We start from the raw sequence: 72,089 nt of genomic DNA on the forward strand, positions 1-72,089 counted from the left end.
CTCACCCATTGAAGGTCAACTGCCAAGGTTTTATGGACATCCTCTGGTCATGATTCGCTTGCTTGCTTCTTTAAATGGCACTCCATGTGCTTTTTCACATTCATTCTCTCATTCATTCTCTCCAAAAGGCTCGAATAGAGCTACTTTACCTTCACATTTTGAGCTTTTAAAAGTATTTCTGCAAACAAATTTTCAATTCTGTTTGGCTTGTTTAAAGCAAATTGTTTCCAGGTAGGTTAGAATTTTGTATAAATTTTCCCCATGGTTCTGTGAAATACATACACTTGTTATGTATTTTAGGAGTGGGGGTAGCTGTAAAGGATGACCTTTGACTACTTGAGATCTATGGCTGGCCCCCTGAGTATGGTTGATATTTGGTCAATGGCTGGATGTATATTAATGATAACTATGTCTAAAGAAACAGTTACAGATTTGAATGGAGTGTGAAAGCCACAGATCTGGTGACTTTACAAATGAGCCATAACAAGAAGTTAAAAACCATAGAAAGTAGTTTTTTTGACAATCTTTCCCTGACTTTATTTTTCCTGCATCAGGTGTTTTTTTGGTACCATTCAGCCAATTATGCATTCAAATCCGTGTTTCCATAGAAGTGCAATGTTTGCTATTGTTTGCATTTGCTACTGCCTTGATATCTTTTCTCAGCTCACATCTGGACTCTCCTCTCCTGAACAGAAGGTTTTGTATATGAATTTATGTGCTTTGAGTTTATCAGACTTAAAAACTGCTCCTTTCAGAACAAAGGTAAAAAAAAGAAAACCCAGTCTTTTCTGCAGAAAATTACAAATCCAGCAACTCTATTCACCTCTCCTCCCCTTCCCAATGCTTTATTTCCACTGGGCAACATGGTTTCCATAGAGCAGTTATATTCTGCTTGGAGTATTCTGGAAATCCATAGTTCTTCCTGGCTTGGGAGTGGAATAGTGAGCACCTTTTAAAAATTTGGTACTGGAAAATGAAGGTCACAAAATTCCTGGTAATTGAGCCTCACAAAACTAGATGCCACTGAACTGAAATGAAGGGACTTTTGCTTGCTTTCCAGTTCTGTCCTTCCCACTGTGGCCACCTTGATTTTCAGATGTACTGACAGAGAATAGACATGGCAGGTGTGGGAACCTGGGCCAAATAGAAGAGTTCATATTTAAAAAGATTTGTTTGCTGTGAAAGAAGTCATTTTCACCAAAAAGGTATCTCAATAAAACTTGCAATATGAGTGTCAGAGGGACTGTGTGGCATGAAGCCAAAGGCTGAGGGCTGCTAAGATTTGGGAAAGCACAAGCATAAGGATGCCTGGACAGCATCCATAGCACGTCTACTGCTTAGGGAAACCCTGGTGTCCCACAGAGGCCAATTTTTCTTATAAGCCTTTAAAGTAGATTAGAAATTGGAATGCCCTCTCTTGCACAGCTGTCTGATGAAGGAGGAACAAGGCTTTGCATTGCCATGGCTCAGGTGTTTCCTGTGCTGGTCTGTGCTCGCCTCTGTGCCTCAGGTCCTTTCTCACTCAGACACTGTCAGAGTGAAAGCAGACTGACAAAGTGAAACTCAGCCTTTGGCTTCCAGGGAAAGGGGAGAACAGTTGTCTGGAATGTGCTGGGTGGTGCTTTAAACAAATGCTATTAGCTGTAACTCCTGAGAAGTCTGTGCAGAGGTGCTGATGAACACAATGAGTAAGAAATTCAGTATTTTCCCTGTAATTTTTCCATTTCTCCCTTACCCAAGTTCTACACTTTAAAGCTCTGTTGGTTGTAGCTGTCAATAATTTAAAACTCTTACCTCATTTTTGATCTGGTGCTGGAACAGACCACCTGAAGAGCTCTCCAGGGCTGTGAGTATATTTAGGAGGTTTTCTGTCCAGGTTTTCATGGAGTTCTCTACAATAAATCTAGGCATTTCTCATCTGAGTTGATTTTTTTGTCTCCTTTGAATTTACTGTTTCCAATATGTATTTGTCATGTCCACCTGTGAAATGTTCTCCATGAATTTATTATTTGCTTCTCACTTCAAATATTTTGTATTCTGAGATTCTGGCTTTGAGGAATATGACGGGCAAAAAGAAAAAGGAACTCACTGATGTTAGCAATCTTATCCATAATTCTGGTCACATATCTCTGCTCCACATTTCCCCTTTCTAAGCCAAATTCTTTTAATATTTTTCTGTAAAATAGATTCTTAATGTTTGGTATCACCGCTGACTGTGAGGCAAGAACTCTTCCTTTGATGGAGACGTTTGGAAAGTGCTGAATGAGCAGTTTAACTGATATTCTCTCTCTCCTCTCCCTATTTCTGCAAATTCCACATAAGTCTGCTGTATAAACATCCTCATAAATGGTGATATTAAATCTCATATGATGTCCCGACAGTGAGCTTTGGATGCTTCTCCTTGCTAGATCTGATAATGCTGTGTCACTCGTGTATATCAGAGGCATGGCAGGTCAGCAAATTGTTGTTGGTTGTCCTGTGACAGCCATCGTAGCCACCCTTCCAGTAAGATCCAAGATATTGACAGAAAGGCTCCCATGAGAGGAGCTAATGAGCAGGAATAATCCTGAAATTATAATGTGGCCACTGCCTCTGGAGCCAGTGTCAGCTGGCAGAACCCCACCTCTCTTGCCAAGAGGGGCACGATGTACTGGATGGTCAAACTGCCAACAGACAGGTTTGGAACTGCCTGCAGTAGGATGCAGAGAGGACAGAAAAGAGAAATCCAGTTGCAGATGGATGTCCTTGAATCAGGAATCACCTTAAGAGAGGAGTTTCCCACTTCTTGCTGTGGGTTATGTGCCTGAGGGCTCGCTGTGTGAAGAGAGAAAATTGATCGCATCTTCAAAAGAAAAGAAAAGAAATCCTTCCAACACATAAGTATTTTGTCAGGAAGGCATGACTGTTTCAGAACATTAAAGTCAGCTGCTCTTCTCTAAATAAGAGCTGCAGTAAAATAGTGAGGGTCAATTTGTCATTTTTAAGTAAGTTATGAGCCAGAATCCATGACCAATCTCTTTTTCTGTATAAAACTGTTTATAGATCATGTCCAATTCTTCAGCTCTGGCCCCCAGATTAGATTATGAATGATATCCTCCTTTTATTCCAAAACAATGAGGTACTGAATCTATATTTGAAGTCATATAATTAGGCAGCTGTGATTTTTTTATTTTCCTTGCATAGACAGATCCTGTCTTTTATAAACAGCCTTAATATACATTACAGCGGCTAGTCTTACATATGTTCATATGATTTTTCTCAGTCTCATACTAGCTTAGACCTTCCTTCCCTTTGCAACTCAGAGGGTTTTTATATAACTTCTTTCTCATCCTCCTGACACAATAAAACCTGAGTTTTATTGACAGCTCTGCATTTCTGTAGCCAGTTCCTTTGTTCCTAAACTCCTTACCAAACTTCTCTGTTGCTCCACCCCTGCTGAACCATTAGTAATCTCAGTACAGATAAACTATTCTTCCTACCAGCTTTCAACTACATTTCAAGCTTGGCTTTTCCTCCTCTTTATAGAGAGCCAACTTGTGTTGGGCGTATAAGAAATACATAATTGGTATGGGGGTGTATGCACTATATATACATTAGTGGGGCATCTCATTTTCCTGAATATAGCTGACAAATGAAAAATCGGTTTTTACTTGTAGCATCAGGGAACAGATTGCTTATTATGAAATATAATCAGTATGTGAAGGCATAATTTTTACAAATTGTGTTTTCTGGCATCAGTTTGTTTGTATACATTTAAAATTTTGTTTCCAGCAAACTTCACCTGTGCAAATTGGTAATTTCTAAGAAGATAAATGTCAGTTTTGCTCAAAAGTATGCCTCCTCACAGAACAGAGCATATTTCAGAGGATTCAATGTGGCCAAAAAGAATGGAATATTCTGCATTCATATATAACATATGCTATGTATAGTCTGGATACCCAGCTAAGGCCTTTAACATGATTCTTACATTTCTCATATGTATAAATTTTCAAGTGGACTTTTTTCTCTGCTGATGGACTGTTGGATGTCTTATTCCCTGGTTCTTTCTAGCTAGTGCTTGGCTAGCTACTGCTTATATTTGTTATATTTGGCCAGTAAACTGAAGTCAGCAAAAAAATCCTGTTCTTCTCAATGAGTTCTAAATTGCCACTAACCTTTAAAAGTTTAAGTGATATTTACAAGATGAATGTAAACATGAGCACACTTCACTGTTTTGGGTCCACAATCCTGCCGAGTTTCTGTGTGCAAATTAGTTGTATAAATAAGGAAATGTGGCATTTGGGAGTGAAAATATTCTGACTTGTATGCAGCAGTGTAAGAATTGCATGTGGGATTCAGACATGCTGCTCACGAACATTTGTTGGGCTGAACTGTATTCCTTGATAAGCTAAAAATCAGATTTAACATGCCTTTATTTTGAAGGTACACGTACAGATGAACTTTCAGAATGAAACGTGCTGATTACACATTTGGAAAGCCTGAATTTTGTAAGTTAGATCGGTGGAGATTTGCAAAAGGAACTCTTGCTAATACAAATGAGGAATGCCAGCCTGGTGTGGGGGTTTTGCTTTTGAGTTCCTGGGTGATGCTTAGGCATAGCCTCTTACATTACACTAGCAATTAGAAAAATTGATATCGTTTGAGCTTCAGATTCAGACAGAATTTTTGGCAACAGTGCTTCTGGATTCTGAATTTAAGGCAATGAGAGAAAGAATGACTGAAAGCGACAAGGCCCAGAGCCATAACAGGTGACAGGAATCATGTTTAAATTGCAGACCCAGACTTCCCATTAAACTAAAGTGGCTGAAAGCCCTTGGTAGCCAAAAACCCCAAATCCCTGCTATTTGTTGCAGTGACTTGGGATTCTGGCTCACCTGCTTGGGATTCTGGCTCACCTGCTTTTTACAGTAAAGCGATGCATATCTCATTTCTGCAGTCACATGTGACAGAGCACTGGTGGCTGTCACCTGCATCCCCTGCTGGAGTGGTTTGCTTCTGCTTTGAAGCAATTGGTCCAAATGGGCCTTAGTGATGCTGCTGCCCTTCTCCAAAACATTAGGAAAGAAGGGTAAATGGGTTATCTGCTTGGCGTGGGAAGAAGATGATTGAGCACAGTCATCAGAAGATCCTGGAGCAGCAGCTGTGATTCTGCTGGTGAGAGAGGTGGGTCTCTCAGCGGTGATGGGCCTTCTGAGTGTGTGAAAGGTAAGGTCTTGGTAAGAAAATTTTTAATAGTAATAAGTCTGTTCAACTGCAATACTTCTGTTCAACAGTAATACTTCAGGTCTACCTACCTACCAGATCTCAGAAGGTCTGGGTCTTGTTTGAGGAAATAAAATGTAGTTTTTGATCAAATCAGTTTCAGATTTTTGCCTTAGCTGTTGGTTTGCCAGCAGAGGCTGGGGTTCTGCTGCTGGATTATCTAGAATACCCTCAAAAACCCACTAACATGGAAATGAATGGATGTGGTTTTCCCTGTGCTTGCTGCTGAGCACTGTGCAGCCTGGAACAAGAGGGGTTCCTGCAGAAGCAGCATGCCCATCATCCTGGGGACATCGCTGGCTCTGTGCTGAGCAGGTGCCCCTGAACTACTCCACCCCCTCTCTCTGGGGGGACTTGGAGACCATGCTCATCCTGATTAGTGTGGTTAGGCCAGGAAAATCAGTTTGTTGCATTGGCGATGGCATGGGATTTCTGTAGCAGTTTGGGAGCACAGGAAGCAAAGAGAGAGACAGCCATTTTATTTTAGGCTTATGCTATACATTGAGATTCATTATACAATTTTTCCCCTAAATTAATACAAAAATAGTAAAAATAGGTTAAAAAAAGCCTAAACGAAAACCCCTGACATCTTGCAAGCCATTTATTTGATGCACAGATTAAGACTTCTTGGAGCTTAAATAATATAGAATTGTTTCTGCCGATCTTTTTTTGTTTTGTTTTCCCCAAAATTAAAAAAAGGTAATGACTTGCAGAATGCCAACGACATCAGAACAATTTGTGCCTGAGAAGCGGCTGCCCCAGGCAGGCGCACGTGATGCTGTGATGCTGAGGTGCCCTCTCTCCAGGCAGAAAGCTGTGCCAGGACAACAGGGCAAGGGTGGCATGTCAGGGCATGCCATTCTGCTCCAACCCACGCACCATGGACAGGAATTTGTGTTCAAATGCCCTCCTGGGATCCTTCTGCCATCTCTTTCTGAAAAAACCCAACCAAACAAGAAGATCGCCACCGTGCTTTCCTGGCAGCGGATGGGTTTCACAAGGGCTTCCTGGGGGCCCATCTCCCCCCACAGCTTGGAGTTAAAGCTTCTCCCTGTTCTCTAATAAAACTGGGGAGGGGAAATAAGGTTGCCCTCCCTGCTGCACTGAGCTGGGGTCACCGAGGGTGCCCTGCAGCAACGGTGTAGCGCCTGGCCATGGGTGGAAGATGCTTCCTACCTTTGGGAAAGGGAAGGGGCTCTCCCCCCTTCCCACCTCCTTCTCATCAGACTTGTGTGTACCCCAGAAAGGCTTACATATTTCACAATGTTGACAAGAAAATAAATGACAGGTACTTTTAGTGATAAATGCAGGGATAAAGCCATGGAAGAAATACTTTGTCCCTACATAGCTAAATTGTACAATCTGATTTTTATGGATCAGGATTTTAACATGTGCAAAGGCAGGGGAGGAAAAGGCTCTGGGTAATTCTTTCCAACCAAGAGCTTCCAGAAGGTGGTTTCCCACAGGGCTTGTGCCTTACTATGAGAGCACTGGTTCAGCACAGCCCTCCAGCAGGGCTGCCACAGCGTGGGAATCATGAGGAACTGTCCCTGTGTGGCAGCTGATGCTCTCTGCAGGCTGCACACCCTGGGAACCCCTGGCAGGGCTGTGGGATGGGGACAAGGGAAATGGCACCACCACAGCCCCTGGTCTGGCATCCCCAGTGCCCACACAGCAGTGCTGTCCCTGTCCCTCCCAATTCCCATCCTGCTGACAGTTCCCAACCCTGCCAGAGGAGTTACTGTAACTGGAGTGCACAGCAAACCCAGAGCTGACTCCTACTAACTCGACTTCCCTTCCCCCTGTCACCCTGAACATGATATTTGCTTTCCAAGTTAACAAAGTAGGAAAAACCACCACTTTGCTGAGTGTTGAAGTCACCAGGTCTTCCACAACCCATTTGCTTTGCTGGCTCTCTCTGTTTTTCAGAGAAGCCAGTCTTCCTTCTGGAGTCCCCTGATCTCTGCCCAGTTGTGCCACCACTTAGTTTTGTTTTCCCTTTGAATAAAAATAAAGGTGTTGGCTGATGTGGGATTTCATGGCTCACAGGAGTACAGTCAGCCTAGAAAAAAACATTTAAAAGTACACCTTTCAATTTACAGTACACGTTTTACCTGAATTCAGCGCTGGCTCAGAAGACTTCTGAGAGCAGATGTGAATCCTCTTGTGACTCAACATAACCTCAGGCCACTTTGGTACTGTATTCCCTCCAGGTTCATGCAGTTGACCATAATAAGTATATTTGCTTGTCTTTGGAAAAGAAGCTCTTTTTCTTTCACAGACAGGTTTTACTCAACACTTCCAGCTCTAATTTTAATCTAACTAGAACACTTCCCCATTTCTGCTTTGGGCAGAAAATTCTGTCTTCATCAATTAATGTTTATGGCATAGTTATTCCAGCTATGACAAATTTTCTTTATTTTTTTTTCTCCATTTAGAGTAATTGTAAATTGAAAGTGGACTTGTGCTAAGACAATATCAGAAGTTATATTACAAGAAAACTGGATTGATCTTGAGGGCCATATGCACGTAGGTTGGCTCTTCTTCCCCATGCTTACCCTGTAGTAAAAATATACTGTACACCATACCTTACTGTATGGGAATTTTCATGTTTGTAGAAGATATATGTGCTCAGTGAGCCATAGTCCTACATAGTCTTGTTAGCCTTAGCTAAAATTTTCGCTCTTAGATTTTAGTCAGTGCCTGACAGTGTATAATACTCTGTTCTACTCACTGCATTTATAAAAAATTGGATCATCTATATTGCAAACAAAACCACAGTGATACCTGGGCTAAAAAGCCACTTAAGAGTATGACAAAAATCTGCTTAAGCCTAGGTAGTCTTCCAAACTGGAGGTTCACCAGTAAGGGTAAAATCTCATGCACAGTAGCCACTGGGAGTGCTTTGGACTGAGAACAGAGCACTGCATCTGCACCTACTAATCAATCAGTGCAGGGAGGTCCATTGACTTTGGTGAAGATAATTGCTCCAGAGGAAAAAGTTGAAGGGGAGGAAGGCCAAAGTGGCTTAGCATAGTCTGAAACCTTGAGAACATGGTTCATGTTGAGGTATTCAAGCTACCTGCAGAGAAGGAGCATTTGGTGCATCCCTCAGACGCATCAGGATTCAGGCCGAAGTCTCACGGACCTGGGCTGAGTGCACCTCGGACACTTCCATGGCTGTACCTTGCCAGTGCTGGGGAACAGAATGGCAGCTTGATATGAAACACAGTGAAAAATGGATGTGAGTTGGTTTTGGCTCTGTTCTGGGTTCTCTCTCTTTTGGGGATGCTCCAGTCTCCTGCCTGTTCTATCCCTGTGTAGAAAGGGGCACGGCTCCTCTTCTCCATCCCAGTCTGGGTGGCTAGCAGGAGTTACTGGTTACTAGAGAAGGTAACATGGCATTGGGGGGGAACTACTGGGAAAGGAATCTGCCCTTAAAAAGGCTTTTAGGAATGGGCTGGACAAACATCCTTCAGAAATTATTTAAATGTTGTTGGCTCAGCCCTGGGGGCAAGGGCGTGGACTGCATGACTTCTCACCCTGCCTTCTGTGGACACTCAAGCCTCTTCTGCAGCACCTTGTCACAGAAATGCCTCCACATCCTTTTTCTGACAGGTTTGGAGATAGAGAAGTAATTTTATCCCTGGTTTTATCACCTTTCTTGAAGATCTCTGAAGGCCTCACATGGTGAGATTTAATAAGAGATCTGTGAAACTGCAAGCTTGTCTTTGGACATCTCTTTAAAGATGCTCCTGTCTGTGCACGGCAATTAGATGTGAGGAGGTTTATGGTAACTATCTTGGCATCTGGTGTTTGCAAGTGAATAGCATGAGGGATGGCAGAGGTGTAAAATCAGTGTTTGCCATGTATTCCTCTCGGCAGTGTACAAACAACCTCTTTGACACGTGTCCCATTTCCAAGTGTCACACAAGTCAGTAGATCACTGCAGAGGAATTGCAGTTCCTCTGTCACTCTCAGCTAATTTGCTAATGCCCTCAGAAATTTAAAAGCCACTGCAGCTGCCTGTTGAACAGCCAGGGGACAGGGTGGCTGGTATTTAAACAATATACTGATGATCACAGAAAATCTACAGTGAAGTATATTTAAGGAATATTTTTTGGCCGGAAAACATAGCCCCAAGCCTGAGTCCAAAAAAAACCAGGGGAAACAGATCTTTTTCCTAGCCTTACATTCATTTGGCTGTCTTCAAGGTGTCTGCCTGTGTTCTGCCAAGGCTGAAGTTGATGCTACAGCTTCCCAGCTGCTACTGAAGCAACTGCTGTTTACTTAAGCAAAGAGCCTGTGCATTCCTGGACACAGCTTCCTTTCTTCTGGTCAGGGAAGGGACTTATCCAGGGGAAAGTAAATGTTGCCAGCTGCTCTGCTGATTTGTTTTGCTAGTGAGAATGTAATATTTTGCTTCAGGGCAAAATATCTGGTTATCTTATTTTCTGCTAGGAAGGATGCTTCAGAAATATCTTTTTGCTTGAAGATTAATATTCAGTAGGTGGCATTTGCAGGTTTTGTACAGGGCATTTGGGGGTCACTGGGACTTGGATGCTAAAGAGACGTTTCACACAATAAAGCACATCCTGGTTTTGTGACCACAGACGTCCTAGTGACTGTACAGGTACCACAGGCAGCCTCCTGAGCCACGGCGCTCCCAGTGCTCCAAGCCCCATGGCTCTTGCAATACCCCTCCCCCTCTAGATACTGACATGGAAGCAAACTTTGTCCCAAATGCTGAAAACTTTTCAAGTACTCTTAGTTTCCAGATGAGCTGCAAAAGGGAGTCTGGTTGGAATACATTCATGCTGCACCACAAAGCAACAGTCCGTATGAAACCACCCGACACACGGCAGCCAGCTTCCTGCCACTGGGTTTTCACAGGCAATGTATGGTCACAATACTCTCAGCAAAACCTACAGAACTGGCTTACATATCCCCACTGGGGTTCAAACACATGATAAAACCTTACAGCAATGAGCCTGTCGCTCGTAAGGGTCGAGGGGGTGGAGGAGGGAAGAGATGCTGCTTTATCTGTTTTACTCCACATCACAGATGCTGACAGAATTATTGATTTAGAACTCATGGCTCCAAAAAGACTTGGTAATGTAATCTTTTAAAATCGGTTTTTTTGGTGGTTATTTTTGGTTGTTTTTTTTTTTTCCCTCTCACATGTGATGTTTTCAATAGGCCCCTTAGATGTGGGCTCTTTGGGGACACTGTAAAACTTGCTGCTGCTAAACCACAGTCCCAACCTTCAGTTTGTTCCACACAACTCTTACTGTCTACTGTCTCCTGGAAGAGCCCATAGCTGCAAGGACTATTGCTTTACAGGTACTCTAGGAAGATTGAGGGATTAAGTTATACATTATGTAAAACTACCCACTAATCCTCTTAGTGTGCATTACCAGTGAATGGCCTGAAATAGGCTCTCACTAAAAGAGCCCTAACATTCACTTTCTTGATGACATTTTAGTATTTGAGGTTTGTATCATGGATTTTGGTGCTGAAATATTCAGTACACCATCTTCTGTCCGCTGCTAGATCCACTCACATGTCTTAGTAGAGTGCTAACAAAATTACAGTTGGTAAAGCAGATTACATGTTTAACTAGTAGCGAGACATGTATAAAATAGAATTATATATTTTCTAGAGTGACAGAGTCACATGGATTCTTTTGTTCCTTTTTTTTTTTTTGTTCTTTTTTGTTTTTATAAGAAAAAGAAACAGCTATAAAACCATGATTAAAAATGTTACAAGGGATGATTTCAATTTTAAAATAATGACCCCTTTAGAAAAAAAAAAAAAAGTGATTCATAACATAAAGGTGTTTGGAAAGCACTTGGTTGCTGTGTACTGCCTTCTTTCCCAGTACAGTTTGCTATCTTTTATATAGTCTTGCATAAATGTTTAGATTAGGGGAGAAAAGAAATATTAAATGTGATGGCAAAGACTTTAAGAGCTGACTCACTGACTTGAGTTATTGCTGTGCAGAAAGTTTGTAAAGCCTTTACATCCAGCGAACATTTAGTGCTACTTCAGCCTTGACAGTTGACCTTTCAACATGATTTGGTTTAGCCACAATAATTGCAGCATCTGCAGAACAGGCGATGCAGACAACTGCTTAAGAAGCCAACTTCTTCCATTAGATCTTACTTCATGCATCTAAAATTTAACCTCTCTTTGCATGGGTGTGCAAATTCTCCCATATTACCTGTTACAGGAACTGAGCAAGGTACAATACCCCAGCTCTTTTAATTTTTTAAAAATTTATTTTTAATTTCTCCCATACTTTTGAATATTCCTGGATTTAGCTTAGAGGAGGGAGGGAAAAACTTCCAATCTTCCTGTCCCCACACATTTAGTCAGTACTGGTTTCTTTTTTTTTTTTTCCTCAGTAAGACCTAGTATAAAAAAGCAACCAACAAATCAAGTTAGACTGTTGTAATTTGGTCAACCACTCTGGTGCTATCCATATCCACCATTTCAACACACTCTATTTCCTCACGGTTTTCAGGATTCTTCTTCTCTTTCCTCTTCTTCTTGGAGGGTGGCAGGAAAGTCAGTATCACAGGTAAAATGGCAAAGCAGTGAAAGAAGGTGACTAATGCTATTAAAAACAAGCACCTGAACAGTGTACGGGTCAGATTTGAAGGCACAGCTGCAAGAGGAATCAGACCAACAATATAGCAGAGGTAGCTCTGCAAAATAGCTACCCCATGCACTTCCAGGGCATTTTTCACCCATTTAGTTCTTGTGAACTCTTTGCCCAGGACAAAGGTTGATAACAGTGGAGCACAGTTGTCAATTGTATAATTAATTCCGTAAATTAAGCACAACACAGAAATACAATCTAGTTCCACTTTCCACAAGGTCATAAAACCTATAACTCCAAATTCAACCGAGGCAACAGTTAGAGTGAGCCAGACATTGATCAGAGAGTCTGCCACCAGGAATGCAGAGAAGAAGAGCAGAAATAAAGCACTAATGCAGGAGTTTTGTAAGGGGGCTCCCACTGAAGAGGCATAACGATCCATGTACACAAATGATGGATTGAAAACGATGAATTTCACCTTGGAGGTGAGAGAGAGCTTCCTCAGGGTCTCCAGGAGGTCATAAAGTTCTTCCCTCTTGGTTTCCATTGTCTTGGCCACCAAGAACATCCTGGAGGCCACAACATCAACTTCATTGTTGTATTTCTTGGAAAAGATGATATCCTCTGAAAAATGGGCAAACTGAGGGGTCTTCAGGAAGGAGTTCCTCAACATATCAGTGAAATTCTTCTTCGGCAATCCAGTAGATATGTTGAGTTTCCTAAGGTAATTTAAGTAGCTTTCGAACCAAGATATCCTCACAAAGCCCTTGGTGTACTCCAGCACATCCTCCTGGACACTGGTGTTCCAGTACTCGATTGACTCGTAGATGTAGAACCCAATGACCGGGCTGTAATTACTGAAATACTTCTGCTGGGCAGTCGTGTACTCGATGGTCCGAGTCGCCGTCGCTACGATGTTGCTCAGGTCTGACCCCTCACTGACCTGCAGGTAGCCCATTAAGGCAAAGGAAATATAAACAAGGTAAAAGAGAACTACAAAAGGCTTGACGTAAGTGTTTGTTATCCAGTCACAATAATAGCGTTTCAGGAACCACACCAAAAGATGACTCTCGTAAGTGTTCGTTTCCTCTGAATCATCCGTGTCCTCACTGAATCTGGCTGTCAGAAGAAACCTATACCATGCAGGCTTCTCTTGCAATACCTCTGGCTTTGGTACCTTTCTGCAGAAGATACTATGCTGGTAGTTGTTTTCTATGTAGCCAGTAAACACCAGGCTGGAACCATAAAAGGAGAGTACATAGAGGTAGTTGAAGAAAATTGCAATACAGGAATTGCAGCAGAAAATCCTGGCTGCTTCAATGTTAGTGAAGGGACTGGCACCTATTCCGAAAGTGACCAGGTACATGGCAGTGGTGAGAGAAAACGAGAGCATGGAGTCTGCAAATACAGCTGCAGTCCTCTCTTTAACGTGTTGGTCTTCTCTAGTTTTTCTCCAGGAGGACAACATTTCAAAAGTCCCATACAACCCATGACCTACAATAGAGAACAAAGGTAGTATTCAATGTATTCAAATACCCAATTAAACAGAAGAAAGTAATGTCAACATGCTCAAAGACTCAAAGGAGACACAGCTGGATGCTCCCGCTGCTTGAAGGAAACGTCCTGCAGAAGAAAGAAATGATTATGGAGGTGTAAACCACAGGAGCACGTTTGCTACCTGCCTAGCAAACCTTACTGTGAGAGCCTGAGGAGAGTTCTGCACTGCTGGCACAGGATTCATGGGTTAAAGAAACAGGATTTTTTCACTCTGCTTGGCTGTTTTGTTTCATTATTTCCGAGTGCCTGTGATGGAAGACGCGTTCAAATTAGTTTTTCCTGGTGATGGTATCTGACCTGTGGTGAAAACAAAGAAATATGACCTTGAAGTGCCTGTGCTGGAGGCAGAGCATTAGCTGGCTGCATTGTAGAAAATCTGTAAAAAAATGAAAATTCCACATAAACTGAAAATTATTAATTAAATCTGTTACTGATTTCTCCACTTCCTGTACAAATTTTCCATCAGGAAAAAGAAATCCTAGAAACGAAACAAACAAATAAAAGCACAAATAAATTTTAGAGGACGGTGGTAAAACTGATATGGACCTGCTTAAGGCATTGGTCTTCTTTATATACCTGAGAGCTTGTAAAACCAAATACAGCCCTATATTTCTTGGCAATACCTACATTTTGTAACGTATTTGATTGACTCTTAAAATGGATATACCATTCACAAAAGGAATGACCTAAAATCCTGTGTTTAACCCCCAAGTGCAGGTAAATCAGGAAAAGTATATGCTTTTATTTTAATCCCTGGTTGGTCATCTTCCTCTCACAGTTTCTATGTTGTGAAGATGCATTTGGAGGACACAGATCTGCTCTCTGGTAGTGATCCTGAGCTGGGAATGCAGCCACTGACAATCTACCAGGTGAGAGGAGCTGAAGTAAATGTAGTTTGAAGATTTACATAGAGATAAACAGAATATAGTCTTTGTATCACACCTAAAATGTGAGATGGTAATATTTTCTCATAATAATTTATTATAACTTTCATCTTTACTTAAGAGATCTTTTCCGTATAATCCCAGCTTCTTTGCTGCCTTTTAATTCCTCCTCCTCATTATTCTTTTGCTGATTTTGCTGTCATTTGTCTGCTTCTCTGGTCTGCTCTTGTATTATCTCCAGAAATTCCCAAAAGCCAGTCCACTGTGTTTTGCTCTTACCCATCTTCTCTGATAGTAGTAGATAAAATGATCAGTGCTAAATTAGTTGCTGATAACACTGAAGGGCAATCACTGAACTTTTGAAGCTGATGCTCCAGTCAGGAAGGTCAAGGTAATTCACAGATCTCTCTTAGATTTTCAGGCTGTCTGCAGAGTACCAAGATTGCTGTATCAGCTCTGTTCTCTCCCCCTGTAGACAATTATCACTTTTGCTACCAGGGATATAAATACCAGCCCATAAACCTCAAGCAAATGAGGTATTTTGAAGAACTGGAACACCACAAGATATATTAGGGATGCTGGAACTAGATGATCGTGAAGGTCCCTTCCAGCCCAAATCATTCTATGATGCTGTGAGTCTACAACCATGTTTATTCTTAAATGCCTCATGCATGCTAAAGATTTAATTAACTCGACAAAATAACCCTTTTGTGGTCAGCACCTTTTACTGTGGGGGCAGTTGTTGCTGATTCACTCCACCCTTCTTGAAATCTGTATTTTGACAGATGGCAGAGCTGGTCACTCTGTTATGCTGAAAAGAATAGGTATGGAGTATTTTATAAAGAAGTCACAATACAGAGTTCATAAGATGAGACAATAGGACAGCTGGTGTATCTCCTTATAATCTGGTGTTTAGTGTCACCAAGGCCACACTCTGATGTATATCAGATATTTTACCTATTTTGTTATTTAGAGTTGTGGCATGGACCTCAAATGTCCAATTTGTAGCAGTATTACAGACCTGGCTTTGGCATTCATCTTAATTTTCCCCAACAGTGTTTTACAGCTGCTTTCAGAGGCCAGGTCAAGACTGTCAATTTGATAACTAGCACTGTGCCCCCTCTTAAAGCTAATGGGGAATACTGGAACTCCCCAGACATAAAATCAAGCAAAAAGCACAATCAGTGACTGGCACCCTGTTGCTAATTATGCTTCAAATAGTTATGTTCTAGGCTCAGTAGGGAAAGCTATTAAGCTTGCTTTCAGTGTGTTCTTTGTAAAGACAGACTGACCTTTATTTAAATGTAACTGATCACTTGCCAAAGTAGGGAGTGAGAGGTTTAATCCATTTATGGCTCCCATGAGTCCTGCAGACAGGCTCGTCTGCGAATTTCACATGGCATCATACGCATTAGCATTGAGTGAGCAAAACAGAATAAAATGAGGTCATTGAATATTACAAATTACTTCCATCATGAGCTTTAGCTATAGCATGTTTTTGTAAAAAAAATACCCAGCTCTTGCCTAAAAATATTCAAATAGCCATATTAATTTGGGGAACCTTTGACTGTGCAATGAGAGAAGGAAATTAGAGCTAGTTAAATATGATGCTGAACATGACATTTTAACAGGTATAAGGCTTTGGATAATGCCTGATAACATTACTTCTGATACCCCATTCCTTCTCTAAGCAGGAAAGATAAAACTACAATTTGCTCTTACATAATCTTCAAGACTACCCTAAAATGGAATCTGATTTAGAGAACTGCTCAAGTAAATGCATGAAGAGGCGTCACCACATGTGCTCCAAAAGTCAAGAGAAAAATATTTGGATACTTTCCTATTTTAGGATAGGTTCCTTTTGTTGTTTGCTACACAATCTGTGTACTAGGAGCTGGTATTTTCCTTCAATTGTACAGTTTGTGATTTCTCTGTCCATTTATACGATAGCTACAGAATTATCATTTACATTGAGGAGGACATGCCTAAAGTTGCAGACTTTTGCACCGGTGGCACTCCTGACCTTATCCAGTTTCCACAGAAAAAAATTAGGCCCAAACTCAAGCACAAATTAGGCTTGGCAGTTGAAAGATTAGCTGTATTTAGCTAGGATTGGATTTACCTAACCTAATTTACCTCTAAAAACTGACTGTAAACACAACTTGGGTAACAATCTCCAACACTCTAACTCGCTGATGTTCATATAAGTCTAGGACTTATATGAACATATTAGTCTAGGACTTATAAGTCTAGAGACTAGGGCAGATATCTCCATGGAAGCATTTTGAGAGAATTTCTTTCACTTCTCTGTCATTTCAGAGTTTTCATTTTTTGCATCCCTAATCAATTTGCACCAATTACCTCTATTTCTCTTGCTGTTGCTACATCTACTCCATGTAATATTAATGAGACGAAGGGAATTTTTTCCTTGTAAATAAATTCTGTAATTGCTTCAACTGATTTTCCCTTTTTAATAGAGATTTAGCCACAAATCTGTAATCATTTAGAGCAGCTTGTTCATTATTCACGGTCATTCAGTAAATAATAAATATGAACTCAAACAGCTAATGGGCTACTGGAGATCTTTTCCTGCTGACATTTGCTGTTATGATTCACCGGTCGTGCCCTACAGTCAGGCTGTACAATCATGAGCTAACAAGAAGTACACAGAAAGATGGGAGGTTTTTAAGAAAAAGAGGTTCAGGGTCAAAGGAAAATGTTAAAGGGAGAGGAGAAAGGTATTTTGGACAAAATGGGAATCAAACTTCTTTTTCTTATTCTCTTTTTCTGCTGCTTTGCATTTAGGAGATATTCCTACCTTATGCTGGAGGACTGAGAGCAGACATTCTGACTTCTGTAGTCAAAGAAAATGAAGAAGAAAATTACTGTTAATGCTGAGGATCTCCACAGGTTTTCTAGCCCTAGGTGGGCTACATCTAATTTTAGAACCTGATAATAATAGTAATACTACCAATAAACCCGATAAATTAGGCCTAGCTTAAATACAGCACTTTTATGAGTAGCCTGAAAATGCTATAAAAAATTTCATTTGCCTCCTTCGGAAACAAGTCTTGCAATTACACATGCTCTGCAAAATCAATGCAGAGCCTACATCAGAAAAAAAGCATTTGTAGGAAGCTGCGAAAATGAAAGAAAAATTTTATCTTCCTTAAAATTATCGAATCATTTACCTCATTTTAAAATACTACTTATGCGCAGGCACTGAAACAGTTCTTTTTAGTACCATTTTCAAACCTCAAAAAAGGAATGCATCCTTTCCCCTGTTACGTGGTTGCTCGAGCAAGGGGCCCTCATGAATTGGCAGCCCGGGCTTAGAGCTGGCTCTGCTCCTGACTGCAAACGGCCAGACCAAAGCAGAGGCACGAGAAGGGATTTAGGCAGCCCCAGAGCCTGTGAGAGGTCAGCAGAGTGACCTGCTGGTCACTGGAGCCACAAACCAGTTCTATTTGCTTGGCTTAACTGCTCACCTGAAACAGGGCCTGCTGCCTGCTTTTGTAAAACAAGTGAGGGGATGTTCAGTTTTGCACTAAAATCACGTGAAGTTTTGATCCTGTTGTGGTAATATGAAGCTTGGATATCCAGAAAGACTTCTTCCATCAGAGAAATTGAAGGGAGTGACCAAGAAAGAGGTTTTTGGTTCTTCTTTTTGTACTTTTACCCCTCTATGAAAGTAGAGAATAATAGCACACTGTGGGTCTCATCTTTTTGTCCTTAATGTTTTGAAGGTTTTATGTGTCTGTATGTGTTTGATACTTGAGTAAAATCTCTCTGAGTAAAATGCCACTTACAGGTTGTGAAGTTCCCGACTTCTGTGTGGAAGGTGGCACTTCAAGGCTAATAGATTTTATTAATCCCATTTTAATGCAGAGGCACACAAAACACTAACAACAACAGATCTGCCCTTCAGGGAGGCTGAGTACTGCACCAGGGTATATAGTGCCACAATTAACACCAATAAAGCATCAAACTCTCTTCCAGACTTCTCTAGTGGCAAAGTTGGGCTATGGGGTGTTTCTCCCTTCTCAGGCCTTACTTCCTCTCTCCTACTGAAGTTTTCTGCTCCCACATGGCTGCTGATTCACCTGTTTTAGTCTACACTGGACTAAAGGAATGGTGGGGATCAGAAAGAAGCCTTTTTGTTTTGTTTTGTTTTTTTTGAAGGCTACTTCTGAAACAAAATATTTTCCTGATGCTGATGGCACAAAAGACTGTCTGAAATGGGTAATGACACATGGTAGGATATATGGGAGCCTTGTAAACTGGGTGGCTGAAATTTTGAAGTGGAAGCATGCTCTGATGGAATTTCTGAGGTGAAGTGTGGATTTTGATTTTATTGCTTGCCCTGTAATGGCTGCATCCCTGTAACACTATCAGCTCAGCTGGACCAGCGCTGTCCCACTTGGGTTGATTTAAGCCTGAAGTCACCCCACTGAATTGGAGCACCTGTCTGCCAGAGGAATTTAGTGTCCTGTAAAAAAGGGTGTGAATGTACAGAGGGCAAACTACGTTGCACCAGCTTTCTTTGTGGGTATCTGTGAAGCACAGCTTGATTCCCATTCAAAGTGGAGTGAAATATCATCCGCAGAGACAAACACCAGATGAATTAACATGAAATTACTAGGATGCTGTAAATGCATATCCCAGTTTGCTGCCAATGCAGGCAAGGTCTCAAGAACTGCTCTTGTGCAAAAATAGTACATAGGAGATCAGAATCACATCGCAGGAATTGCCCTTTCCAAAATGGTACCTGCAATAACATATGATATAATGAAGGCGCAATGAATTTTCCTAGCTGACAGTATTAAAAATAACAATGTACATTGCTCAACCCTAGAACTGCTTTCTACAGTAATGTCAACAAAGAGGCTGAGATAATTTCCCCCTGCTGACTTATTTTTTTCCAGCTAGATCAGTGATCTCATCAGCTCCCATCTTCTGACAAGCCAAGTGAAACCACTAATCCAGACTCCCTTTGTCACAGGAGTTGCAATCAACCAGTTGTTGACTAAAGACCTGGCCTGCTTCATGTGGCCTCTCCCAGCAGACATGATTTCAGCCCAGAACATACAGCAGGCTCAAACTGCTACTGAAGGTGACAGGCAGAGCAAGAATATTTGCATCCAGCTGAAGCAAACCTCTGGCTCCATAGCCTGTTCTCACTAAATACAACTAAACAAGATCCTTCAGCATGCAGAGAGAATCAGCACCAAGCCCAATTTATACAACACTTTTCACTGAGTGGATAACAATTTACTGGCAAGGGTTGAGCTGACCAGCTAGGCCATCATTAGCATGCTGTTGTAACAAACCCTAAGCAATGTCCAACTTTCAGGTCCATAAATGGTGCAACACTCCAGTTCTGCTGCACGAATGTCAGACGTGAAGGAGGGTGTGTATTGCTGAACATCCCACAGTGCAGACTCGTCTGTCCCAAACATTTGTGCTGAGCTGAGAAATGCACTGTGAATCCTACTTGCTTTTCCTACACTTGCCTGTTTGTGGGAGCCCAGTTCACAGTGTGGAGTAAAATCCTGGAGGATACTAACATCCTGTAAGGTACTCATCTAAACAACTGTGTTTCCAGGCAGCAGTGTTTGTCTCAGGGAAATTGTGACTAGGGAACTGCAGGCTGTGGACAGTTAAGTAGTGTTAAATGCATCCTCTTTGGCAAAGTGATTGAACTCCCAGCCACACAAGCTCAGCCTGACCTTATTTCATACCTCCAAGCACAGATTCAAAGGCCAAGTAAGCCTGAGTGCTATGTGCAGGCATGGTACAGGGATTCAGGACACACGAAGAGCAACATGGGATGGGATGTACATGAGCATAGGCTGTACATATTGCAGTGCTTTATTCACCTCCTGTCCCACAGACTCTACATGTCAGTATTGTAACTGCATTGTGACAACACACCTCAGAAATATGGTAACAATACTGTTGGGTGTATTTGCAATTATTGCTTTAAAGGGTACTAAATTTTATCACATATTATCACCTGAGATGTACTATGGCTGCACGTACCAACATCTGACTTGGGATCTTCCCAAGAGAGACACATACTGAAATTAGGTAGGTGAGCCTGTTAGGTATCTAGGCATAAACCATTTGATCAATCTCTGGTTTTGCTTTATTTGACTTTACTTTTATTAGCCATTCATCCTCAAGTGTCAGGCTGATCTCTCCAACCGCGTTTACAACAGCACTGGCCATCCCAGTCAGAAAGCCCCATGCATGCCCAAGTATTCCTCAGCTCACTACCACCATCAAAACCACAGTATCTTGGTGCATGCACACCAGATAAAAATCTGCCTCGGTCTCTTGAGAGAGAGCTGTGTTTTGTGCAGTATCTTCTTGGCAACAAAGTAAGAGAAACCAAAATGTTTAATAATACGCTCTCAGAATCTGCTGTGTTTCACAGCTGTGGGTGGCTGTGCCCACAGAAATGCACTGTGAAGAGAAAGTGTCCCCGTGCAGCACACGCTGCCTTGGTTGGTGTGTGCAGAGAAGATGTCTTCAACTGGTGCTCAGTGCTTCAGGGGAGACCACAATGATATTCTCAGTCATAGATCCTGCTGAAAGACTCTCCGGGCCATTAAGCCTGCACTGAAATTGCTTAATGCACAGTCAGGAAAATGGAGTGTGTCTGGAAATCCAGCACAAGGCTGAGGCCTCATTTAGGTCTTGTGCAGCACTCCCAGTCACAAAAGGGGAGTAGGTTCCCCCTAAGACTCGTATGGACCTGCTGCACCACAGTAATTTAGATCCCAACCTTCTGGCAATGAGGGTCTGCCATAATATCCTACGTTTTAAATGAGCTTTTGCAAATGGAGCACCCAGTCAATTCTTTGCTGTCCTGTGAAACAGTTTTGGTCAGGTGTAGCCCTTTCTGACCTGCACCAAAAAGTACACACACATTTGCACAGAGCAGGCATGGACAAAATGAAATCACCCCTGAGCTCTGGGGACACAGTCAGCAGTGCTTTTGGGCTGCGTGCTGCACACACACTATAAACTCCTCTGTACTATTTTTTATCGTGGCAAACAAACTAAAATGAGCCAATATTTAAGAAAATGGTACAAGTCACTAGCTAATTTTAAAACTATGATCACATATTACATATATATATATATAAACCATGATGACATGTAACTATTGAAATGAAAATAATTCTACATATAAATCTCTGTCTTTGAAGAAATACATACATGTACACAAGACACACACAGATATTCTGTAATTTTTCTATCTATTTAAGGGAAAAAGAAACAAAGAGAATGAGAAATATTTTAATTAAGTAGAATTAAACAATGCCTTGATATTCATAGTCCTAGACCTCACCACAATCCTTAATCAGCGCTGGTGGTAACATGGTTCACTACTTTTTCTTTTTGGAGTATTTTAGAGCTATTTACTCATTAAAAAGTCTTACTATTTAATATTGCATTTTCAAATTATTTTTTTAAAGTATACCAAAATCTGTTTAAATTAACAGCCTCCTTCTATAATGATTATACATGCAATTCAGCATTTACATGGTAAATCCTGAACAGATCCATTGATTTCAATTAAATAAAATCATTGATTTAGGTTTTGGGTGAATTATGGATTTTTTTTGGTATTTTTTACTTTTGAAACAATGTAATTGAAATTTTCTTGTTACAGTGATAGCAAGAATGTCATGTAAACACATTTTAAAAACAAAGTTGAGAGGAAACTTGAGTGGATCTTGTATTTTGATAAGCAAACTAAGTTATAGTTCAAAATCCACTTTTATATAGAAAGAGAACATTTATTCCTCTTAAAAATCAGTAAAGGGTTGTTTTGGCATTTAAATAGCAGGCTGTCAGCTCTATTTAAACGTGTCACTTGCTTTCCTATGTTTTCACAAAAGACCTGGCAAAAGTTAAAAGTCATATTTCTTTCAGTGCAACAGAAGGAGATGCGTGTTAGCAAAATTTGGTTTTAGCTGCTGGAATATTTATGTCTGCATGGCTTGCTCATCTACTGACTCCCCAGACCTGTTGCAGATGTGAACTGAAAGCAGACCTGTGCTGTATGTGCAAGTCTGTGCTTCTGGAGCAAACACCAGGGAGCACCTGACTCTGTCTGGCCTCCAAAGGTCCTCCTGCCCCAAAGTCCTCCCAGGAACGCCTCTTCATCCTCTTTGGCTCGGAAACACCAGAAAATCTCCCAGGAAGCAGAGTGCCCTGGGTAAGCTGCTTTTTGAAGAGAGAGGGAGAAAGCAGCAAGGAGGAAGACACGAGGAGTAGGGCAGGGGTCTGCTCACCACTGCTGCTGGCATGGGGTGCAGAGCCCAGGTGGGTGGGGAGCCAGGACCTCCCTGGGGAGCTGTACAGGGTGGGAGAGTGCCATGCCAGGACAGCAAAGGAGTGACAGGTAGGGCTGGCCAGATGAATTCCCCCAGGGTGTACATAGCTCAAGTCTCACTAGCTGAGGGGGTGGTCACATGTGGAGTTAGTCTGTTAAAAACCTGGGCTTGTCTCACATATGACATGCTGTGACTCATACCAGCAGACAAAATGAAAACTGATTTTCATCACTAAGTAATTTTTGGACAGATTTTATGCATGCTGTGGAAAAGAAGCACTTAAAAGTGAGAGGCTCCTGCAATCACCCGTGCTAGGTTAATGTTTACTGTGTTACAGAGCAGCCAAGTGACATGCAGCAAACTCCCTGAAGATGGAGTAAGGCATAGTGGGTACATTTGGGGCAAACAGGCTTTCAATCTGCTTTAAATTTCTAAGGCTAAAAGCTAAAATATCATTTGCTTCTAGGAGTGCTGTCCCAGTGGAACATGGGCCAGTGGAATATGAATTTGTTTACCACTCTTCAAGTTTCTCCTTTTCTGGCGAGAAAGCTACAACTGCAACATCTCAGGCATACACTTAAATTCTCCTGTTTTAGTGATGTTTGTCACTACTCTTACTCATAATATATAGATCAACCATATGTGAAACACAATGTTCAGAAAGTTGCAAAAATTCAGTTAAAGCACATCCAACCTACGATTTTTACTGATTAAAAAAAAATAAATAAAATTACAAGTTTGGAACTCAGCTTGGGCTTTTCACAAAGCATCTAGACTTATTCTAATTTATTTAATTCGCCTCTGGATTCTCTGCCAGAGGTTTCATGACCTGAAAATGACTGGTCCCCTCTCTGCATACCTCTAGGCTATTGCCTATTTGGGGGATGTCATTTATTTGAAGCTCACAATGTGCACCATCTCTTTCACAGCCAGACCTAAAATGAAGTCACATCAGTTCCTGCTGACGTTCCCAGGTCTTCATTGACCACCCAGGCCCCGTACATAATGTGTACCACAAACATGTATTTTTATATATATATATATATATATATATATATATACACACATTCTACATGTAGATATAGAGACAAGATTCCTTTCTTTAACCTCTGAACTTCCAATAAATTCTCATATATGTGAAAGTTTCTCTTGAGGGACTTCCCTACTTGAAGAAAATCAGGATGTCAGGATGTCAGTGCCAAACTCTTGGTGCTGTGACTGTTTGGGACACCTCTGACAAAGCCCTCCACTGAGCCCCCACAGTTACAAGAATGCAGACAGTAAAAGTGTAACAGCTTTCTGTTACTCTTTGCATAAATGAATGTTCATTGAACACGCTGCATCACCTGTAACATACTTTTCACAAGTGTATATTGGAACACCAAAAATAGAGAGGAAATGGCTGTACAGCAATTGGTTTCAATATTAAGACGTTCTCTGGACTGACTTCCTATGGATACAGCTCCTCTCTTCCAAAACACACTGTAAATTATCTGAGTCATCCCCAGTGTTCTGAAGCCAAGAAGCACGACCGTGTGCAGGGATTTCACGGGGCTCTGTGCTGGTGAAGGGGGACCTTGGGCACCACGTTGGCTGTGGGTCATGTGTGCCAGCTGCAAGCTCTGCCTGCTGCTTTTCAACTGCTCAGGAAAGGGCTGCTGTCTAAAACAGTCTGCACCGTTTGTTTTTCAAGTCTATTTCTTTCCCATGCAAGAGTGGCTTCTGTGTTTGTGTTCCTTAAGGGGCTGCAGACATCATCCTTCAGGAGGAGAGCTGGACTGAGGAAGACCAGCAGGTGAAGGAGGTGATTAATCAGCTCCACTTTGGGTGGAAAGTGCTGACTTTGGTGAGTGGACTCATTGGTACATTGAGTGAGGAGGGGTGGCCTGGGAACCTATTTCTGCTCTTCCTCCCTCTCCCACATGGGGAACAGAAATGCCATGTGATGCTTGAAGGACTGCATGCTGCTTAGAGATGTCATAAAAGACTGAGGGACTGAGAACAGAAAAGGGAGAAGAAAAAAGCATGATGAGGAAAGTGACATGCCTGGGATTCTGTCTGTTCAGGGTAGATAAAACCAGAAAATTTTATTCATTTCTTAGAAGAGGGATGAAAGGAACAAATCACAAAATGCTTTAGGACTGTAACTGAGCCGTGCAGGGTTGAACTCGGAAAGCTGAGCAGATGGAGTGACAAAAAACCAAGTGTACTTCCAGGGCACTCTTGGAGTGCTTTGGCAGTATGAAAAAAGGAAAGGATGAATGGTGAAAACCACAAGCAGCTGAGATACAACTGCAGGGCACAGTGGGGACCTATCTGAGTGCCAAGGAAGTTGTGAAGAATATAGGGAAAATGGTGGGAGCAATGGGCCCAGCTGTGGCTGAGGAGAGGGGAGGATGAGAGAGGAGAATTGTAAAGAAAACCCAACCAAAATGGCAGAGGGGACACACTGACAGGAATGTGAAAACCAGCAGGTAAGATGAAGGAAGCTTAGTGAGACCAAAAGATGCTGAGAGTTGTGCAGGCATTAGGAAGGAAATGCCATGGCTTGGAGCAGGAGGATGGGTGAGACCTGCTGGAGGAGGCTGCCAGATATTGCAAAAGAGATGGATGAGATGGGAGAAAGAGACATGGGGGCAGCCAGCTGAGCCAGCCGAAGGAGGACATGCTTCTTCACAGCATGAAAGGACAGCAGAGGGACAGTTGGACAGGTAGAATGAGAAAGCTTAGCTGGGGAATAAAAAACAGACTCAGTGAGCTCCACATTTTTATTAACTGACAGCAGGAAAATTGGTGGGAAAATACTATACAAAGTCAAACATTTGGGGGTGTGTGTTACTTCTGTGTGTGGACTGAAGGGCACTGGGGAGACCTGGGGAGGGGCTGCTTCACTGTCTTTGAAACTCTCTATATGTAACCAATGTTGACTCTTCAGCTTTATGGAACATAGTAAACACTTGGATGCTTGATAGGGAGGATAATGGATGCTTTTTGGGTGTATCAATTTGGCATTTGTTGCAACTCTCTAGCAGCAGTTCTCTTCCAGAGAACCAAGCAGCAGCCAGGCCAGGTGCCTTATTGGCTCCGAGGCACAGCACCAGTGAGCCCCATGTCCTGGTGTGTGCTGGCCTGAACGCCCTCAGGTTGTTGTGCTGCTTGTCAGCTGCCCTGCTTGGTTTAGTTGCCTGTTGCCTTCATGTTCTCTAACCTTCAGCAGTCCTCTCATTTGCCCTCCTGTGCTTCTTACTCCTATCATCAAACACATTGACCTCCCCTCTTCTTCTGTTGCCTTTTTCCTTCCAGCTTTCTTTCCCAACTGTCTCTGACCTCAGATCCCATCTAGGGTGCTCCAACTTTTTGCATTTGTAAAGCTCCCGTACAGGTATCTGAGCTCACGTCTCCATCAGCACAGCTCTCCCCAAGGCAAGCCACGTGGAAGGTGTGCATCCAACAAATTTGTGTTTCTAGGAAGTGACTGGAACTTCTCTGCATCTGTAAGGTGCCACTATGAGCCCTGGTTCCTCCAGGTACCTCTCAAAGTGCTCCATACCTCACCGGCTCCTGTGCCTCCTCCGCAGCCCTGTAAGGGCCTCCTTCTCCCCCTGCCTTTCCTCCACTCAAGACTGAACCTCAGGAGAACCCTGCCTGGGTCCTGCCTGACATTTCCACCTCCTCCTTCCCACCCATCCCTCCCTGGATCTCTCTGTTGATTGCTTTTCCTTTCTCTCATCCCAGAAGGGGCATGCTGCAGGGCGGGATGCGATGGGGGTTGTAAGAAGGGGTTTTCATTTGCCCCTGTTTTTGCTGAGTTTCCCACACAGCTGCCTATCATTTCCTTTTACAGTGTGCTACAAGCTCAAGCCACTCTCATAACTTCTACCTGGTTTTCCCCTGCCAGCATTGGAGGCTAAATATAAGCTGAGGGAGCTGGCCCCGCGTCCCTGCCCATATCTGGCAGCGCCCGGCGTTCCAGCGCGGTTTCACACAGCCGATGCTTTTCACGAACTTGGCAGCTGAAGAGAGCCGCTTCTCCCCGAGTAAGCTGGATTCATTTCTGAAGGACCAGCAAACACATTGCTAGTTTGCAGTGCAAAGGGCTATGTTGCAATTTTCTTTTGAGAGCCTAGGTTCCACTCTGCCTCTGGGAAGGGAAAAAAAGTCACGCCAAAAACTTGTTCAGACAGCGCTGGTTGTTGTCCAATGATTTGTTTGGTAACGCTGTGATTTTTTGAGGAAAGCATTATTTTTAAAGGTTTGGCAGTTTTTAAACAGCATTTAATGTGTAAGGGAAACTTATGATGGATATATTAGCATCTGTGCCAGACCAAACATCTGTAGTTTTTAATGAAGAAAGCAATAGGAAATCAGAATTTTAATTCTGTTTTTCAGCTGACACTATAAATCAGCTATTTTAAACCTAACCTAGTTGCAGATTTTTTTTTTTTTTGTTGCTATGGTCAAAAATTAACATCTTTAATTCAGCAAAGTATTCACAAGATCTAGATGTGTCAGCAACCTTGTCCTAAAATTACTTGTTTGCACACTGATAGATGTGGATGGCAGTTTGAAAAAACCAGAGAGACATAAGCTAATTCATACTATGTCTAGACAAGGGTGGGAGCCTGCTAATTTTTCCATGTTTTAGGCTTCACTTTCAGGTTAGAACTACCTGTGTTAACCTGTAACTGGAGAAGACCAGCTCCCAGTTTGACTTGACAAGATATCCCAGAGGAAAGAGTGGCTGCAGCCAGCCTGGACTCTGCTGCCTCACCCCACAGCCATCGGTGGGGTTCAGGCCAGCCCCAGCCATGGCCTCCCACAGCTGGACCTCCAGGCACCAAAGGGAACCCTCACTCTTCTGGAATCTGCTGGGGAAGGGGTCTCTGGCAACATTCCTCCCAGCTTCAGTTTTTGCCATTGAGTTAGAAACCAGGGACAGCAGAAAAGAAACCTGCCTCACCATAAAAGTCGTCACAGTGGTGACATACTCGGACTATGTAGAGTCATTTTTGTAAGATGGGTTACAGTAATCTGCCTTAATTAAAAGGAAAATAAATTAGAATAAACTACCATGATTAAAACCAAAGTATGAAGTGTTTAAACTGGCATGTCATATTTACAGGTGGAGTAGGCAAAAGATATTCCTGCCTACACTTACACGGCCTGAGCTTAAAACTGTAATTTGGTAAATTGTGGTAATTTAGTCACTTCTTAAATTCCCTGTTGATGCAAAAGCTGAGGATTCAACATCTACAGAGGCTGGTACCCTTCACTGTAGGGTGTTTGTTCTTGGAAATGGCTGATGAATAAGGCATGTCAAAGAAAACAGGATGAATGGAAGAAGTATTACAAAGCACTTTGATCAGACTATTTTCCAGACATACTGCCTATATTTTTAGACTGGGCTTGTGACTGGACAACCTATTTAGAAAGTAATTCTTGAAAATATGAAAAGGTTGATAATTGCAAAACATTACTGGCCAGCTAATATATTTTGGAGACAGTGATGGTCACCAGATAAACTTATTGAGGAGAAATGGTGTGAGATAAACGAGCTATAATTCAGCAAGGACAGGGGAAAACTTCTACATGTTGTTTGGAATAAATGACTGTGAAAACAGGGTAGAAAATGACATGAAGGATCTGTGAATTACCATGTACCACCAACCAAATGCCAACCATTTCATACCGCTGAGAAAAAAATGAATGACATATGGCGATGTATGAACAGCAGTGCCATATGCAAGATGTGAAAAATCATCCTCCTACTCTACGTGCTGCTGAAAGCCTCAGTCTGAATCCTGTGCCTGGATTTAGGCACCACACTCCATGGAAGATGTGGAATGGTCAAAAGTAAGAGGATTGCTGGAAGTCTGGTAAACACAGTCTGAGGAAAGCCGGGAGGAAAAGGAAGAAGACTGGGCAAATGAGAGTGGTACCAAATATGCAAAGAAAAAGAAAATAAATTATTTTCCAGATGCAATGCATAAATAAGGAGGACAGCTAAGTTGCAAAAGGGGAACTCAGGTTAGACAAGATGCAAATGCTGTAGTGGTTGTGCAGTGAAACACAGGAGGAAGTGGTCCAAGGAGGAGAAGAGTGCATGATGAAAACTATTTGTTATGAAAGATGTAATCTCATCCTGTGTCAAATGATGTCTGGAGAGTGTCCCCCTGCCTCCGCAACGCTGATGAAAAGTTAAAAATCCTCAGCTGCTATAAACCAGGGAAACTTCATTAATGATGTATACCAGTAAAGGGGCTGTGCCTTAAATGTGTCCAGTGTAATCATTTTTTCTATCTCATTTCTGCTTTTAGCCATGAGATTATGAGTAACAGATCAGGGCTACATCGTTAGCCAGAAATCCTTTAGCTTTCGAAAGGTCAGTTAATCTATGATCTAATCTGACGGTCGCTGGAATTAAGTGGAAGCAGTTCAGCAGGCTGTACTGGAGGGTTCTTGGTGTCTTTCAGTTGCCTTGACGTACAACATCCTTTAAGCAAAACAACATCTAGGTATGAAATACATTTCAAAACGCATGAATCTTGCCTTTGCGCTTCAGGAAGGAAAAAAAAAGGGCCAACATGCTATTCTAGCTATCTGCCAGTTTAAAACAGTTCTCATTAAAAACTCCCAAATGCTGTCAGTGCCTTCTGTTCACCTGTTGATATTCCCATCCCTTGGGCGATTTTATGCAGCTGGGGAAGCAGGTAAGATTTACACGAACTTGGCTGCTCTGTCTTGACTTGTTCACAGTGGGAGCTGAGCTGCCCTTTTAAGAGTGGAATGCTTCAACCAGGCAAGAGCAAAAAAAAAAAATCAGGAAAAAGAAAAAAAAAACTATAAGAAAAGCAGAATTGGCTATACAGCTTGGCACTTAAAGGAGCACTAAAATAGACATGTGAAACTTTTCATCTGTAAGTTTTTGAGGATTTCAAGTCTCAGCATTGTCACTACTAGTAAATTAAAGATCTGAAAGGTTGTCTCAGGGAGCAGACAGTTGACCCCTCAACAAAGTTAATATTTCATATTTTTGAGTCAGTTTTCCCACGTACTTTCACTTCATAGGCCTGGACTTTAGACTGCGTTTCTGCTACTCTTGTAACACACCAAAAAATCCCCTCCTATCTAAAGTTACACTTAATATACACTACTTAGTTTGAGGAATTGAATTTTATAATACATGAACAGGCATAAAAACCCAGCAAAGAAACCAGAGACTCAGGTCAGAAAGATACTCTTTTTTTGACTCTTTCTGTTGCTGCATTTCCTCTACATTACAATGTAGTTTAATTTTCATGGATGTCACCTGAAAATGACAGCCGATGTAATGTAGCTGGATTCTGTTTGTCACTGAATATAGTCTGTATGTTAACTGGTAGTGTGATGCACTGAAGCATAGTCTTTAATTAAAGTGCAACAATACCACAGTGCAGCAGCACTACAGTACTGGCACGGCACAGGAACCTGGTGCTGGATATAAAAATAGCTGTGCTCAAAACTTGTCATATCACTACATGATGTGACTAAGTCAGTGGAGACACTCTTACACTTGAAACCTGAAGGATTACTGAACACTGATTTTCAGCTGGGGAAGCTGTGATCAAATCAATGCATGTATTATTCTCCACAAATGAATAATGGCGTGAACAAGGACATATTAAACACCTACAGTGCACAAAGCTTTTCACACTGGTTAGGAACCAAAAACAAACAAAGAGGCTGTGAACTCTCCAGAGCTCTTGTTTTGTCTCCCATGAAGTCTTCCTGCCTCTTTGGGTACAATATGCAGAATTCCCACAAATGCCTTGGTGCCAGCAGGAGAGGGCTCTGACTTTGGTTTGGGAGCAAGATGACCAGACTGCTCTCCTCCCCTTTCCTACCCTTGATGAAAACAAAACAAAATAAACTGAAATCACTCCCTACTCCAAAGTGAGTGAAGGTGGTACCAAACCCAGGGAGATAAAGATGTCTCTCTCTGCTGGCACAGGAGCCAGGGAGCAGCCAGTGCCATTCCCTCCATAACCCTCTGCCGTGGGATGTGCTGGTGCTGAGCTTGCAGGCACATCCCTGGCCAGGAGTGCCAAAGTTCTCACCCCAGGGCTGTGAAACTCTCCCTACAATTGCTCAGCCAACACAAGGACTTCTGGAGAAATGCAACCCAGAACCAACCACTGCTCTTATCCCACAGGGAGACACCTGCCAAGCCAGAACAGCATCGCCCTGGTCTCCAAAGGAGCCAGCACTCCCTAAATGCCCAACATGGGCAGCCCTTTGATTTGCCAGCACACCTGATGCTGTCAGTGTTGCATGGGGACCACTGTAAAGGTCTCCCTCCAAAACCAGAATCAAACATCCGCAGAGAAGCAGCAGCTGGGCTCCCTCTCTGCAAAAGGCACATCCTTGTTCCTTGCTACTGCACAGGCTCCACATCCCACAGCATTGTGCTATGCCACACTGGAGCCCCAGGCATGATTTTAACATCCAGGCACCATAAAAACAGTTTAGGGAAAGAGGCAGTGTGGATTTGTCATGGGGCAGTGCTGCAGGAATGAGACAACAGGAACCATGCAGTGATGCTTGTCTGCTTGCTGGGAAATGCATCAGGGAGGCACAAACACACGAAAGAGAGAGAGGAGATAGTTACCTAACATGACGAAGGGGATTCCCAGGAAGGTGGAATTGTATTTCCCACCAGTGAGATTGATGATCCCAGCAGCAGTCAGGGTGGCAAGGGTCACTGTCAGCAATCCCAGCAGGCCAAGCCAGGGTTTGCTGCGGACACAATCCTGCATGGAGCAGCAGAGAATGGCCAGGGTGACCACAAGGACCAAGCTCGTGATCAGGTAGCGTTCTGACACCCTGCTCGTCTTCTGGAAATCCTCCTTCAGCGAAGAGGAAGTGAAAGGATACATTTTGACTTTCCTGTTGGATTTCTGGAAAAGTTCAACAGTGTCACAAAAAATGGATTCCCACTTCTCTGCCACCATGTCATTCAAGGAGTTGATTGCCTGCAAGTAGTAGGTGAGCTGAATGGCTTCTGCAGACTTCACCCGGTCCTTGCTGTGCACAGTAACCCCACCGAGCTGATGCCCATTGTACACTTCCCTGCCATCCTTTAAGTGAGTAATCGGATAAGTGATTGCAAAATTAGTTCGATTAGAAGAACGAGCAGCCTTTAATTCCTCCAGTACATGCACTATGTCGTCCACTATGCATGTCTTGTCATTGTTCAGGATACATATATGGGCAAACGTGTAATTGAAACCAGGTCTTTGAACTTGGATCCTGGTCACTGCAGAGTGCAACTACAAGGGAAAGAGAAATCACACACGTTATTCACCAGTTCATCTCGCACAGCAGCAGCCAGAACGACAGCAGGTCCTCACCAGCGTCCCTTTTCTATTTCATCTAAGCAACAACAACAAAAGTTCTGGTGACTGCAGTATTAATAGCACACTCATTGCAAAAAAAAAAAGAAAAAAAAAGGAAACATGCATCAAATCAGCAGTATTATTCCCCTGTGTCCTTTGCTGGTAACTCTGGTATAATATGATGTGCGTATGTGCCACGTGCAGCTGCTGTTTGGCCTCTCTAAATGAGTAAACTCAACAGGTCCAGCTAAAGCCCAACCATGTCCAGGGACACTGTTGTGCTCAGGATTGCCCAATCACCCTCTCAAGAGATCAACTTGAAGTACAGAAGGCAGAAGAGCACCATGACCAGCTGTGCCACCTGTGCAGGACGCGCTGCCAGCCCGCCAGTGCAGGGGACCAGCACAGGCCACAGCTTCATGTCCTGCCTATAGAGACTGCTGGCACAGCAGGGAAAAGAGATCTGGCAATAATTAATTTGCCCTCTTTTCTCCTCCCTCTTTCCCCCATCAAATTCCCAGTAGTCTGAGAACAGGAAGCAATGGCAGAGACAGACCCTGGTTTTCTCTTGCTCTCTCTGAGAGGTTCTGTTAATTAGTGAGGGTCCCTTAAATTTAGGATTTGTAGGTTATTTAGGTCTAGCAGGTCTTAGTGCATCTTCCATTTTGTTTCTCATCCTTCTGAAATTTGCCACGCCTGAGCTCTGACCCCAAAAATATTCAGTTATTTTTGAGCATCAGAAAGGCAGAAAAAATTACCATTTCTTCTTGAAAAATACTGAAAACTCTTGCAACCTTTTCTGAATCCATTTTAGTCAACATAGAAGAAACAAGGAATTTAAAATATGGCAAAAGGATAGCCCTAATAGGGTAAGGTTACAATGTTTTTCAAAAATAAAATATTGAGTTTGCTAATGTGTATCACTCTGTCTGATGATTAACACTGTTTGAAAAAGAGAAGATAGCATATGGGAGAGCAGTAGAGCTTATACAGTCTTGTGGGGGCAAAGGAAAAGATGTCTAATAATCCTGGCTAACCTCCTGTATCTGTTGAAACTAAACAGTCATAGTGACTTTTGTGTGATATTTGAGACTGACTTGCAGCACTCCACTCAGCTACCCTTCCCCTCCTAATCTATATGGTACGATCAACCTGATTGTTTTGTGAGTCCATTGCACACTCTGTGATGGGGATAAATTTAGTTATGTTGCCTCCATTCCACAGGATAATGTGACATCATATAGACAAAGACTACAACATTCCTATATGCTCATCTTGTTTCTCTAGCAGCTTGGGGGTGTATTTTTCCACCTTTGAGTAGTTTTAATTTTTTTGACAGAAATAACAGCTCAATACCGACATTAGGAAGATAAGTTTGAGAAGTGAACTGAACTAACAAATCTTTGCACAGTACTGTGAGAACACAATACCTGGCCATGGTTAGAAGCAAAATTTTCCATTGTGGTGGGAGAAAAAAATGTAACTGTCTGTGCAACAGATTAGGGTCTTTTGCACAACTTTCTTCTAAAACAAAACAAAATAAAATATTTGCAGGAACATGACAAAGAAATGAACCTCTATGGGGAATACTTCCCATCTTTTCAGTTTGAAGTTGCAAAGTTCTGCTGTTTTGGGGTACAAATTCTATTGTAAGTGACTACAGTTTGGGGAAAATGCCCTGATTTACCAGATCAAAGACAGATATCTGATTTTAATTTTTTTGCAATGGGAGCTACTGAATGGTTTTCATTGACAACAGCTATAAAACAAGATGTCACATAAAGAAGCACAGCTGAGGGAAACCAGGAGGAATAGAAGGAATTTCCTGCCTTTATTAGATTCACAATACAACTCCTTCAGAGAGGATCTACGGAGTGACACAATGCAGAAGAAACTAAACTGACATGCAACTTTTATCAACAGTGTTTGTTGCTATTTACCCACCCTGCCTCACTGCAGCATTTGCTTCCTTCCACATCTGAAGCACTTTTAATATTTCAGTTATAAAATAACCTCATCTATTACTTCATCTTTAGTGAAAGGCTAGAAGCTAAATGTCATACCTAAAATACTCCTTTCCTCTTGGAAATGATCGTTTCAGGCTGAGGAGCTTGTTCTGCAGCAGTGGCCTGGTGCTTCCGAGACCGCGCTGGGCTGGAGCAGGCGCTGCGTGGGGAGGACCTGCCCATCCCACCTCCCAGCAATGGGGCTTGGGGGAAGAGAGGGAGGCAGGCAGACAGCTCTGTGTCCTGGCACGTCCTGGCAGCTGAGCAGCCCCCGGAGCTGGCTGCAGGCTTGTGCAGTTTAGAGCAGCTATGAGATATATTCTGAGCTCTGCCAATGGCCACAATGTTTGGTCTCAAATTGGCGGCAAACAGCCAAAGAAGAGGAAAGCTTGCCATTCCCTCCATCCCAACAAAGGATGCTGAGAACTGCACCAGCATGCCCAAGGATTAAGCACTGGGAATTCTGACCCAGACTTTCCTTCTCAAGAAAACACATGACTTTATCTGCACTTTTTCCAGACCAAATGCTAGGAAAGCCCTCTGCTGCCTCAGTGCAGGGCAGGGTGTGCTGCAGCATGGCTGCAGGCTCTCTCTCCTTTCTCATTTTGCTTGCCTATGGCAGCCTGTGAGCCACAGGATGCTGCCTCCTCCCTGATGAGAGCTGCAGTCCCATGGCACTCTCCTTTCTGCTGCCATGCTGGGAATTCAGCTGTGCCACAGTCATAACCCTGGGTGAATGGTTTCCACAGAAAACAAAAGCTCTGTGAGCTTACAAGGGCACATCCTGTGAGTTCACAGGATTCACAGTCTGCAATTTGGCTTGCCTATGGTACACCAGGAGGTACCCCAGGAAACTTCAGTCTCATGGTAAAGGCTGTTGTGTGATGGGGACAACATTAACAATATGCTAATGCATAATGCATATTGCACTCCTCAGTGCAGAGGATTCTAATAGCAAGTAACCACTGAACTTGGAATAAACCTGGCACCTAGTCCTGGGACAAATGACTGACTACCAGATCCTCACTTATCCAGCTGTTCTTATCCTTACAGATCCTATTAGGAAAAAGGGGAATTCAAAGGAGTAACAAAATCTGAATGAATGGTTCTTCTTGAAGGGAGACATGCACTGCTTGCTCATCAGTCCCAGCTTTTTCAGCTAGCTAACAGTGCAAGGAACCAAAAAGCAGCTCACTGCTGAGATGCCAGAGCACTGCAGCATCAGAACTGCACAGCACCACCTAAGCTCTCTCACCACGGTGGCAGACAGTCTCTGAAAGTGTTCAGACCTGAAATAATAACATCCACTTCTTCCTTCTGCCATTGTTTAAACAGTGACCATTGCTTGGACTTCCCCTCTCCCTTCTGAAAATGGTATTTGTGTGTCCTGCACCACCTTAGAGATTTCTAGAACTGTGTTTTCCTTTAGTCTTTAGTCATTTGCATTTGGTAACATCTTGGTCTTGGTCTTTGCTTACTTTAAGTCCCATGCTCACTTGGTTATTTATTTTAGACAGAGAGGAATGATGGCTCCAACACGGAGACAAATCCCTTGCAGCAAATATCTCCAGGTGAGGGCTGTACTGGTCTCACACCTCCCCACCAAGATCTGTTTAAGCCTGTGGCATAGCTGACAGATGAGAGGTGGTGAAATTGCACTTCTCTGACAGCTGGTTCTGCCCATGGGCCCAGGAGGGGACGCCAGGAAGCAAAAATCCTTCCACTTATCCTCGGCTATGCCACAGAGAGCCACGGCTGGAAGTTCTTCAAACTGTTTTACTTTTGCTGGTCCTCCTACCTCTGCCACCAGCACAGGAAGACAGGTGCTGGGAACCAGAGCCCCTCAGTAGGGTCAGTTTGGGTGCCCTGGGATGGCCAAGCCCCACACTGGGCTCTATGAGCCAGCTCTCCACTGTTCAGAGCTTGGCACAACTTTCAGCAGTGCCATCAAAGCTGAGCCTGAAGGCAAAAGGGTTGTACTTGGGGATGTATGGTCAGGACAGAAAAGAAAGCTTGTTTTTATTCTTAAGTCCCTGCAAAAGATGCAGGAAGCTACAAGAAGGGGTGAGAAAAACCTGTACCTCTTTGCTTTGTCAAAAAATCCTTTAATTCAAAAGTGAGAAGGTATTACCAGAATTGTGTTAATTTAATCAGGTAACAAAGACGTCTGCAGCCTCCCTGTGAAGGAAACAGATCCCTTCCCAGCAGGGATGGGTTAGAAACTGCTGATTCATCTGCACAATGGTCCAATCCCAGAAATCCTTTAAATTTATATTACATAATTTCCTACCCCAATCAAATCTATGGGCAAAGGGGATGAGGACCCAACCACCAGCGTTCCACTTGGATCTCGCCTTGCTGGTGGCACAGCTTTGCTCCCAGGGAAACTCCACAGTGACAGCCACAGCAAAATGCAGTGGGACCATTCAGTCTTTAACAAGCTCCCATGCCCAGCTCATGAAAACACATCCTGACTCTCTTGGTAGCTGGGTCAGTGACAGGCACCATTTCTAATCATAAGGATGTGTACAACTACCTCCTGCTTATCATATATACCTCAAAAATATGTTTGGTTTTGCTGCTGAGCAGTGATATGTGGTGTTTATAGAGGACATCACTCATTGTAAGGACTCAACTATACTTTGTACTTGACATACAATGAATGGCCAATGAGACAAAACTGGCTAGAATTATGGATGTCCTCCTGCACTGCCAATGATCTGGCAGGCAGACGTGCTTTACTCTCAGGAGCATCATCTTTGCAAAGCCATACTACTTTGCTGTTGCTGCTAATTATTTGACTTATTTAGTCTTGCAGTCTTCATCTGATGGTTCAAATCCAATATTAGCTTCGTTCTTCAGTGTTGCCACTCTTAGAATATTTTTGCTGTCATTTTCACCAAGTTTGTTTTTTCTGAGTCCTGGAGCCTGAAGTATTCCAATTTTTTTTAAAATCACAGCTTTCATAAAAAAAAAAAAAACTAAACTCATGATTATTGAGGAAAGACTGAGAAGGCTCTGAACTCATTACCTATTACTGTTTAAAATTTTATTACTGTTTTGGATTCAAGACGGAAAAACTAGAAAGCAGGATGAAGACAATAATTTTAAATATACACTTCATTTTTATGAGAAGATGGTTTACTCTTTTAGTAATTTTTACAGGTAACTTGTGCCAAGGAAAATGAGGAGGAGAAAATGCCTTTAATGGGTAGCTATAAATTTCTCCACTTCTTCTATGATCTCAGTAATGTCTGGCATTTCATACCTTTGCAGTGTACTTTTTTATTCACGTCAAGAGGTGGCCTCAGTCAAAACGTAAAAAGGTTATGAGAGGGAAAAGACTTGCACAGCTTCCAGCTTAATTTACAAAAAATCCCCACGGTGGGTTCTGCAGATAGGGGCAGAATGAAACTTTCAAGAGTGCATTTTCATCAGAAGGTGCAGAGAGGGAGGGCAAGGGAGCCCCTGGCCAGGCTGTGCCTGCCGTCAGTCCGAGGCCGTGGGTCCAGGGCAGGGGTTCAAAGAGGGTGGTGGGCAGTGGCCTCCTGACCATGCCAGCCTAGCAAGGGATGAGGAGCGTGCACACAGCCAACAGAGGAAGCCAACAGATCCTAATGGCTTGGGATAAACATCAGAAGTCACAGCTGGAGAGCAAGCAGCAAGGATCGCTATGAGTAGTTTGGCTCTTTTTCTCAGTCCTACAATCAGGTTTCCTGAAGAGATGCTAAGATACTAATTATGCACGGGATTTATTTTTGCAACTAATTTTTTCAGCTGTCCAAAACACAAGGATTTATCTTTTCTCCAAACAATTTTCAGAAAAATAAAATCTAAAAATTGTTCAAACTACAAGTCAGCAACTGAGGGACAACTATTAGTGCTCGAAGTGGCAGATGTGCGTACATTTACATTTCCATCTGTCTTCTTGGTAGCTACAGAAAATCGCTAGATATGATTTTTCTTTTCTAATCTGAAGTGGAGAAGCTTTTCTAATCAATACCATCTTAATTCTGACACCTTGTAAATCTGCCTGAATTTGTTCCACCGAGAGAAGCCCACTCTGTTTTTTGGGCTGACTGCTGCTGGATGACAGGACACCCGGGCAGCAGAAACCTCCCCGTGCAGTCTGGTGTGTGGCAACAAGATCAATTTTTCATGATGGGGAAAAAAGAATAAAACTTCACTCCAGCGTCTGATCTTGCATCGGTTCCACCACGGGTGGCTTTCTCCATGCACTTCAGATGTCTCCATGAACACCCTTCCATCTTTATACTGCTTCTCAGGGGGCTCTTACCAAGCAGAAGCCTGGGAACAGCCTGCAGGGAAACCTTAATAGCTGCAGGTTCACAGCCCACAGTCTCAGTTAACAACTCTGCTCCTCCTTCTGTCTTTCAATAAGAAAGAGGGGGTTCTCTGGCTGTAAACCCCAATTTAAAGGCAGGGCCTTGTCACAGCCTTTAGGAAGTACAAATGTGGTCAATGGGAAGGCCTGGCAGCTCTCCCTCAGCCCTGTGACACTGCCTGGGGGTGGCCTGGTCTCGGTGGCTGTGACGCACAGATGTCCCTGGTCTCTGATGCCTGCCCTGTCCACTTGTGTGCTCTCCTTGAGGGGTGATGCTCCCAGCACACACAACACATCCAGCCACCCATTGAAAACACCGGTCCTCCATGTGTTCTGTTTGCTAGAGGAGAAGAAAAGTCTGACCTTCCAAGGCAGGAAAGGCAAGGCAACACGGGATGCTGGGCATTCCAAGCACGGGCTGCTCGGCTGGCAGCAGCGCAGGGTGGTAGGAAGCATCACACCATGGAGAGAAGCAGGAGGGAGAGCAGAGGGGCCCTGTCCTGGCTGGTGCTACTGGAGCAGGGCCAGGGGGTGGTGGGCACCAGGGGGATGTGATCATCCTCCCAGGCACAGGCAACTTTAGGACTTCTGCTCCAGGCACTGCCCAGTGCCTGCGGTAGAGACCAAACCCTCTTGCCTGCAGGAATCACTCTGAGGAGCTGCTGCTGCTGACACTGGGAGCTCAGGGGGGGTTCTGCACACACTTCCACACTGTCCTTGCAACCTGCTATTTACCTTCCCTCCTCCTTGGCTGTGCCCGGCTCTTACCTGCGTATCTTAATTCTCATCTGTTTTCGCATAAGATACATTTTAGCCCTGCAGCATTGTGCTGCTATGACAACAGGCTTGCACTTCTGCTGCTTTCACACCCTTGTTTTTCTTGTATTAGGACTCTTCCCCTCATCTTACAGCCTTGCTCTAAAGACATGACTTCATCCTTTATTTTGTTTTCAGCAGAATGCACTGTATGTTCTATTGACTGCTTCCCAAGAAGTGTTTTTAGTGCCTGACCTACCCTGAGAAGGTGGAGAACTACTACATCCATTGCTAGATCCACATCTGACTGCCTGCGTCCAGGCATTCAGGAGTAGCCAAAAGTTTCTAAAAAAAGGATACCTGGTGTTAGTCAGGATTGCAACAGACCCAGCTTTCAATCACAACCCACTTCTACTGACTTTGGAAGTAACGGTTTGAGTGTGCCATGTTTGTACAGCAAAGCAATTGGGAATACCACAGACAAGGGAACGTGGTTATTTCTAAACACGGTTGTTTCCTCCACGAATTTCCTCACACGTACAAAGTAAGCGAGGAAATCCGTGAGGACCGTAGTCAGAGCGTGCCAACACACACGTTAACAGGAACAGAATAATTAGGGAGCAGAGAGAGGAAATAAAACCCCAGCAAGTATGAGGTCTGCAAGATTTTGAAGCTAAACTGTTTTGTTCTGCAGCATTCAGAAGTTCTGAAGTTCTTAAATCAATGTGTCCTTAAACAGAAATACCTGACTTTACTTCATTTGTGCGCACAAATACATATTTAGTCAGTTACCTAGATCAAATAATGGCCAGTTTAGGAGAGAAGCAATCTATAAGCATTACAAATCTGTAGTTAGTAAAGGTTTCTTTAAGAAAAAAACCCTTGTCATCTACAGATTTTTATAGAAGGAAACTGCAAATACAATCCCCTTCAGTAAGGCGTGTTACATTTCAATCCCTTTTCATCTTTATGTCTTGACATCTTAAGTGGAGTTTTTGCCAAAAAAATATTAGTACTGTGTTATTGTTATAAACACAGTAATGGAAGAGAAAATATTTTTCTGCAAAAAAAAGGTAAATCTTTAATTTAAAAAACTCTTTAGTATGGTGCAGTTAACTCACTGTAAGCACACAGGAATAAACAGAATCAGAAGGATCAGCATCTCAAATTCTGTCTAAGTTAGAATGTATTTTCTGAGGTTCAAAAATCTGTCTAGGTCTGTATTCCCATGAGTTTGTATAACTTTAACCTAACAAGTCTCTCACTGCAAGGGAAAATATCACCATGAAATTATATGGGGGCTGTTCTAACACTATTTTTAGGTGGGATTCTAGGTTTTCTTAGAGAATTTCTATGGACTTTATATAAATCATCTGAACCTCTGCATGATGGTCCACACCAAGTATCCCAATTATTTTTGCTTTTCTAAGCACTCCTTGGAAATACAGGGGTAAAAGCACACTTTCTTCATTTACGGGTTTTTGCTCCTACCTCTCTCTCTCTCAAAAGACAAATCTTGAGGAAGAAATGTCCTGCACAACAACAGTACAGGATGCCAGTTCCCTATGCTCAGCTATAGAGCAGGTAAAAATTTTACTGCAGCAAGTAAAATTTCATTATTGTCCTCCCACGATATCTCAGTCTCAGGATGCATCTCTTCCATATCTGAGATTCTACCCAGGCTTTTTATTGGAACACCTATTCAAGACCAGAGACTGAGGATATGTTTAGATTTCTCCCTTCTGCAAATGACAATGGCAGCTGGAAACGCAATGTTGGGATGGCAGGCCTAGAATGGTGCAAGCACTTACAGGGAGCTCTGAGAACGATGGATAGAGATTTCCACAAAAATAAGAAATAAAAGAGTACTTGGCATCGTCTCAAAACCAAAACTATTCTATAAGGGAGCCACACACCTCTCTGCCAAGGAGGAGAGCCCCTGTGTGGAGCAGCTTGTGCGTCCAGCAGGACCTGGGGCTGTGCTGGGAGCGGCCGGCGTGGCGCTGGCAGATGTGCGCTGGCAGCGGGAGCCCTCCAGCAGCTCCTGCTCTGGGAGAGCTGCCTGAGCCCTGGGCTGAGACAGTTCTGAGGCTGGGCCCTGCCCAGAATCTCCTCCCAGCCAGCAGCAAGGGATCGTGCAGCCCTGGCAATGGTGACTCGTCAGCCTGGTAAAGTGCCCACCAGGAACTGCACTAAGCTAACTGGTGTTTTAGACATGTCACCATAAGAGTAATTTCATTGAATAATGAACTGACTTGAACGCTAGACTGATGAACTTTTGACAGGACCGTCTATGTTTCGGTTTCAACCGCTCAGAGCCCAAAACTTTGTATCCCTTTACTGAGGAACAGTAACAGAAGCTGACTTCTTCCTCTGCCTAGATCAGGGAAAATCCCCTTTCCTTAGGGGACATACCAGGGAAGAGGTAGATGCTCAAGGCTCATTCTTTTCCCTCTTTGGCAGATGAAGTGGGATATGGCAGGTAAGGAAACCATCAAGATGTGCTGCAAGAGAATCCAGCATCTGCCTGGGGCAACCGTCCTCCTGTGTCTCCCATCCTCCTGCTTGTGGGTGGAGATGCAGCAACAGCCACGTGGGAGGAGCCAGCGTCCAACCTGACATTTATCCGAAGCAAAACCTCTCCCTTGGGGAGGTCATCCTCCAGAAAAGGAAAGATAAGGAAAAGCTGCCATGTAGGTTCTCTGCCCTGCCTGTGTTTACATGGCAGCTTCAGAAATGTGAGTGGGATTTACTCTGTGGTTTCACCCAGGGCACCTATTTACAAGCACAGTCCTTTGAGCTGGTTGGCTCTGGACTGCAGCTGGGGCTGCCTTTGCTCCCTTCTCCCTTTCATGCAACCAAATGTGTACAGGAAAGCCTTGATGGCCACCTTTTTCTTCCTCCTTCCCTTGGTGGGCCCTGTTAACACCAGATGATGTAGGCCTGCATCACCACAGAGATAACAATATTGGGAGCTAGGAGCCCTCCCTCCTGGTTTGCTGTTCTGTGGCCCATGGGACGGGCCATCCACAGGGTTGGACAAGCAGCTGCCTGAGCCGGCCTCTGCCCACAGACAGAAGCATAATCAGGACAAGGAACTTAATTCATTCTACACAAAACATATTGGAACTAACTAGATAAGTAAAGAGTTGGAAATAACGTATCAGACACATCTGACAATGTCTAAACAATCAAATGGAAATAGCGTTCATTATCTCACTAAAAGAAAAATAATATTATTTTTAGTGAATTCTGTCTATTAAAAATGGGGCTGTGTTAAATACTGACAGAACTTTAAGTTATACCTCTTTTGCTGACATGATAAATCTTATGAAGAAGTTTGCCTGCAGAAAGCTTCTGAGTACCATTTATTTGTGTGTCACTCTGCTATTGATAAAACTACAGATCTCCAGAGAAAGCAGTACAGAGAAAAAAATCCATTATCATTATTATCCTATGACTGAGTAAATGTGCATATACTGGATGCAAATGCAACTCACAGTGCAAGAAAGTGAAGGAATGAAAATAATTTCTCTGGAGTTTTCTCATTCGCCAGTAACATTGCTGTTACTGCACTTAGTGAGTCGACACTCATTAAATGTTTGCTCATTACTGTTGGGTAATATGTCAAAAAGAAAACAGAAAATACTGTGTGGCTCTGTACCACAGCTCTGTATGTGCCTACAGTGGAAATAAAATAGAAATAAATTCACTGTAACAGTTATTTCATTGTTTAGTAAAGAGGGAGGTCTCCCTGAAGTCTCTTATAATAGGTGTTTGCATCTGTTTTTTTCATTTTAGAAGAGACACTCCTTGAAGCGATAAAGAAGAATTAACATTGGCTTTTCTATGGGCTGACAGTTTGACATTGAGAGGGAAAAAAACCCAAACCAATGCTGAAATCTTGTGGGCTTCCACAAGGCAACAGCAAAAATGTGCAGGACTGAGCTAACCACACCTCTGCTTATTTTAAAATGTTCCTTTCCTTTTTCTTGAGTGAACTTGACCCTCTTAACACTCAAGTTTTTGCATCTATCATCCCTGTTTTTCTTTCCAAGATTGCTCAAAACTACTGGGGCATAAACTAGAGTACCAGCTTCAAGAAGCACAGGTTTCTGACATGTTATGATATATAGCACAGTGAGATGTCCTGTCAGATTGTGACTCGCACACTCCGTGCTGCTCAAGTGGGAAGATGCTGCCCGCTCTAACTTGAACCGGCAGCACAGGCTGCACCATGCCTGCAGTCTACAGCTGGGCTGGATTTTCTCTTCATCTATGAAACCGGTGGTGGTGGGCTGGGAGTGGAGGGGAAAAAAACACTACCCACTAAAAATAAGCTGCTGAGTTATGTCATTTGCCTCGCTGAGCAGTGAGAAGAAGGTTTTATGGTACCCCTCTACCATGCAGAAGTGCAGTCCAGACACAGCAGCAGCCCCCCAAACCATTCTCGGCAGCCTGATAGACTGGTACCTAACTGTTTTTGAAGTTTGAGTTTATGAAAGCCCGAGTCGCCTTAACTCGGGAGCACAACTGCCACGCGAGTAGAAAGACACCAAAAAAATTATTTAAGCAAGCCAGACTGCCCTTCTCGCTCACCCAAAGCAAATAAAAGCAAAACGGGGAAAAAAGAAAATGATGAGGGGTGGGGGGTGGGGAAAAAAAAAAAAAAAAAAAAAAAAAGGACGAAGAGAGCGGAGCCCGCGGCGCGGGCGGGGAGCGCGGTGCCGGCTTCCCGCGGCGGGCTGGCGTCCCAACTGTTGCAGGGAGGTGACCGGGAAGCTGCGGTGGCAGCGCCCGTGCCGGGCGGGCAGAGCACGGCATGCGCGGGTGGGTCCGTGCCGGCGGGCAGGTGCGGGGAGCGGGACGGGATGCGGAGCTCCGGGCCAGGCTAGCGATGCTCGCGGCCGGGGGACCCGCCGGGGTTACCTTGAGGATGAGATCGGTGTGGTGCTGGTCCAGCATGTTGGCCTTGCGGAAGGAGGTGATGATCACCCGGCCGTACCTCCCAGGCGTCTGCAGGTCGGAGTAGAGCCGGTGCTTGGAGCGGTTCACCGGGAAGAGGCTGTCCACCAGGTTCCTCTCGATCTTGGCCAGGCTGTGCGTGGGGGCCAGGAGGTGCTCCACGCTCTCCTCCACCTGGTAGCGGCTGAAGCTGGCGCCCAGCAGGATGGAGATGAGCACGGGTGCCGAGGCGAAGAACACCGGGTGGCTGGCGACGAAGTGGCCGAGCCGGGAGAAGGACGTCCCCAGCCCCCTGTGCAAGACCTGCCGCAACATCCTAGTGCGGAGGGCGCGCAGGAGAGCGAGCGCCGCGCCGGGGCCCCCGCAGCTCCCCCACGGCCCCCTCAAGACCATGGGGCAGCCCCGCCGGGCGCCGCCTCCCCGCCGGCCGCGGCTGCGGGCGGCCGGGGGCCGCCGCCGCGCGTGTGCGTGTGTGTGCGGTGTGTGTGCGCGCCCGCCCGCCCGTGTGCGTGCGCGGGGCGGCTCGGGCGCTCGTCCTCCCGCAACGCCGCCGTGCCCGAGAGGAGTTCCCAGCCCCTCGGTGCCTGACTTCCCAACCCGCCGCCCCTCGCAGCGGAGCGGCGGCGCGGACCGCCGGAGGGTGTGTGTGGGGGGGCAGCCCCGCCGCCGCCCCGCCGCGGGAAGGGGAAGGGGCAAGCGCCGCTCCCCGCCCCCGCCGCGGAGTTTGCGCGGGAGCGGGGCTGCCCGCAGACTGCTGACTAATCCCCCGGCCGCGGCAGGCGAGGCGGGGCGGGCGCGCAAAGCCCTCCGCGGCGCCCCCGCCGCCGCCGCCCTCCGCCCAGGGGCGCGGGGCCACGCCGGGCGGCGCCGAGCACGGGGCGGCGGGCGCAGCGCCGCGCCTCCCGCCGGGGCCGCCCGCCGGCCGCGCTCGGGACGCCGCGGCGCGCCCCGCCCCGCCCGGCCCCGCCCGCCGCCGCCGGCACCGCCGCCCCCGGGACGACGGGGCAGCGCAGGCTGCCCGCGGCCCCGACGGGCGGGCGGCGGGCCGCGGAACGGCCGCCGGCCGTGGAGGGGGAGTCGGGTGTGTTTCGTGGGGGGCTTTGTCGCGGGAACCCGCCGCCAGAAACGTCCGGGCGCTTCCCCCGGCGACTTGGGCCGGCCGCGTCCCGGGGTGCTCGACGGCGCGCCCCGCGGTCCCGCCGCACGGCTACCGCGGCGGCGCCGGCAGCGCGGCGCGGCACAGCCCGCCGGCCCCGCGCGGCCCGAGTGGGCATGTGCGAGCGCCGCACATGCCCATTAGGGAAAGCGGGTGCCGGCGGCGAGACTGTCCCTGCCCGTCTCACGGTCCCCGGCCACCCGGCATGGTCTCCGGAGCCGCCCCGGGCTGCCCCGGCAGTGCCCCGCGCGGGGAGCCCCGACACCTGCCGGAACCGCGGCGTGCCCGGGGAGCGCTGCCGCTCCCCTCAGCGCGAACCGGCAACCCCGGCGGCGTGTGGATGAGCGCGCTGCCCACCTGTGTGTGGAACAGACCGGATGCGATTCGGGGGCACGGCCTGGTTTTTAAACACAAATTGTATTGAAATGGCAGAAAGGAGCACAAGTGCTCTTGCTGTTGGCATATTTGGGCACGCTGATTAGTAGCGTTGCTCTCTGCCCCAGGCTGCTACTTTCCATTCTGAGGTGTTGGTAATGGGAGTCCACTTACTACCCAGGCTGGTGGTTTTACAAATCTGAGAAAAGGAAGTTTCTGTTTGACAGCTGTTACATGTATTGCTGCATAAAACGGCAGTGGCTCCCTGTTTTGGTTGTTGATAGGCTGACAGTCATCCTCCCTTTTACATTTCAGTAGTGTCTGACCTAAGCTAATGTTTTGTCATGGACGCTTCATGCACAAAATCTTGACATCATTCCTGTCTCCTCACAGCTAGGTCACACAGCTTGAATGCTAAACTTTTTCCATGTTTCACTTGTAATGTGGCAAGCGAGTGGCTCGATTGAGCATGGCCAAGGTCAGAACCAGCATCTTGTGGTTCTTCTGGGTTTCATGTCCAAGGCCAGGAATCCCTCCAAGAGTGATCTACCCGTGAGGTCAGTGCAGCTGCATCTACAGTGCCCAGTGCAGGGATGCTGGGGTTTGTAACATGATCCTGCCCCTGCTCGGTTCCACTCTCACAGAGGTGGATCCCCACTGCTTGTATCAGTCCTACATAAGTTTAAGAAAGAGAATCTAATTTGACTATATTTTAAAGAACATTTCAAATGTGGACATAGAAACAAAAGCACAAACTCTGTCTCCACAAATAGGAGTGGAATGGACCTGAGTTTAGGTGACTGTTCACTATTAGGTCAGGCTTAGAGCCCAGGTCTCTGGTCTCCCAGTCCAGCACTTTCCCCTCACTGCCATGCCTGTACACAGATCTGAACACAGGCTTACTCACTTCTGTGTGTCGGGGGAACGTCAGGATGTGCCTAGTGCTCTACATCATTAGCAACAAGTAAAGAACTTTTGTCATTGCTGCAGGCAGTATCATCTCCGCTGTTTTTTTGGGTCTCCATTAAAGATATTTTATCATTATTAAAAAGGAAGGGAGATTATTAATTGTTTCAGTAACCATCCATTGGCCAATTCACAGCTCTCCAGGGTATCTCAGGAAAACTAGTTTGAGAATCTGACATCTAGCTCAGTTCTCAGCACATTAACTTTGGCAAGCTATAGGTGACCCCAGGAAGACTCAAAGAAGAATTTGAATTTAACAATATATATGCACTTTTGCAGGGGCATAGAGGAAAAAGCTGATGCATCAGCAATTCTTTTGGATATTCCTCTGTCTTCCAGAGCAGTGTCAGTTTAACTGCCTGTTGTAACCAGCATCAGGCTGCACTGTTAGCTACAGTGGAAATGATGTCTTTCCAAAGAGAGCCATAGGATTTCACTCCACAAAATTCTTCTTTCCTTTGGCCCAAAGAATTGCCCTGCCTTTGACTCTGGGGTTGTCTGTGGGGAGGAACATATGGGGGAATGTTGACATGTGCTACTGGAGCTCAGCTGTGTGTGCTGGAGCTGCACTGAGTACATTACAATTCTGCAAGCACCCTTTGGATCTTCCCAAGCCAGCAGGGAAACCTGCATGCTCCTGTCTTTGCAGGTGGTGAAATCACCTTGTTACTGAGCATCGTTGCTCTAGCTCTCCAGAAATTGCCGTCCAAATGCATTCTGTGGGATTGTGGTTGTCAGGAGGGGAACAGCTGGACACCTCCCACAGCACTCTGTGAAGACCAAAGCCTGGTGAGCTCTCGCCTGTGTTGTAGGGGAGAGCTGGCAGCACGTGCTGCACAGCGAGCACTGAGCTTCCCCTGCTCTGCATCTCTTCTGGAGCAAATGGAAGGGTAGGATTTCTGTCACGTATGTGTGCCACTCTGCCACGGCTCTGAATGGCGCTTTACAAAATAGATAATGATGTCTCGTTTCTCCAGAGAGTTTCCAAACTAAATTAACAGAGAATGATGGGAAGAGATGGCCGTACAATGAGGTGCAGATGCTGGGAATAGGGATAATGAGGGGGGAACAATATGATTATGTCCTTTCAAAGCAGACGCCTCAGGGTAGCTACTTTTGGGGGCAGAGTATAAAAGGGAGATGGGGAAGATGTGACTCAAAGGCAGCATCTGCACAGGGTTCCAGTCTGCTCTCAAGAGCAGATTTGTCTGCTGGGCAGCATTTGTTGACTCTCAGATCCCTGCAAAAAGACTGTCTTGACCCACGCTCAGAAGCTCTCAAACAGATCATGTGGATTAGCATGAGGCCATAGTGTCAGTCCCAGGGCCTGAAAGACCTTGGTGGGCTGAAGCAGCCCACAGCCCAGGCCAGAGGGCTTTAGTGCAAGAAAATAAAGGAATGAAAATAATTTCTCTGGAGTTTTCTCATTCGCCAGTAACATTGCTGTTACTGCACTTAGTGAGTCGACACTCATTAAATGTTTGCTCAGTACTGTTAGGTAATATGTCAAAAAGAAAACAGAAAATACTGTGTGGCTCTGTACCACAGCTCTGTATGTGCCTAGAGTGGAAATAAAATAGAAATAAATTCACTGTAACAGTTATTTCATTGTTTAGTAAAGAGGGAGGTCTCCCTGAAGTCTCTTATAATAGGTGTTTGCATCTGTTTTTTCATTTTAGAAGAGACACTCCTTGAAGCGATAAAGAAGAATTAACATTGGCTTTTCTATGGGATGGCTTTAGGATGACTTGAACGTCCAGAAATGAGCATATCTTTATGCATCTGCTCAAATCTAGTTACAATGGGATATTTTAGAACTAATGTGAGAGGAAGAAGTTGACAAGGTTTTATTTAAATTAACTTCTTTTTCCTAACTCCCCAAAAGTGTTCCAATGAAAGAAAAAACTGAGAGAAGTGATGGAGGAGGGCATTCCTGATGAGTAACTTCAGATGAGTGAAGAGGGCCTAGGGGAAAGGAAAGGTGTCAGGAGCAGCTGGGATGGCTGTGGGAGGTATGCAGAGAATCAGGATTTTGCATTGTTTAGTTAGGCATGAGGAACCACAGAAGATATTTTAGGAGCATGTGCAGGGGATTTAGTGCTGCGAATGGGGATGCTTTTTGCAACAGGGCACTGAGCAAAGTGTAATGCAGGTTCCAGCTGGAGCTTGGAGAGAATGAGGTTACCCACAGTGAGGAGATGGTAACAAAGATTTTTTTAAAGGGAACTAAGAAGAAAAATTTCAAGGAGAGTTTAATAATTATGGTTAGACTTTTAAGGGTTGCAAAACCTTTTTTATGGACATTGGTTATGTTGTGCCCATTTATACTGGCTGAAAGTCTTGCTGGTGACATGGAAAGACCCTGTGCTTTGTGCCAAGGGATCAAGACAACATGTAGCCAGTCTAGGATGGCTGGGGAGAGAAGTAGCTCTCATTGCATCACCCGACCAAACTCTGCTCTATATTTCTTGGCCTCAGGTCTGGGATCTGGGCCAATGCCAATTAAATTGGTGAGGGCACAGACAAGGTTAATGATCAAGTTAATCTCCCATTGCTGATTGGTGAGGGATCCTCTCAACTTGCAACTTTTGTCCATTTGCAATTATCAGAAGAGTGAAGCAGAAGGAGGCACTCCTTCTTATTTCCAGCTGGGTTCCATCACAGTAGGAATATTATACAAAAGTATCACTCTTTTTGCTCTTATGTGCTGCATTTCTACCAGAAGGATGACAATTTTCTTCTACTAAAAAGGACTTTCTGGAAGTAACCTTGGGAAATTGAAGGCTGGTCTCAGTGCAGTTAGTAGTTTATATTTATCAGTGAAATTTTACTTGCCTCTTTTCCTCTCCTCAGTCCCACCTTCTTTTGGCTGGGACCAAGGAGTGGGACATCATGGGCTCAAACAGCATAATTAGACGTTAAGAACCCCAAAACTAAGGTGGCTTTTTAAACCGTGCAACCAGAGAAAGAAGAAATGAAGTAGAGGAACAAAGCAGCATCACAGCCTGCATATTCCCTCTCTACACCAGTCCTTCGGGTCATGAAGGATGGGGCTGTCTCAAGAGCAGCTGCCTTCTTAACCCAGTGTACAAACCAGAACAATACCCTGCTGAGGGATGGCCACGTTTTTGCAAACTGCATCCACAGATTTCACTGCTGGAATTCAAGATGGCTGATTTCTTAGCTCCTGAAACAGGCTACTGACAAAATCAGTCATGTTGGAAGTTTTTCTTCAGTATGTGTAAGCCCCTAAAGTTCACCAAACGGAAGGGAAGAGAGGGACAAAGAGGAGGAGGAGCTATGGAGGAGCCCTTTGCTCTCCCTGGTGCCCTGACGTGCTGCCACCCGTGACAGGACACGCACACTCCACACATTGCACTTGTTAATGCAGATCTTGGGAGAATTCACAGGAACTGAAATATCATTTTGCGTCTGCTGACAGGAAAGAAATCTTCCCTCCTGCTCCTGCATGACAACATCTCTTATTTGCAGTCTGTCCTGTAAAATGCAAATATATAAATGCTCCTCTCTGGCCTGTTCCTCCAAGTGGATAGAGAGATATACAAAAATGATGTAAATCACCAAGAAATACTTTGACAGCTGGCACCTGATTCTTTCCCAAGTGCCCTGGTGGTCACTCTCTGGCAGCTCTTTGCTGATTCATGAGGACTGCTAAAGGAAAGCATGTGTGACATCTTCTACAGAGTGTAATAAAAGGAGGAAAGTGCCCTGTGTGGCTGCTGGAACTATGGTCTGTCTCTGAGATGCTCCATTAGCCTGCTCCTGGCAGTGATGATACAAAAACTGGAAATCCCCAATTGTACCATTAATATGAATAGATTGAAAGAAAATCTCTGGAATGTGACAGGGAGCCAGTGAGCCTGTGATTTTTTCTTTTCTCTTTGGTTTTTTTTTCCCCCTCCCCCCTTCCCCCCCCCCCAGCTTGTATAAAAAATCAGTAGAGGGGAAGGATGGATCTGTTCCCTTGCATATTGGCAAAGGCTGCACAAAACCACAGCTCTGCTTTTATTTGAGCTCCCCTATATTTTGTTAGATCCAGATTTGCTTAAGCTGAAACCTTTGGGTCTCTCTCTGGCTATGTTTTTGACTCCACTGTGTGATATTTGTGATTGACCAGACTATTAATCACGGCCTCTCCCCTGTTCATTTTGAAACACTGTCTGCTGACACTTCTGCCAGACCTGGGAAAGGTCCTTCCTTCACCATAAATAATAATGGCCTGATAAAAAAAGAGTCCTTCCTTGCAGAAAGATGGATAAAGTTCTTGTTTTGAAATACAGTCTGAATGGTCCTGATGCACTGAAATGTTACAGCTAATTTAAGCAGACGAGTCAATTTACAGCTTTCATACTACATTTTAGGAAACAAAACAAGCAGACGACAACACAATAAATCTGCTTGGTGTCTTGGTCTGGTTGATGTTAACTGAATGCAGTTGTATTAGATAACTGGATGATGCAGCTTTCTAAAAAAATAGGATATGCACAAATTTTATCAAGAAGATGAATTTGTGTAAAGAAGAGGACAGACTTAAACAACATATCCTTTGGGAAAAATGTCTGTGAGCCAATGAAGAAGCATTGCTGTCTATGTGTTACCCTGGATGCACAATTCAAAGTTCTTACTGGAATAACCCTGATTATTGTGATATTGGAATACTGCTAGAAAAGGAATTATAATATTCAGGGTTCAAGGGACCAAAATAGAAAAGAAGTTTCATTTGTGGAAAAATTATTTTAGGAAAATAGATATTTTTCATTTAACTATCACAGTTAAGTGTATAAAATCTCTATTTTAAAGGTAAAGCACTGCTTTAAGAGACAAGTTTTAGTATAAAACAAAACATTAACTGGGAGTTTAGTAAATATATCTGGAGATACTGGGATTTTTGGCAGACCGTAACTCCTAGAATAGTGTGAATGTTTCTCTTTTGTTTATATGCCTTCATACAAAAATGGGCAAAAGAAGTAGGTTGCAAGTGAAAGCAGAAGAAAACACATGGAGCTATTAAAATAGGTTAGCATCTGATTTCAGATTTAGGAATGAACACATACATATGCACACATAAATGCACATGCATATGTGACATATACACATACACCGTATTTAAGCATATGTAAATGCTTATTTATATATATTTTATATATTTTTACAGAGGCTTAAGTAAAAGCAGGAGATGTTTGAGTTGGATGTTAAAAATGCTTTTTGATGGTGACATTTTTCTAATAGTAATGTGGAGAAGAGTGCAGGCTTTCCAGTACTAGTGGGTCTTAAAAGCAAGCTGGATAAATGTAAAAGGTGTGACGTAAGTGTTGCTAATCCCACTTTGCTGTAGAAGAATGGACTAGGAATCTTTGAGGACTCTGTCAGACAGCATTATTTTCTGTGACTCCAAGATATGGGCAAAGAATAGGTTAGATGCCACACTTCCACATCTGATGAAGTATAAGAAAAATAGCCTGTGATTTGTGGATGCAAGGAGAGTTATTACTGAGCACAGTGAACAGCTCCTACTTAGCTCATCTGCTCTCTCTTTCAAGAGAAAATGTGGGTTTGATGGAAGTCCCTGCCAGAGCAGCCAAGTTGTGTAGACAGGCCTGAGCAACCCATTTCTCCCCTGCTTTACTTCTTTATATTCTGACTTACATCCCCTTTACAGCCTTTGGCTAGGCTTTGTGTCTCTAAAGCTGTTAGTAAAAACAATTATCTAAATATATATTACAGATGTACAGCTTTGGGACAGCACACTGACTCAGAATTGTGTTCATACTGCTCTGTCACATTATTCCACCTGCATCTAGATTGCATATTGAGTCATATTGACAGTGTTGTTGGCTATAAAGTAAGAGACCTTCAGTAAAGGACATCTTAAAAAACCCTGTAATTTTTCTCCAGTCTTTCAGAATGCCTTTATGGACTGGTGTCAGATTGAGTAGATTTTAGACAATATCACAGGGGTTTTGCATCATTTATAGGATGCAGCATAGATAACACTCCAAGGACTGAAAGCTACTGCAATCATGTTCTACAACTGCTCTGTTGCTATAGGCAATTCAATTCTATTCTCTCCCTGCCTCAGTTTCCCCATCTTTAAAACTGTGATGATAAAGGTTCTGTGCCTCTTACAGGGAGTGGAATGACCATAGTCAGCAATTTAACAGCATTTAGGAAACACAGTATGATAAACCAGTGCAGAGTTTTATTCAGAACTCTTACTGTAAGATCACCCTTAACATTACACTTCGTTATGTTTTTATCAACTGAGCCAAGTAATAGAATGAATTGTAAAAGGAAAGTGAGTTTTAACAATTCTTTAACCAGCCCATTTTCAGCTTCCCACAAACATGGATCCCAGATGGCCATTGTTACAGCCCTGCACCAGTGCCCTCTCAACAAACACCAGAAAAATGCACCAGGGATGTGTTTGTCAGCATTTTGGATGTACCTCTGTGCTGCTGTACCTCTGTGCTGCTGTCCTTTCTGTCTGTCACAAACTCATCTTTCCCCTGCATTGCTGTAAGTACCCACGGATGAAGCTAAGGACTGGCTATAATCAGGAGAAAAATATAAAAGCAGCTTAGGACCTCTAAGAAGCAGAACAAGAGTCAAAACAAAACAGCCATATTATCATAATGCAAGGGATTTGCCATTCTTACACCCCTTGTATTAACACATGTTCACTAAAAATGTACCACAGCCATATCAAAATAGCTCCTAAAATGTCCCATTACTGGCTTACCCCACACTGCCATGCAGGACAGTAGGAGAAGGTTTCTCAGAGTATTGTATTTAGGGTAAGACAACAATCTGCCTGCTTTTATTTTTAAGCACTAAAAGTCTCTCATGACAAAGCATGATTGTACAGTGCTGGAAGAAACCCACATTAGTAAGTCACAGGTGTACCTTTTATGAGCAGGTGAAATGCATACAGTCTTTGAGAGAGGTCAGCTATTCTTAAGGCATACATTTTCAGTTCAGAACCATCAGATGATTAAGCAGATGGGTATTGAAAATAGGAAAACATCAGATTCCTTTGTCTCTTATATCCTTTTCATAGGACTGGCTTGATTTTCCAATTGTTCCTGATGTTTTTGGGATAAAAAGAGAAGCAGGGAATTATCCTACTGTATGATGCACGTTTGATCTTTATAGGGTTTTTGGGCTTGCTTTCTATGAAAGCTGCATTCCAAACAGCTCTTTCTGCTCAAGAATGTAGAATTACATTACTGTAAATGTTACATGTTGCTTTACATTTTAATTGAGGAGCTGGTGTTCTACCTGGGTAAGTGCCCATCAGCATTAGATGACACACAATTAAAGCAGAGTGTCTAAACCTAATTTTCTAAGGCAAATGTTTAAAATCACATCTGTGCCTATTTTTGGATCAAAACTCCTTATCAAGCTGTACACTGGCTTTCCTTGCAAATCCGAATGTGCAGACCATGGCAGTATGAATCATCAGCCTGCCTCTGATCAGCATTCAGGGTATATTCTGGTTTGTGTATAATACTAATTGAGTTTGGCTTTGCACCTGAGAGCACACACTTTATTTTGACTGCATGGGAATATCATACAAGGAAAGACTGTTCTATATTTCAATGAAATTTACTGTACATTTGAGGAAATAATTAAGAGCAATTTTTTTTCCCTCAAGGCTGCTGCAAGCTTACATTTTGGTTCATGGGAGATGAATTCTATTCTTAAAACTAAAATCAGTGTTTCATTATTCTGTAATACTTATGTCACAGTAATACTTAGAGCCTTCTCTTGCTGTTCCTGTAAAATCCTTCCAAAATTCAGTAAATCATAATAATCTCCAAAGTCACTATTTGCACATGCTAAGCAGATGGTTCCTAAGAGATGGCTGCTTAAACCACACTGTATTTAGCATGCTCAGTTTGGGGCTTTGCAATTGCTTTTTTTGGAAGCCAGGGGCTGCTCTGGTCCCTGGCAATTCTGCAAAGTTCAGGGAGATTGTTTTCCTGGGTTTCTTTTTCTTGTTCTTTTTCTTTTAATGCATCCTTCTCTGATATGATGGAAGGTGAATTAGCCTGACTGAAATGGAGAGGAAGAGAGGTGCATGAAGACACAGAAATCTTAGGCAGTTGATGGAGAATAATGGTGCAGAGGAGAACTGGGACCAGCAGGTGGGATATAACAGAGAGGATGAATCCTGGTCTTGAGGAACACATTACTTACAGGAGTGGAAAATGAACAGGGAGAAGTGCTTTCACCATCACCATACATCACCCCTCTTTGTGTTCCTGTGTCTCTTCTGTTGCCAGAGCAGACTAGTGACAATCACAGTAAAGGGGGTGTTTTATTCTCCCTTGAAAAGTTTCCTTCTCAGCTTGTGAGGTCAAAGCCTGTATATTAAGTCTCTCAATGGGTCCTCTGATAATAATGCATTCAGGGACTCGTGTAGGGGGTGGGAAGCCATTTGCTTTAGAGACATCTGTCCCCACCCCCAGCCCCATTCCAGAATTTATATGCAGATATGTATTAAAGAGCATTCATGTTGCAGAGTCAGGTACTGAAATATTCAGTTTGGGACCTAAATTCAGGCCCCAAAATGACATTAATTTGGCCTTAGTGTAAATATACATTTTACTTGCATGCTGACACATTAGCTCTTTTTAGGATGATGCCATTCCTTTTTAGGTGTCCAGGGTCAATTAAGGAAGGAATCAGAGCTGCATATGGAATGAGGCTGTTCCCTGGAGGCCAGACCCTGTGTCTTTTGCTGTAGGTGCCGGAATGTTGCTGTGACTGGAATGAGAGGAAAGACAATTTAAAGAAAAGACTCAAGAGTTATATAGTTGTACACCCTCTTGCACATCAGACTTTGTCCTTGCCTCTCATTGCTGTGTCTGACTGCCTGAAGACTCATATTTGAGAGCAAGGAAGCAGAGTTTTGTCTGGGTAAAAGTATGGGAGGAAAGGGCTTGAGTGGAGAACAGCTGTGGTAAGGTGGGTGAACTCAGCTTTGGCTCCTGAAATTTATCTGTCTTCTTGTCAGGGCTGGAAGATCCTCTGAGTGAAAGAGAAAATCAAGATAAGTGACACAAATGCCCGGGTCACTAATCTGTAGCCAGAGGTCCAAGTGGCACGGAATGACCTGGACAAAGGTGAAACTGGCTGCAGTTGATAGAGGAAAGAGTAGGATATGAAGAGTGGCCAGGCTTTGGCACAATCAAACTCTCAGATGTGAGAAAAAAGGTAATGAAAAAGGGAAACCTTCAGTAAGGTGTTGTTCAGGGTCGAGAGTAACTGCTAAGCTCCAGCGTCTCTTGGTAAAGCTTTGTAATTTCTTCCCATTTGCTGCTGCTGAGTCTCTGCTGCTTTCAGCGCTCTTTGGGGATGCCACCAGCCCGCTGATGCATCAGGCACAGACTGTAAACAGAGGATTAGCTGGGAAAGAAAGGAGTCGATTAGTTCTTATAAGGAAAACAGCGCTTTCCATCTAAACTGACTGCGATGTTGTGGGGGTCCCCCTGCCTCCAGTTCTTGGAAGGAGCCTACCAAGGGACTCGCTGGCTCTCTGGGGAGCGCTCGGCCAAATCCTGGCCGTGTGACGGGGCCACATCCCCGCCTCTGCCGGGCAGCTGCACCAGGCGCAGGAGTGTCCTACGTCCATATCAGATTCCGAATATTCCGCTCTTCCTTGCTCTCCTTTCCTCTGCCCTGTTTCCCTTTTCCCCTCGCCTCAGACCCGCTGTAGGCTCCCACCGCTCCTCTGCCGCCTTCCCCGCGGCCCCGCGCGTTCGCCCGCGGGACGAGAGGGGAAGGCGGGAAGGGAGGCGCGGGCAGCTCCCGGTGCTCCGGGCACGCCGGGCACTCCGGGCACACCGGGTAGCTCCGGACACTACGGGCACGCCGGGCAGCTCGGGGGACTTCGGGCACATCGGGCATTCCGGGCAGCTCCGAGCAGCTCCGGGCAGCTCCGGGCAGCTCCGGGCAGCTCCGGGCACACCGGGCACACTGGGCAGCTCCGGGCACACCGGGCACTCTGGGCAGCTCCGGGCACACCGGGACACACCGGGCACTCCGGGCACGCCGGGCACTCCGGGCACACCGGGCACTCCGGGCACGCCGGACACACCGGGCAGCTCCGGGCACGCCGGGCACGCCGGACACACCGGGCAGCTCCGGGCACTCCGGGCACGCCGGGCAGCTCCAGGCACTCCGGGCACACCGGGCAGCTCCGGGCACACCGGGCAGCTCCGGGCACACCAGGCACTCCGGGCACACCGGGCACACCGGGCAGCTCCGGGCACACCTGGCACACTGGGCAGGTCCGGGCACACCGGGCAGCTCCGGGCACACCGGGCACTCCGGGCACACCGGGCACTCCGGGCAGCTCCGGGCAGCTCCGGGCACACCGGGCAGCCCGGGAGGCGGCGGGGCCGCGGGGCGGCGGTGTCGGGCAGCGCTGCCGGGCGCTCCCGCCTCGCCCCGCCGGGACACGGCACCGCGCAGGAGCTGCTGCCGGACACGGGCAGAGCACTGGTGTGGGACTTTGGGAAAACCGGCCAAAAATCCCTGAAAAAGCAGCTGGTGGTACTGGCGCGAGGCTGCGTTAAGCATATGGGTGTTACCCTGCCAGCATAGCGAGCAGGAACTAATACAGTATTTCTGCCCCAAAGAAATGGTCCGGTTCTGCTCTTTGGGGCTTTGTTCACTTTCCGCAGATGGAAAAGCAAGGCAGGAGGTGCAAGCAGCCGGGCAGTGCCCAGGTGCGGCACTGGAGTGCAGGGAGTCAGAGGATTCCTGAGCAGCAGCGGCAGCAGCAGAGTGTCTCTGAGCAAGTGTCAGAGTGTCTTGGCAACAGTACAAGATGTCTGCAACTTTCCTTCACTTATGCAGAAAACACGTCGTGTAGGCAGTGCAGTGGTGCGTGAACACAGCAGTGTAGGCTTGGGGTTGAAATATTTGCGTTGAAAGCAAAGGCTTGTTTGGTCGGTGTAGGGAGACTGAAAATTTTGTGACAGAGGCTATGGCATTTCTCTCCCTGGCCATTAATTGGTTGTTACAAATCTGCAGTGCAGTAATTCTCTCTCTCTCTTCTCTTTTTTTTTTTTTTTCCCTTTCCCTTTCCTTTCCTCTCCTTCCAATTATTTATTCTGATAGTAATATTAGTTTTCAGTGGTGTAGAACATGAACTAGTTTCTTTGGTAACCAAGTCAGTTAGACACCCACACAAAGTTGGAATCTGCTAGGTGCAGACATTTTCTCTTTCAGAAAAGATGTGGGTTTTGAAAAGCCCAGCAGTAGGGCAGCAATACATGTCTCAGGGAGTTGTTTCAGAAGTCCCATATACCATATGCAGATTTATATATAAGTCCTGGTCTTTTGTTTACACACACATATGGAATTTGAATACACTACCAATGTATTGATTTCTCCTGTGACTTCAGGATTACATACTTCTTGTCCCAATATTTCATTCTTCCCACTTTCTCCCTCACTCCTACCCACTTGTAGAGAATAGGTGGCTGTGAAAGAGCATGCAGTAGGGGTATAGCATGGGTGAATAAGCCTGCAAATACATGCTGCCTTTCTTCTTAATTTACTTGGTGCAAGTGAAAATGTGCCCAATTTCTTAATCTGTCCCCTGAAATTCCAGAGATGAAATTCAGCAGCTTTTGTAGATTACTTCTTTTTAGTGATATAAGTAAAAAAATGACCTTTCTGTTTTATTGGATTTTGAAAGCAAATAGCTACATGCAGGATTAAAACCAATTTGTGAGTATGAATTGTAACAATTAGTGTGATTAATAATCCCTGTCATATTGTCTTGATCATGATCAGTAGTTTGGTCTATAGCAGAAGCAGGAACTTGCAGACTTTTGTTGCATTTTCTCTAGGGACATGTCAAATCCTAACAAAATTAAAACGTGCATTTTTAAATATATTTCCCTTTTTCTTGTATATGAGGCAAGAAGTAACTAGTACCTGAGTACTGAAAGGTAGCTATAAACAGAGACTGAGCCTGGCAAGGCCATTTCATTCCTCTTGTCTGAATGAAGTATTAGAGAGGAAACAATAAATAGGTACGAGTGAATTAGAAGTCTTACTTTCTTTCCTTTCCTGTTCTGAATCATCAGTTATTATAGTAGTTATGTTTTTAGTTAAATATGGTTTTTATGCTAATGTAATGCCTTTTAACTGCAGTTCTTCCAAAGAGGGAAAAGCCTGACACAAATACAGAGAGCACCTGAAAGTACTCTTATGCAGTACTTGTTATTTCATAATAACCCTTCCTGTGCCACAGCCAAGTACGTAACATGCAGTGCAGTTCTGCACTAGAAAGCTGGAAAGGTTACATTTCACAGTTTTCAGGAGCCTGATGGAGATTGAGCTGGGTGGTGTGCAGTAAGCACTTTTTACAGTGCTGCATGGTTAAAATTTAATCCATTATAAATAAAAGGTAATGAAGACATTAATGGTAAGGAAAACCTGACTTAAAGCAAACTGACACTTATTGCTGTTTTCCTTTGGATCCTTTATTGTCATTCCTGGCCACATCACTTTCCTAAGCCTGCAGGGAATGTTTTGCTCTGGTCTCCTGCACATTCTGCTGTCTCCTCCTGGTGCCAGACAGTCCTTTCTGCAGCATCTTTCCCAGGCTCTTCCTGTCTCTCATTGCCATAGAGACAGTGTGTGCCTGCTAGAGTCACTGCAGAGATGTGCTCAGTGGAGCCCAGGGATGGCTGGAGAAGGCAGGCCATGGGCAGACCTGGAGCCTTAGAGTACCATGGAGAGAATTTTGTCCCCAGGTCCTGATCAGCGTAGCTGTTTCAGTACAGAACAGCAACAAACTCCAGAAATGCTCAACAACTGAAATGAACTCGTGGGGTCCAGCCAAAAGGCTTAAGGAACTCATCCCCAATGCCCTGGGTCATCTGAGGCATTTCTGTTAAAGATGATGCACAACCTTAGTTCCTATTCTCAGTAGTAACCAAAAGGATGCTTGGAGCAGGAAGGCTGGGATTGTAATACAAGAAATAAGCAAGGACTCAAGGCCGCTTCGATTCCTGTCTGTGACCCAGTGATTCTGTGTGGACCAATTTGTTTCCCTTAATTTCTTCTCTTCAGATTAAGGATGTTTATTTTTTCTCCCTTTGTAGGGTGAAAGCCTAAAGTCATCATCTGACCTAATCTCCACCCACGTACACATTCCACATTTGCTCCAGAGCCAGGCACTTGCAGCCCCTGAGCCATCCACAAGCTTGAGCACCTCTGGTGCCTTGCCATGGACGTGTGGCCTCCTACATCCTGTGTGGAGAGGCAGGCTCAGGCCAAGGTGCCTCAAGGTGTGGTCCATCACCAGGTATCCTTAATCCTGCTTGTGGTAACATTGGCACTTTGGGCCTAAAGTGCAGTTGGAGCAGCAGGAGTGTAGGTGCCAAATACCTGGTGACAGTGTTTGCTGAGAGAAAGCAGCAGCTTAGTTCCAGAGCTAAAGCTGCACTGCTGTGCCAGAAGTGTATTGGTTACTCCTGTGGTGGGCAGCAGCTGCAGGGCAGAGCGCTGTTTCTGCTGAACTGGTGCAGGCCCTCTGCAATCTTTGCCTGTGGGAGAAGAAGTAGTGGGAAAGAAATGGGGAGCAGGGTGAATCATGCCCCCACTTTCCCCACCTGGGCATGGCACTGGAGATACTGGGGCAGAACACTGCACCAGGGAGAGAGCCAGAACATGTGGTGTGTCTGTGTGCAGGCGCCTGGCGCACAGACCCTTGTCCTGTGCTGGCCAAGTGTTGTCCCTGATGGTGAGACAAGGTTAACAAACATGCACCGAGGCTAATAAAGCTTGACTCTCAGTGGGGCTAATTAGCTTCTCTACAGCAACATGGCAAAATGAGTGGCAGCTCTGCAGCTAAACCACTGGGCACAGTCCCATGCAGAGCTGCTCTGCCTTCCTTGTCTGCTTAGAGAGCATCTCCTATTCATGCAGCAGTGGCAAAGTCGTGAGGACAAGTTGCCTTTGAGGAGTTGAGGTACGAAGGTGGTGTCCATCATTATTGCTCTTTCTGAAATGATAGCTAAAAATAGCAAAGGCCATAATTTACAGATACATTTTTGTATTGATATTTTAACACTTTCAGCTCTGGTTAGCCTCATTTTCCTGCTCTTTCTTATTTTCTCCATCTCTTCATGAAACATGTCTTAGTCCACAACAGCCCTTAAAAATGTGTAAGGATATGTTAGCATGTGGGCTGCATGTTACTGGGGGTGAAGAGAACCAGCTTGGTAGAAAACTTGATGTTAGGTGCACAAAGAAGATAAAGAGAACCTGCGCCTGCAAGGTGGATGAGCCAAGGGATGTCTAAGGAGGACATAAGTTGTCAAAAAAGGAAGGGATAGGGCTCAGTTCCCCAGTTTTATGCTCTCAGCCTTCTCTTGTGAATTAGCAAATGAAATTCCTTGTACAGCCCTAATAGAGAAAAGCTCCAATGTGACCCTTTATTACTTTTGGGGTTGTGTCTATGTGCTTCTGTTTACTTATTTACTGAAGTCAGAAGTGTTGTCCTCATCCTGAAGGTAAGGGATGGAGGATGTGGCTCACTTACCTCAGTGTGTGGAATCCATCTGCATATGGATATCCCTGGGTTAGTCCTGGGTTTCCTTTGGTTTGGAGCCTCTCATTGTTCAGGGCTGCCAAACAGCACCTGCTTTGAAGTGAAGGTGCCTAATGTCACCAAGGCCTTACAAGAGCTTTACAGTGCTTCCATCAAAACTTGGATTAAGCTCATATTAGTGTCCTTTATGTGCTGCAAGTACATTAACACACTGCTCTGAGACAGAGCCTGCTTCCATTACTCTGGTTCCTGTGGCACAGAGGAATTATTGCCTCCCAGAGAAGTGTAAAGTGAAATGTCGCCAGGGGATTATCACCTCCCTTTCCTGCATGTTTTGCTAAACTGAGCAGGAGAAAAGGAGCTCCACTGCCCTGCTAGGAAGCCTTGAGGAGGAACTCTGGTTTGTATTTTCTTTTCAATAAGGGGGTGAGAAACATTGTTTTGCTGTATGTTTTTCTGGTATATAGGACTGTTCCACAGCTCACTTCCAACACTTCTAGCTGCCTTTGTGGAAAATAAGGCATGGCCCAGCAAGATTTTGCCTAATTGAAGCTGTCCCTCTCCCCATTTCCTCATTTGCTTCAAACATGTCTCCAGTGGGGCTTTACTGATCATACATTGCTTACAAGAACCAATGGTAAATTTAGTTGCTTGTACCTTTTGGGTTCATTGTATTTCTCATCTGCCAGCCTCTGCTCTCAGCACAAGCAAGATCTTTGATCTTGGAGCCTTTCTCACCCTGGTCACTCATTTTCCCTAAGATGAATGTGCTGTACTGTGAATTCTAGTTATTATTCATTGTGATTATTGCCTAATTGTGATTTATGCAAACCAGTGTTACCTCAAACAAGGTGTGTGTACTCCTCAGCTTGTGTACACAGGCCGTTGACAGCATGATGAAAATAGTTGACTATGAAATTTTATGATAATTAATAAATTAATTAATTCTGGAATGTATTTCAGATGTGAATGTATTTCAGCTGTGGTGGCAGGTCATCATAAGATGTTTTCTACAGCAAATAATACTTGGAATGAAGATACATGGTTTTAGGCAGTGATATATTAAAAACTAATTGTGGTGCAATGCTGATGCCGTTTAAAAAGGTTAAGCATTGAAAATTGCATTTGAGCCAAGTTGAAGGGCTTGCTTCCTCTTTAGCTTGCATTTTTCTCACGTGCTCCCAAACACACAAGGCATCTGATGTACAGGAGTAGAGGCACAGCCCCTGCCTGGGGAGGACCCCTGGGCAGGGCACAGGGGGAGCAGCCCTGGCCTGGGGCTGGGGAGGGAGAGGACTGTGAGCTCCTGCACCACTCACTCCTGCCACACATGGCTCCTCTTCTTGCCCCCAGAAAGGATTGTCAAACCTTTGCGAGACAAATACAGATCATAGGCAGGGGAGTAGATGTGAGGGAGGAGAGGAAGGGAGGTGGGGAAAGCAAGGATAACACCATTTCTCACTGTAGCATGAATGTATCTCAGGGTCCGTTTAATTGCAGACTTTCTTTTTCTTCCCTGTCTTTACCCTCCCACACCCTCTCCAGACAACTGGAGTGGGAATTGGAGTGAGGGGATGGAGATGCTTTGGGAGGGAGCTGGATGTTAAGGAGCATGTGGAGCAAAACACAACAGCTTGGGAAGAAGCACCAGGTGTAAGGACACAGCAGTCGGGTGTCTTAGGGTAGGTCTGCAGCTGAGGGTGGCTTTCAAGTAGAGCACATAAAATCCTCTGTCTAGACATTTCTAGAATTGTGTCCAGGCATACAGTGGGAAAATTATAGTGGGAAAATTAAGGATATTTAGGTTGGAGGTGTTGACAAGGCAGAGGTGATGGGGGCTGCAGAAAAAGTCCATGCCACAGATGGGGGGGGGGGGGGGGGGTGTGTGAGACCCATGCTGCTGAAGGCACAGCTGGGGATTTCGAACCTGGCACCTGCAGGGTGTAGGAAATTGCCTTCTTGTTGAATTGCAGAACTGACACACCTAGAAAACTTTGGCTTCTTGTAAGGCTTCCTGTGAGAGACTTTATATTCTGTGACTCAGCTCCCATAACTGCTAAAGAGAGCAGCAGTGTATTTGTCAATGTCAGGGGAGTTAGCGCATCAGTGCTGGAAAATTGCTGTGAGGTCTTTGCATGGACAGTACCACGAAAAGCACTTTAGTCAAAGAATCACTGTAAAAACACTTAGCCTGGTATCTTACTATTTATGTTTTAAAACAGATTTTTTAATATCATATTCAGCAGAATTAAGTAGTGTTGCTGTTAATTTAAAAATTACTTGCATTGTCTTTGCATTGTGATTTAAAAAATGCCTGCTTTGTTTTGCTTGTTGGTGTTTTTTATTTTTAAAGGAATGTTTTGTCTTTCTATTTTGATTTCATTTTTGGTAGACGTAAGGTTAGACCTTAAGGGGTTTTTTTCCTAATATGGGCTTTTATCCTGTCAAAAAAAAAAAAAAAAAAAAAAAGTCAACATTAAAGAATTAATTCTCATAGGAAAACAATGCAATGGGCATAAATACAGTTTCTGAATGATATGTTTTCTAATTTTTTTTAGGCTGTTGGAAATATTACTGTCAGTATTTACCCCAGCTGGAGCCAAATGTAGGTGTTGCAAGTAAAAGGAAAAAGGCTGTTTTGTAAGAGGGGAGGTGGGACTGCTCAGGAAAAATATCCCAACCAAAGGTGGGCGTGGAGCAAAATCTCACAGCAGGGGAATGTGCCATTACAGTGAAACCCAGCCAAACTACTTCAAAACATAAGCATTTTGTGTCAAAAATAAAATATTTACATCTAAACTGGAGTAGAGCTAAAGTTTTTGTGGTTAGTGAAAACAAAAAGTATCATCAGATCTCCTCCTCCTCACCAGTGTTTTATTATGTAGCTCATGCATCAGCCTCTAAAATATCTTCCCAATATAACATTTCTAGTTCATTTCTAGGTAGGATGGACCCAAAATATAGTGGGTCTAGTGACTGCCTCTTGATGCTTTAATATGAAATTGCTAGTCCCTACAGAGAATGAATGTGTTCTGAAGTGTTGGTGGGGAACATCTGGTAACAAGAGGGGATAATGTTATGAGAAGCAGTTTGCTAAATTAGTAACTTTGTATTTCAGTGAAAGGTATTTTAATGTTACCTTACACTTTCTATAATTTGTTCAAACTAAGTTGCATTTAATATTGTATGTCAGGGTACAAGTCTCAAGTGAGGCCCATGCAACAACATGTGAGAGTTCAGATATCTATGTATGTGATATAAACTTATGTTTAAGAGAATTCTGTCAAATTTAAGACCCAGATTTTTAGCTACCTGATATAGAACACACTTAAAAATAAATCTGAATTCTAATTCTACCTACATGTCATTGCTGAAAAGCCAGAAGTAAAAAGTGGTATGACACCTAGAGTACACCTATAATGATTTTATTTGCTGCAGAGTCATCCATCAGCAAAATGATAACTAGCCAACCCTTTTGTCAACAGAGCACTACAAAATTTATCATTTATGCCGGTAGGTAAACAAGAGAGTTAATGAACCAGAGACCAGCTGGTCATGATGGGCAGGAATTTAGGGATTCTGCATTTTCTTCTCCCTTGTTCATCCTTTCATACCTGTGCTACTTTGATTTGGCACCAGTTTTACTCCTGTTTTACACTTGTCTTGCACTGCACTAAATAATTACACAAAGATGAAGGCAGCTGAAAATCAGGCTTGACATATTTCATAGAGTAAATTGCAGGAACCATAATTAGGACTCTTTAGGTGCTTGGTTTTAAAAATCACTTTTTATTTGACCTTTGACAATTAATTTTTCTATGTTTCTGTTTATCTAGCTGTACTAACTTCTGGCATGTTATTAGGTGTAATTTATCTATCACTCAATATGCTCCTATGAAATATTTTGAAAGAGACCAAGTAAATAAAAAAAAATTAAAAGGATAATTCACCTATTAAAATTGGTTTGTTCTCTCTTTGATATACTGGGCTTTATGAACAGAATTGTATACAAAACTTTTAGCAAGTGGAGATGGAAAAAACCAGGAGAGGGTTATCATGGGTACTTAAAATGAGTAAAAATTTCAAGACATGGTGAATGGGTCTCTTTAGGCAGGATATGACACTGAGTCTTTCAAAACAGCTTAAATAAATGCATATTTGCATTAATATTTATTATTCAGCAAGATATTCTCAATGTTTCTAATTTGCAAGCCAACCATGAGGAAGCAGATAGAGTTAAAAAAAGATCTGTAAATACTGCTAGTCAGAAAATACAATTTCCAAGCTTTCTTCATATCTTTTAAATGGAAGTTTCAGTCACCTCAGAAGTAGAATTTGCAAGGCACTTTTCTTAGCTCATGCATCTCTGTGACAGTAGGGTTTAAGATTGTAAGTCCTCACTTGAAGTAGGCAAAAAAGCTTTTTTCTTTGCTAGAAATTCTTTCCTAGATGTGCAACATCACCTTCATAGAATTGTATTTTCTAAATAGAATCGAATTTTCTAATGAAGATGATTATTTTTAGGCAGAATTGTTTTTGTCTAGACTACTCTGTAACAAGTAACAAACTATAATTCTGTCCAAAATAATAAACGATAAACTCTGAAGTTTCATTCACTGAAAACTGACCATTACCCTCCTTACACCAGCGCCAGCTGGGAGGGTTTTGCAGTGGCTGCCCCAAGGAAGTGAGAGAAGCTGGAAAACTAACCCCAAACTCACAGATGCCAAGGGAGATCACAGCAAAATCTAGAGACTTAATGAATTTATGAAGCAAGGTGCAGGTGTTCATGCTATTTTTCTTGTTGTTGTTGTTAATTGGAGAAGTATTATGAGACAGTCTGCTGGACATGCTATACTGTAAACAGATAATGGAGGAAAAATGGTTATGCACCCATCAGGATGGTAGCTGGAGAAGTTGAAAGAACTAATTTTTAAAATGAAGAAAGTGAGGAGAAGTATGTATTGTACATGAAATGTCTCTAGACATGATGTTAAGACTGCATATTTTTTCATTTAGAAATCAATCCTGCATGCTAAATTGCTGTGGTAACATAATTTCTCTCCTGATTAACGGGGCATTTCTCCCTCTTCAGAAGTCACAGGACTGAAAAAAAACCAAACCCAGGCAACAAACCCTTTGCTTATTGCAAAATGCTGTGTTGGGATTTGGGGAACTTCTCCCCCCCCAGGCAGGAGAGCTGGGAGCCCTGTGTGGTGCCAGCTCAGGCTGCTGACCCAGCTTTTCCTCAGTGAGCACTGCAGCCCTTCTGCTTCCTACTCCCAGCCCAAGCTGCAACACAATAAGGTTATTTTCTCCTGCTGGCTGCTAAGGAAGAAAGCAATTGAAAGAGTTCTGTACCTATGCTGAAATACTTGTGAAGGGCTGATGTATTATGGGATAGGAGAGTCATTATGGTGTGTAGATTTAAGATGATAATTAAACTGATGCAAAAGGGATTTTTACGCTTTGCTCATTCTCAAGCTGAAGGCACATCCTTATCTATAGAGCTACCCTGGAAACATCATGGTTTGTTTTTAACAGGAACTTCATTTTGTCTGATTTCCAGTAAAGGTTCTCAAGCCCAGTAGATGAATGTCTGTTTCTCTGCCACCTTGCACTATGATAGTCACTAGATTTTGCAGAAAACACCTCTTTGGTCCACCAAATCTGACCCTGCAATTCACTTTTGTGGCAGAATTTTTATCTGGAGTATCGCCACCCCCTTGTTTTTCATTCTGCAAGGCAGTGGAGGTTCAGACCACAGGACAGGAGGCACAGGTATGTGGAAGGATAGAATGTAAGAAGATAAAGATAGTGCAGAAGGTAGTCTCACACCTGAGGAGTTGCTGCTGTACTAATCACCAAAGATTAGGAACAGGCCTGCCCTTAATAGGCCACTGCTGTGTCCAGTAAGAAGAGTGCTACAAAAGAGTGGGTTAGCTGGTTGAGGAGAGAGATGGAGTTTGTTGGTTGTGCTGTGAAGAGAATTGGAGTTGTTGGCTGTGAAGAAGGAGCCAGTGCTGTGAGGAGATGCTCGTGAAAAATCACCAAGAAGGTATGGGGGCTTTGAAATATGATGACAACACAGTTATTTGCTGCTCTGTCTTCAGCATAGTACATCTTTATGTTTTTCATCTTCTTCCTCTAAGCTGAGTGAAAAGTTGTTCAACTCTGTAGGAACTTCTATTCAACCATCACTGATTCTGGTTTAAGGGGTACATGTTATTGTCTGCCATTCTTTATTTGGGGATACAAGCTTTTGAGGGCCAGGCAGAAATAAATACTGTCCTGAGAAGCTAGAAGCTTCTGAGTGCTGCCAGGCTGCCACATTCTTAGAGGTATCATCACACCCTGGTGGCTGATGATCCTGTCTTGAGTGATTAGCCTACTGTGGGTGGTTGGACACAGGCAGTTTCTTTTATTATATAGCTACTCAATATAGGAGATGGTGGAGGCCTGAATTTCCATGGAATGAATGCACTTTTAACCCCTCAACTGACTCAGAATGAGGTAAATCTGTGGGTGGAACAGCACAACATCAGGCCTGGAGAGGTTTTTGTGCTCTGTGCCAGGACCCCTCACAAAGGGTAACTGCAGCACAGGGGAAGCTGCTCTCCTGCTGGCTCACAATTCCCTCTCCATACACACCTCAGCTCATCATTATGCCATTTTTTTTAATCAGTCAGGAAGTTGTAGGAAGTAAAACCCTTTGAAAACCAAAAAATACTCATTGGTAGTTTATACATTGGTTGTGGAATAAATTATTTGAGCATCACTGCACTGCTCTGTTGGGAAGAGTTATAAGCCCCAGGCTTTTCTTACTAAGTCCTGGCCAAGGCTTCCTTGGTCGTTTCCATTCTCTCTGGCATTTCCTTTTCCCACTGCTTTATTCATAAGGAGATGATTTTTATCACTCTCTGCTCAGCAATAATGTGGTTCCTATCCTTCCTGCAAGAAGAAATTTCTTATTCTTTTTATTACATATAATCATTCTTTCCTTAATTTATATCATGTCATGTATTATTCAGTGACATCTCTTGGCTCTGATTACAGGTTCTATATAATCTTACACACTTCAAAAATGATTGTTTGAATTACAATAAAATAATATCGAGCTCATTTATCTGCTGAATTTGTCTTTCATTTGCAGTTATCGGGGCCAATGTTTTATACAAAAGAACTTTCTTGAGGAACTTTGCAGAGAGGTGGAGCTGATGTGCTGGGATTCCTTGAGAAAGAGAAGGAAACAGCTCTGGGAAGTACAGCTCTGTCTGCCTCAGGGGAGAGATGTTGAGGTTTGGAGAGAAATGGCACAGAATCTTTGATTCATTGGATTCATTGAAGACAGTGGGAGTGATGATGGCAGAATGTGATCGCAGCAGGTTTTTAAATTCTTGCAAAGGTGGAAAACCAAATGAAGGATCCTTCTACTTACTGCCTATAGACAGACTCAGAGGTTAGGATCCTAAGGGATACAGAAACTGCCTCAGTTCCTCTGCTGTCCTCTGGTGGCCCAAGCCAGCGAGAGCCGAGCATGGTTTGGTTTGGTGGGAGATGAAAAGAAGACTCGTGCAGGAGGTGAGACCAAGGGAAGGGACTTGCTTTTAGGAAGTGGACAAATAAGGGGAGGCTTGAAAAGCTGCTCTTCCTTGACCCTGATGAGATTAATTTTCACACCTTTTCTCAAGGTGAGAATCAATGAAGTCATCTGTGTTGTGGTATTTTCCCATCAATCAAGATAGAAATTGCTTCTATCAATAATTAAGTATTGTGGTGGTGTTATGAAAACCTGTTATATATTGGGCTGCTGAGGTTTCAGCAGTGGACATCCACAGAGGACAGTATATCTGCTCCTTTTAACTCCTAGTTTCAGACAAAATTTCTGATCTTTTTATTTATCCCTTTCCTATGTATTTAGAAAATCTCTGCTCCTCTCCTGGATCCCAGCTACCTTCTTTCTGTTGGAGAGAGGAATTCCTGCTGTGTTGTTGAACAAACAATAAGCTGCTCTGCAGTCATGCCTGGACTAAACCCTGAAATAAAGCTCCAAGAAATGCTCGGGCTTTTCTCTTTCTTCATGAAGACTCACTGAGTCAAGGGAAGAGACCTATGAGGAGTTTTTTAGGATGCTGTTAGGACTGTGTACAGTTTATCAGAGTTACTGATCTAAGCTGGCTACCCCTTCAGCTCCTTGGCCTTGTGAAATGTCCTTATGAACTCTCCTCAGAAAGATCTATCTTTTCATCTTCCTTCAGTATTCCTCCACTTCAGAATAGACTGCTGGATGCTCCTGTAGCTGGAGCAGCTCCTCTGGCCCCCTCTATGGTTGTCAGGAGCTATTTCTTAGGGAAATCACTCATTCATGCCTCAGCTCTCTTCCTAACCAGCTCCAAGTTCAGATGTCTTGAAGTGAATGCAAATCCTGCCCAGGAATTTATATTGTCTAGCTTCATCTTCTCAAGCTAGTACATCTAGGTCCTGACCCACTGGACAGGCCAAATGATATCCATATTTTGTAATTTGGGTCTCTTTCTAATGCATATTGTAAAAGCATAATGGCACATGCCAAGGAGCAGACAAGCCTCTTCCAGGATTACTTCAATCTGCTACAACGATGCTGCTGCTGTGTGATTTCAACTCCAACTCCCTCACTTTTGAGGGAGAGGGAAGGTGCTGGATGTCTCTGCCTAGTCTGAGTCCCTTAGGTTATCCTTTCTTCACCCACTTGGATTGGATGTGAGTTCAGCTGCAGTGGGTGACTCCTCCCCAGCTTGCATTCCCAAGATAGAACAGAGACCACTTCCACCACTGAATAAATTCCTATTAACAAAGCTGCCTGCTGGAAGCTTTCATTTGCTCTCCCAGTGCCAGGGAAAATAACAAGTTTCCTACCCTCCTCACACAGACAGTTCCTACAGATGCTTTTATCAAATAAAAGCAAGAGATGGGTTTTTTTGTTGTTGTTGCTTTCTGTTGAAGATTCCTGACAGAAAACCTGCAGTACCCACTCTCCTCCCTGGTTGGGATCCAGCACTGCAGAAACTCATTTTCACTATACTTCAGCTGAAAACTTCAGAGACTGCAGACAGGAGCTGGAGCAGTCTCTGGATGCTGATTCTTGTCAGGTTTATAGATGTATTCCTAAGCAAGTAGTTTCTGCTCTCTGCAGGATGTTGCTTCTGTCTCTAAGGGCTAGGTTATGTAAAAATAATGGCAGAAGCCTGCCTTAACCTGGCAAAAAAATGGAGTAACAATAGTTCAATGCAATGCTGCCTTTTCAATCAATCCTCCTTCCTAATTAGTGCTGCATGGTGGAGCTAATCTTTCAATAATAATGGAAGGAAAAAAAAAAGAACAATTTGGTTGATGATTGATGGGAAAAACCTTGAATACATTATTAAAAGTCCCAATCAGTTGTGTCTAGAGAGGGTTTAATAAAAAATGTTTTTGATGGGACTTATAAGACAGGTTTTTCAATAAGAATATAGACTTTAATGTAGTCTGGTGTGACTTGGGGAGAGAGGCTGCTCTCACCAGCTTTACTTCACGCACTGTCAAAAGTTACTGTGGGTCTCAGCAGGCCTTCTTGGAAAAAATGCATTTTACTGGGGGCATCCAAGTGTTCAGAGGTGCAGTGTGAGCCAAGTCAGCCATGAGATGTGGTTTTACAACACTAGAAATTAACATAAAACTGAGTTGAAACATCTTAGTGCAAAGGCTGATTGTAATTCATAATTCCTCTTTGCTTAGGCACTGGTCTTTTCATTCATCAGTAGCTCACTAGTTCCAATCCTCATTTTCAGGGTTGATGCAAACTAGTCTGAAACTGTAGGCCCAAAATGTTATAATAGCTTGCTGTAGAAAGGATTTCCTGGATTAAAATTCTCTTGTTTTACTGCAATATTAACTCTAACAAATAGCATGGGGGGAATATGGTCTTTTGCTATTGACCTGCATTTGAGGACACAGAGCTAATAAAACTCATGCACTTCTATCCCACAGTAGATATTGGCCTCAGTATGGAAATAGACATTAAGCCAGAAAAATAAGTTTCTTTCATCTAGGAGAAAAAAGCAAGAAAATTCAGAACAGGCTTTTCTAAGCTGATTAGATTGCTTCACTGTTATAGTGTCTTAGGAAACATAACATTATTAAGAATACCCTAAAAATGTATGAGCTTGTGCTTTCTAGTTGCTCCTCCTATCTTAACCTCCCTTATTAGAAGGCATTGTGGTTTCCCTGGAAAAGCCCCAAAAAAGCCTCTGAAGCCTCTTACCTGGCTTCCATTGCAGTGGTCTGGCATGGCCTGGCCAGTTAGTGGTGGCAGCATGGATGCTGGAGTGAGGATCAATAGGAAATGGGTCAGAACCATGCCTTTAAGTTAGAAGAGTTCCTGTGTCCTTTCTCTGGCACAAAGAACTGGAGGGTGTTGGTTGCAAGCTCTCATTTTGCACTACTCTGAGTTTGGAGGTGTTGAGTGCATTCACCTTTAGCTATTTTAACACAAGTGTAAATGCCCCTGTAGTTGTGACATGTAATCTCACATCGCAGCCATGGTTCCTCTCCTTGTGAGGAGGAGCACAAGCTGAGTGATTGCAGCCAGGCTTTAAGAAAATATGTAATTAGATGTAAGTCACCATTTCAGAGCGCTGTTGCTGACAGCTAGGGGATTAATTCTGCTCTTAGTTATGAGGCATATGCTCTAGATTTTTGATATAATTTAAATTGAAGAGAATATTACATGACAGGCATGCCTTTAAGCTTTTTTAACTTCTTGGATCTCCTTCCAGTGTTAATTGTAATCCCAAGTGAGGAGCCTACCCGTTTCACACAAAGTCAGTGGATTGTTCTGCCTCTGGTGAAATGGTTGCTGGGTGTGGGGA

The 72,089-nt window shown here is 44.0% G+C and overlaps 1 protein-coding gene across 1 annotated transcript; it reads right to left on the reverse strand.

Annotated features, from left to right (window-relative positions):
* Window positions 1–11,705: 11,705 nt before the first annotated feature.
* PTCHD1 (patched domain containing 1) lies at window positions 11,706–44,434 on the reverse strand (the record flags this gene model as incomplete). Its single annotated transcript, XM_084201403.1, has 3 exons — window positions 44,069–44,434; window positions 31,306–31,966; window positions 11,706–13,360 (listed from the first exon to the last, which is right to left on the reverse strand). Exons 1-3 carry the CDS (start codon window positions 44,417–44,419, stop codon window positions 11,706–11,708), a joined length of 2,667 nt encoding a protein of 888 aa, XP_084057529.1. The 5' UTR covers window positions 44,420–44,434.
* Window positions 44,435–72,089: the final 27,655 nt, after the last annotated feature.

The sequence above is a fragment of the Fringilla coelebs genome, assembly GCF_963513975.1.
Source record: "Fringilla coelebs genome assembly, chromosome: 2".
Classification (NCBI taxonomy): Eukaryota; Metazoa; Chordata; class Aves; order Passeriformes; family Fringillidae; genus Fringilla; species Fringilla coelebs.